Below are 72,089 nucleotides of genomic sequence, written 5' to 3'. Positions count from 1 at the left end.
ATTGGTTAGATGCGAATTGGGATGCGACGCCCGCTTGGAGGCAGTGGCATTCGATGAGCAATGTCAAATCGTTGCACCACCGGCCTGTGTTCGATTAATTCCAAAATTCAGACGTCTGGTGCTTTGTATTAGAACCGGTGAATTTCTTACCGATTCGTCCGTTGGTCCACCCTTTGTGAGCATCGACAATGCCGTCGAAGCAGCGCGACTCGTTGAAAAAGAACCTTACATTGTCACCTTCGACTGTTGAACTTCTCAATGAAGCGGCCGTGTTACCTGTAGTAATAGATGATTCGGTAGGCATCATTTCTTCATCGGAGCTACGGATTGATCCTTCCTCGCAACCACTGGGTTCTGGAACTTTTGCCACCTGCTTCCCGGCTCTCAAGAGGGCCACGCTCAAGTGCGCAGTCAAGGTCTACAAGTATATGGATTACGACCAATTCGACAGGGAGTTGGTAGCCATGTTGAGATGTAATCGTCATAAGAACGCCGGTGTCGTGGAACTTTGGTGGATTTGCATCCCACCATCAGGAACGACGGGTTTGCCCAGACTCGTGATGCCTTTGGTCGAAGGAGTCACTTTGGGCGAATGGGTGTCGCGTTACAACAGGCGCTCAAAGCCAACCACCCTCAGGGTTGTGCTGCAATTGGTGGAGGCCGTTCAACATCTTCACGATACCGTGAATATCGTACATGGTGACTTGGGCTGGAAGAACATCGTGATTAACGTTGCACGCAACTGTCATCTGACTTTGATCGACTTTGGAAACGCCCGAGACGCGGCCAAGGGAAAACGACGATTGTGGGTACACGGAAATTATTTTTTTTCTCCGCCGGAGGCTTTATGCAGACGCCCGTGCGATCAGACCACAGCCGAATTGCACGTTCTCGGCGTCCTCTTGATATGCATCGCTCGCGGCAGAACTCAAGGATTGTGCGAGGCACCTCTAGCGTTCGAAGACGAAAGAGACGGAGGTGAAAAGAGCGCCATATCCTGCCTTGTTCAATTTTGGGGAAGAGGGAGGCTGTATCCGTACTGGAACGATTTTCTTGGGATAACTGGCGACGTGTTAGAGACGATCTCAGGAATGGCAGGCGCGACTTTATCTGACGATATCGGTGTGATAGGATTACATTTGGCTCATCCAATCCCTGACTCTCGCCAGTCTCTCACAGATGCGTTACGTCATTTAATTAACTTGAATACGATTGGTCAATAAAGAATATATAAGCGATTGAATCTGTACTCTCATATTTTATTTTTGCTTTGGACGGCCATCGAAAGGAGCAAGCATAAAAACCGAGATGAAAGTTGTCCGTGGAGCACCTCCATCGTATCGGGACGAGATGGACAAATTGAATGTTCGCAAGAGCGTTCGACGAGATTTGGACAGGGGTTTTTCCGTGGCCATAGATTCTCGTTGGGACGATTCTCTGAACGCGCTCGTCTTTACCGTAGTAACACCGTACGGCGAGAAATCGCAAATGACCTTGACAAATACAGACGTGCCTCGCCGTATCTCCAACATGTGCCCGGTGGTTCAAGACCCGACCCTGCTAACTCGCGACCCGTCTACGCCAAGTGAGCTACTGGGGCAGTTTTTTCTCGACCCGACCCGAGTGGCAGAACACGTCAGAAAGCGAGGCATCAAGCCTTACGATTATGTCAACAAAGCCATTCACGATATTGAGTCGTTACCGGGAGGTTACGTCGGTGCTCAGTCGAGCGCAGAATGCTTGTCCAAGTTCGACTGCATGCAAAGGACGGCCACTGCCGTCTTCAGTTACGACATCGCCACGCCCAAGTTTGGAGCCGACGGTGCCAGCGCGGCCATCATTACTGGGGATGCGGCGGAGGTGTGGAACTTTTTTGGATTGGCCAAGATGCCTTTGCAGGACAGTCTACTAGAGGTATTTTGCAGTGCGATTGGCGTCAAGCCGGATGACTCGTTGGAGAAGCGGATCAACAGCCCCATGAAGCGTAGCAGAGAAGTCCCCCTATTTCAAGTGACCGATACGAAAAAGCAAGGATTGGATTTCACCAGCATTACAAATTTGGTGGTGCTGACGATGAACAGTATCCCTTGTATCTTAAACGACACTTTTTTGAGGCAGATCAATACAGTCTTGAGCAGCGTCTATCCTCTGAAAGAAGAACCCATCGTGCCCGGTTCCATCTTTCACGCCGTTAGCGAGAAACATCGCGATGGACTCGGTCACGATCAAGTGACAACACTGGGTAGCATGGTCACCCATGATCACTTCAATAACACCATGAGGCTTGCCCGAGAATCGAAGGGGCGGGTCGAAAGTTGCGTCAGTTACCACCGTCACTTGGCATGCCTTGTTTGTGGACAAGATCTGACCTCGAATGCTTCTTTGCTGCAAGAGGTTACCGATCCTAAAATGATTCATTGTGGGGTTGCCGTTCACAACGCGGGTAAATTCGTGACGACCCAGACGAAGGCTACTCGCCGATCATACAGCCTCGACTGTGTTCGAAGAGTCAAAATTCTGGGCAAAGACTGGCCCCAGTTCGATAAAGGCCAAGGAAGATTTGGAATCTTGACGAAGGACGAGACCAAGTGTATTTTTGAGCGCCCTTGTGTGATCAGCGAATGCCTCCGTCCCATGGTGCTCCCTGATATTGGTAACCAACGTAGCAAATACGACAACGTGTCCTCTACGGTGTACGTGTTGGTCCCGTTTGATCGACAAGCCACCCTGGAGCGCTTGAAAGAGGAAGGCGTTGAAGATCCGCAAGCGAGCTTGTTGACGCTTCACAATGTCGTGGAATGCATCGTTCCCATTTACTCGAGTTCTGAGGGTTTGGTAGAGTACCGATGCGAAGCTCTGGCATTTCGCGGAAAACACACCATCTCGGTACAAGCATACGGAAAGACGCCCATGGGAGATGTTCCTCTTTACGATCCAGAGTCCACCACCAAACGATTGTCCATAGAAATGTTGGGAGAAGATGGCAAGGTTAGACTGCACCAATACAAGCACCAACTGGAATACAATCGAAAGAGATACTTTCAGACGCAAGGGACGATGCTTAGCATCACCAATTTTAAGCAATACAAGATCCCCGCGCCCGAGGGTGTAAAGCCCATGAACGAGCGCACCAACTGGGACAAGTACGGTTACACACTGGTCGGCGCCTTGGCTGCCAACTTTACTCGGGCCCATTATGCCGGTAGACCTCTATTACCTCCGGAGCGCTTGCAGTTTGGCGTCGTTTCAGACACCCGGGAACAGAAAGCGAGGAGCGACAAGCGCAAGTTGGATGCCGAAACAAAGGAAGAAATTGTTCGATTGCGCCAAGCCTTGGAGAAGGAACGCGAACGCACCTCTGAGCTATCAATGGAGTTGAAAATGGCCGATCTCAGATTTGAATTAAACGACATGTGCAACCAAGAGGAAAGGAGACGAATCGAAGAACTTGAAAAAATGAACGAAAAGATTCTTGAAGACTATTCTGCCCTCGAAAGAGCCAAGAACGAGCAAATACGAAACCTCGAGGCAAGTTTGGATGCTTGTAACATGAAATTGAAGAAGCGAAAGAGAGTCAAGCGACTAAAAGTCAGACCAAAAAAGAAACATTTTAACGCTAAAAAGCCTGACGAGGTCAAGGTACACCGACAACAGGAGGGACCTGTTCTTTCGTGGTTACCAGAGTATAATGCAGCAGTATTAGCAGTGTAAAAACAAAGAAAATTAACCTAAAAGAAAATAAAAACGACAACATTGAAAGACTTTGCTTCACTTTATTGCATCGCCCTCAGTCTATCTAATCGAGAACATAACAGTCTGACTCAACGACCAAGACGAACAATGCCTTAAATAGTTACAACAATATTTTATTGTGAGATCAAAATAAAACGTCCGAATAATAACTGAACAAAAAACGCTGCGAACGAAACTCGAATGTCATCATTTTCTTTTTACACCAGGGATTAAAAAAATCTAACGTGTCATTAACTCAAAGAAACAAGATGACCGCTTCCTCGGTCGTCTTGGATAAGAGTCTCTTGTGTTACTTCCACAGAGTGGTCGTCGAATCCGGCTGTGTCAAAGTCACTAGGTCTTAACATTCCCAGAATATTGTCTATGCGATCCATCGTTTCTCTAGACGGTGCCTCAATGTCATTGTCTCCTTCGGTCGGGTCGACTTCTTCTAGTTGCTTATGTCGTTTCAGTCTCGCGTATCCAGGTCGGTCTGAAATAAGTGCCGGTATCCTTGCAACTTCAGAGAGAACTTTAGACGTTTCGCGAATCCCCGTGCTGCGAAAAAATCTGTCATAGCAAATGTCATACAAAGAATCCTCGTGGTGCATGGGATGAATCAATCGAAGCGGCCTGAGCAAATGTTTGCGATAAATCTTTTTAACGCAGATCATGTTCTTTCCCCGTTTTTTACCCTTGCCTACTCTTCGACGTTTTCTCTTCGGAGTGGTCATGTTTAAGAAGTCAACTGTCCCGATTGCCTTAATGCTTTGAATGTGGTCTTGACCTTGTGGAAGAAACGATCAAAGTTGTCGCGCTTGGAAATGCTGATAAACTCGGGCGATTTGTGAAAAGCATCGTATATTTCCTGTTTGCCAGGGCACCTTCCATTGAAGGATTCAACATACTTGACGATCAATGTAGTGTCCTCTGGAGGCCATCTGCGTCGAAGACGAGGTCGGCGAAAGCCAGGTAGAGACGTCGAAGACATAACTAATCCTGGTGCCACCGAGACCTCGGTTGTATCGATCGCCATGGTTGACGGATGGGGTGGATCTGGAACAAAAACAATTGTGGGAGGCTCTGAAGTTTGTGGCGACACCGGCATCGGAGGCTGTGGGGTTGGTAATGACACCGGTGGCGATGGCTCTCGAGACGGCGCACTTTCCCTTTCGGTGCTACTGGTTGCAGTGCCACATGGTGTGGTCGTAGAATGCATCCCGTTGTCTACTGGTTGTACTCCTTCTCTAATGCGTTGAATGGTGGTGTGTGTTCGCGCTCCCAGAGAAGTCAGATCTTCTCTCATGTACCAGATAGCGGCAGTCTTTTGAGAGTGAGCCAACAACTTTCGTAGGTCGTTATCGGCAATGCATTCGCGACCGGTCTTGCGTCTCTCTTCCTTGTTTGCCTCTTCCACCATGGTTACGATGGCTTTTCGAAAGTCTGTGCAAGTGACGCGAGCCCCTTTTCGGACTCCCGACTTCCTCCACAGTTCACTGACGCGGTTTCCTATTGTACCCTGTTCAAAGGGCTCTCCGTCGATCTTGAGAAATAAGTGTGTCTCCGCTGGAGAGGCGACCACCGCAGGTCGTATTTCTCGAATATAAGTGTCGATAAACCCGTGAAGCCTCTCGTCCATCGTGACGATGGCCGGTCCGTCCATCTGCCGCTTATGTTTTGGTACAAGCATAACATAACAATCCGGGTAGTTGACATCTCGTCGGGCATGTTTAAAGTGTTCTAACGTGGCCGTTTCCAGTGCTTTGGGACGCGTGCCGCACGACACTGCCAGGCGGGCGATGAGATAGTCTCGAGCACGTGAAAAGCGCTGAATCCCTCGACGGTTGCCGTCTGCGCTAAAGAGAGCCTCCGCCTCGGCCACAACGGGTGATCTCAAAAATGCTTGAAGGTCTTCTCGCGTGATGCGTTGCTCACACTCCTGGAGATAGTGTTCGTTGCGCAACACGGCACTTTGTTTCAGAATGATGGATCGCCATCCCTGGAGCTTTCCAGTGATCTCATGCAGGACGTCTACGGTTTCGTCCGATAGCCGCGGTGTTCCCTCGACGAGACAACGACGTTTCTGGGTTTGAACGACAAATTTCAAAAACTTCTTGAAAGAGCCCATGTATGACATCAGGGTACCAGCTGTGATGGACGTTTGATTTTCGAGACGCGGAGCCACCCATAGATTCCACACGGCTCTTCCTTCCTCTGTAGCTATCACTGCAATGTCTTTGCCTCGTGGGTCCATGTCTTCCAGAATCTTTCGCATTTGACAGGCATGTTGACACCGAGTCTTTTCGTCTTTAAGACCCTCGTCGATACTACCCAGATGATCGTAAAACTTTACAAGGAACCAATGACGATCAGAGGTGATGCGTTGTGACAGATAAAATGCCTTTGCACCTTCCCCTGGGTAGTCTTCCTCTTCGTCGCCATCGTCGTCTTTGTCGTCGTCCGATTCTATACGAACGGATGTTGCCGCCGATGGCGGTAGCTTATAAGGCTCGTATGGTAACGACATCTTCATAACATCGCCCAACTTAATATCGTTTCTTATTTTATGTTTGTTTTTTAGATGGTTTCGCAAGTAGGGCGTGAGAAATGAGCAGCCTTCCACCGGACACCAGCGAATCAACAACCGATTAGGTCCCTTCGTTTCCTTCCCCTTGCTGACCATTTGCGCGATAGCGTTCGCTTCTAGGGGATCAACGTCCTCCCGGTGTTTCTTGGCTTTCAAGTGTCGCGGAAGGTCCCCTCCATAATACGTGCAGTCGGAAATTGGACAGTGAAGAAACCTGTGGTGTTCTTGTTTACTCATTTTTGCGTGTGCGAGCTGACTAACTGCTGGTTGCGGGTGGTTAGAATAACTCGTTCTTCCTCGTTTTATCTTGTGGTACAATCTACGTCACCTAATACGTGTTAAATTACTATTGATTCTCCCCGCATGTTCCTGACATGCCAAAATTACGACGCAAGGGATCAACGCAATAAATTGCGCGATTGACGTCGCTACCTACGTAAATCTGTTACGTAAGAAAAATGTCCATATAAAAATACTACCAACAGCCATCGTCCGCAAATCATGGCGTGTGCTGACTCGCCCATAATTCTATTCAATTCAAAGAGGCTTTTCCATCATAGCAGTAAATTCATTAACAGCATGTACTGTATAGAATACCTTATTCGATCCTGCGAAGAAAATGTCGTCGCCGATTCCCGATGTTCCTTCTATTCTTTACTGTGGCATCCCGGACGGAAACGAAGACACCAAGACAACACTTCTGCAATCTGGGTCTTTACAGGCGGGGTTGACGCGGTTGGTGGATGCCAGTGGAACTCTTAGGACTGTCAATCACGAAGACCACGTTGCTCACCGCGACGTTTATGTCATCCAGTTGGAGTGCATGTGGCCCAACGGAAAAGCTAGAGCAATCTTGGACCCCAAGCAAGGCACGACGAGTCTACGCAGCGACGGTTACGACGTTGCAATTCAGAACAAGCTTCGAGGGGGCTACCGCTTTGTGATACTCAACCCGTTTAAAGCCGTTTATCGCATTTCGTTTTTATCGCCAAAATCTTCCTCGCCAGTCATTGTTGCCTCGAGTTCGGACACGGATACTTCTTTGTATCGAAGGCGAGCAAAGAACGATCCACGAGAACCTCAAGACGAAGTGGATGCTCTTTTGTTAAAGCTCAATCCTTCTCGTAACCCGATAGACGAGTTTTCGGTCGAAAAGGTCGCATTTAGTTATCGACGGGATCAAGTCTGGGCCAAGAATCAGCTCGTTGCCATCCTCAGACGAGTGTGGAGAGAGAATCTATCTGGACAGGAGTATTGCTGGAAATTCGTTCCGCTTAAGGAAGAGTCGGTTCGTGATATCAGCCTCAAAGTGCTTTATTGGTCTTTTGGTAGGAAAGCACCCAGAGCCGAGAGTGGACTCAAGGCCATGCATATTGCTTCCCAGTTGAATCAAGATGACAACACTACGATATGCCTCAGACCCTCTCATCTTCATCTGACAGGCGCAGTTGATCCCACAACTTTAAAACAGACTGCAGACAGTTTATCGAGCCTCTTGGAACAGATGCGACTAGGGAATGGTGTATGATAAATTAAAAAAGAACAATCATGACGTCCATTGTGCATTAAAAGCTTTATTGTCTTGTCATGAGCTAGTGCAAAAATTTATTCGCCGTCTTCTCTCGTTCGTTTCACACCTCTACTCCTTAGTCTTGTTTCTCTACCATCCTGTCTTAGAAACTCTTTGACTGTCGATACAGTGGGTCCTAGTCTCAGAGGTCGATATCTGTTCTTGACTCTATCCATCCACTGATCCGTAAGCGCTTCCACTTCGACTTGGACGGCCTTTTCTCGAGCATCGTAATTGCAGCCGTGAATGACAGCACAACGATCTTCGATATCTTGCAGCTTTCCCGAACTGGCCAAGTATTTTCTTGTTAGATACCTGGTCTCGTGTTGCGGTGGGAAAGTTGTGGCTATCTCACCTTTGACACCCAGGGTGCTCGGATGGCCCTCACGAGTCATGGCCAGACTGGCCGTGATAAAATCTTGCTCTTCTTTGGGGGGCAGATCAAAGCGAGCAAGGTGACCGCCTTGCTCCGACCTGACTTCGTCCACTTTGATCACGTCAAAAGTAGATCCCTTACCTCGTTTGTTGAAGCACAGCACCGTTTTGCGGTCTGTCAAATTTTCGCGCATACAGCGAGAGACGAATTGTCTGGGTAAATCTGGAGACGTAGCCGTGGTTGTGCAAAACAAATCTTGGAGTCGGGACAGGATAGATAGATGGAGCCACGCGCCCGAATCGGTGCCGTCGAGATCTTGCTCGCATACCAGTGCGTCGGCCACTGTGGTATACTTTATGTCGATACCCGGCAGGTGCGCATCCTCGAGCGTTTTCATTAGCCTTGGTTCTTGGCTTGCATTGAACGTCCAATATTCGATGGAATGGCCGGTACTGGGTCTAGAGTCTGGTGGAATGCAAACTTGCCGCAATCGTTGCGCCGTCTCTTCTGTTATGCCTAGCCGGAGTATCGGCAGCGCTTGGTGTACATACACCGTAGAATCAGTCTTGTAAAATGGCAAAAGGATTCGTGTCGGGTCATTTGATCCCGCGACAGTTTCGAATGTATGACGCACTAGGACTTCTACTATTGTAGCGACTAGTACGGCACACTGGTTCATCTTATGCACCTTGACATATCCCTTATCCTGCATGACATTCCTAGGATCTTCGGAACACTGTAGCATCCAGTTGCGCATCAGCTTTAGCCGAGCATGGTTAAAGTCACAGCTCACTTGAACGGACTTGGCGTTGGGAATAAAATTGGCGATGACTTTGTCGGCATAACGGCATGTCCACTTGTTGGGGTCAAGATGACTCAAAAAACCAAAGAACCGATTCTTGTCGACTCCGTAATGACTCACATCCAGCGTGATCATCTCGTTCGAAAACCTCGGGTCGTGCGTGCAGTTGGGGCCTAGTTCATTCACTACCGTCGTGATTCTATTCTGAATATCGTCAGTTAACTGAGTCACGAGATTCATCATGTCCAAACCCATCACAACCTCTGCGGCCATCTTGGCATCGAAATTCAGTTGAAAGAACGACGTGCCATGTCCGGCATCTCGCGAGCGACCTCCTTGATGATTTGTGCTAGTGATGACGTGTATTCCGTCACGGGTGATGGATTTCGTCATAGCTTCCACGATGTTTTCAATCTCTTTGGCCTCGAATGGGATACGTCGATCATTGAGAACATCGCAGATTCGCGTGTACGTCATGTCTGGTACGACAAAAACTTTACGGCCGTCGCTGGTCGTCTCCAAATTAGCAGGATCTATCAGCGATCTTGCGAGGGCACTATACGCCGGAAAGAACGGGTTCTGATCCAGACACTCCATCGTGACAACTGCTATGTAATCTGCGGGACTGGGGCAAAACACCTCTTGGATGCGACGCACCAATTCGTGCAACGGCATCTTCTTGAGATCGTCCACCACCATCTGCATCATGCGCTGGTTGTATTCGTCCAACGTTTCCGCCGAAGAGTTGTGTTCCTCCCACGGCAATCGGAAAGTATCCACGCATCCCATGACGGTTAACACGGCTCGATGGTAAGCCAGCATGCGAACCAATAATCGGATGTTATCGAGGCGCCGACCCCGTCCTCCAAAGTTGGCATCCAGGTGCATGGCGTGAAATTCTTGGTCTATTACTTTGAACACGAGTTGTTCCATGTTATTCAGATAGTCGACATCCTCGAGAGTGCATCCCACGAACTCGAACATGGATACCAGCGAGATGGCGAGCATTTTGAAGATTTCAAAATGTCCGACCTTGAATTGATCCATGCGCTGAAAAATGTCCCCTACCGATAGTCGATCGCCGGTGGCCGTCGTGTTGTTGATGGTGTGAATGATCATGCGATCGCGCAGCGACGGACACAGAGGCAAATGATTAGCCAAAATGACGAACACGCAATCAAATATGACGTTTTGCACATTCTGGCGGACCTCTTTCTTGTCTTTGGACAGACCCCTGTACACGACACTCATACCCGAATCGTAAAAATTTTTCAGCAGGGTCGCCTTCTCGCTGCCATCGGTCTTGAGAGAGCCCGATTTTTCACTATCACCCAATTCGTTTACGAATCCGACACCTTTACAATGCATGAGAGGATCTTCGTTCGTCGACTTAAGCGAGGCAGTGGTGACAGAATCCATCTCGCGAACCATTCCTTGAAGACACAATCCATCCGACTCGCTGATGCCGTGCAAGACAGACTTGGCAGCCGTTGTCTTCCCCGTCCCTGCTGGCCCCTGCCATCCGACCCATATGTTTTTTCCGTTGATGATGACACTTGACGTCACAGCCAATCGAAGCTCCGTCATCTCGACCTTTAGAGTAGCATGCGTTGCCGCAGAATACGACACGAAATCGTTGAGCAACAATCCGTCTGACATCTCGATCTCTGCATCGAATGGATTGTGAACGGCCAGTATGAATTGCCCGGTGAACTTGTTCTTTAGACTGTTTAAGTGTAGTGCGTGGAAATTGCGGTGCCCATCCAAAAGGGTTGCGTACGAACCAACAAGCGACTCCAAAGATTTACCCATGGGCTTGTTTGGGTTTCGCACAGCATCCTCGATCAACTTGCCGGTTAACTGGGCAAAAGGTCCTCGGTAAAGTTCCCTGACTTTGCTGCCCGGCTGAAACGCATCGGCTAATTTTTCCAAGAGGTTACGAATGTCTGTAAAAAGTGGATACTTGCGAGTAACGTCATCGATCATTCCTTGACGTTGAATCACGCCACCTTGTACGTCTGTTATATCTCTAACCCCTTCCTGTCTCATCATCAAGCTGTATGCTTCGAGCTGACGTTGCATTTCATTCATATTGTCCAGCGATTTCTGGTCGATGAATTCTCCTAAGAACTGCATGCCCTTGTCGATCACGTCTTTGGGAAACACCATCGTGTACAGGGGACTAGCGAAAGGCCCGAGTAAGTGCTCGGCCAAAACTCGCCAGGCGATGCCACTCGTGAAGTCCAATCGAAATCGAAACGACGCTCCCTCTGACGTCGGACCGAACAGACTCTGCCAGTTGTGCCTATGGGCTGCATTTTGCAAACATTCGAGAAGTGCCTGATTTTTGATTGTGAGTCTCGGAGCCCCCGTGACGTGTATGATCGCACGAGCAAACTGTTTCTGATCACTTGAAATGGCGTGTTGAATCTGTGATTCGTCTAGTCCGATGTCTTTGCCATTGAGAGCGATCAGATCTCTCATCTCTCTGTAAGACCGAGCCATGCGAAACGAATGCTCAAAAAGAAAGGGCCCTGACATCAGGGTGAGAAATCCTTCGGCAAATTCCGTCGTGTCGTCTGTGTTCAAAAGCGCTAGCATGGTGCGTCGCAATTGGTTGTAATGGCATCGTTCGAGTGGCTCGACCACATTGCCATCGCTCTTGTCTTCGTCAAGGTCTTCAGCTTCTGTTTGAATATGACATACTCTGTGATACGTCATCAAAAGTCTCCTCAATTCGTTTAAGGTCGTGTAAGACCCAAAGACCCCGGCAGCATCTCTGCCATTCGCGCCCGTCGTTGAATTTGCAAGTCCCTTGACGGCATCGAAAATCGACGCTTCGGTCTTCAAGACGTCCAGACACAGCGGGCTAACAAACAATCGTCGGACATCGAGATGTTTGGCATTGATCATCATGGCCAAAGTCAAGCACGTAGGAAATAACTCGTCAATTGCCTGCCTGTCAAAGCCAAAATACAATACGTGTCCGGCCACGACCTCTTTGCGCACTAGTAAATTACCCGGTACGAGCCTTTCTTTTTGCTGCACGAAGAAACAACATTTTAACTCTGCGTTATAAAATATACGATTGATCATGTACAGTAGCATATACAGTTCCAAGATTGTCCTGTCGGTTGTATCGGGCGAGATCCAATGTGTGTAATTGCTGTCGGAGGCGTTGACGTCCAGTAAGAGGAATCGGAGATCATCGTCAAATTCGATCGGTCTAGTGAGAGGAGTCGGTGGCACGAAGTTGACAGAATTGATCGGAACATCCTGGCCAAAGAAACGAACAGGTCTTGTGCATTGTGAACGCCTGCTCATCACTTTTCACTGTGGATAAGGTGCTTAACGTCAATGACCATTGCAGTATCTTTCTTAAACCTTCAAAATCAAAACCGACACCAAGTGGGTTTTGTACAACTCCAGCGATGGCTCATAATTTTACGCGAGGGTACTGGTTTTTATTCCTTGGACCCAGCCATGACGACTTCAGGCTCTATCTTGCCCGACGATGGTGGTGGACGTGTATGCCAAGGGTGTACCGCATCAGAATGTGATTACATCCTCACCCTCTTTACGTATTCTTGCTACACCTATCGGCATTCGTTCTTTCGAGGCGATGCGTTGTTCCTGGCCGCTCAAACACTGGACCACAAAACTGTGACAATCGAATTCCCTCGAGTGCCGTACCGCTTGTACCTCACCCCTTCAGACTTTAGAGTCATCCAAAAACAAGGCGGTGTTCCGGATGCGGAAATTCGCTCCTGTATTCGGACCTTGGATTCTTCGTGTTCCGATGGTCAGGAGTTCATCGAGGTACGGGTGTACTCTCGAATCAGATACTTGAACGTTTACAAGCGACTGGTGGAAAATAACCTAACCCTGGCCATCGATGGGGCCCATGATGCCTTGAACGGTCTTGATGCAGTATTGAATCTCGGCATCCCGGGAGCATGTGCAGTCCTTCGATTTCGACGTTCAGCCGCCAAATTAGTCGGCGAATCACATTGGCTTGTCGAGGAACCTGCAGACATCTGCGTTCACGGGGTCTCGCCACGGATGCCCCTCTTTCGAAATGTAGTGGCCATGGAATGGAATGATGACCGCACCTTATCGATTGGCTTTGCAGACGGTACCGAAAGGAGAGTTGTGACTTTCGAGATGAGAGACATCCTGTCGAAGATAAGGCCTACAGTTATCTTGGTCCGCAACAAAGATACCACCTTGCAGCAAATTGGCGAAGGTGCCCCAGGGTTGTTTTACGCTCTATTTTCCTCGTTGCCGCGTTGTCGTCCCGAATATCCTAGGGCCCATCGACCATTTCGTCCAGGGCTAGGGGTCTTTGTGTTTGACGTGGTCTCCATAACAGGACTGAGTCCAAACGTCCCACTCTGTCGATGGGTTAGCGCATACTTCTCTCAGAGGTGGTTGGAGGAACGATGGAATGTAGCTGTTACCTTGCACACGACTATACACGACTCTCTTGGTGCATATGAGGCATTCACGGCAGCCATGGTCCTTCGCTACGCTTCTACTCGCACGGTGTGCGAAATGACAGAGGCAGCGCGGGCGTCTTACGAGGGAGGGCACACGATAGCGCCTCGACCAGCGTATCTGCTTGAACAACCTGTAGCGGAGTTTGACTTTGTCAGCATGTACCCAACCATCGCTCAGACCATCAATGCTGGTAAAGATACGTACACTCCAAGTGGCGGAGATTGGAACGTCGGAGCAGTGGGTGGATTCACCATCGCTCGCCGTGGCTGTCTCGCAGACGCTTTGAGGGAACAACTGGAAGAACGAATGCGCATCGTAAACGATCCGGCCATGCAGGGACGCGCGCGTTCTCTAAAACAGACCATCAACGCCATGGTAGGTATGGCGGGAAACAGAAAAAACCCTTACTCTGATACCAGAGTCGCAGGCTGCATAACGGCCACAGGACGACGGCTTTTACAGGCATGCCATCGTGTAGTTGCCGCCGACACGCTGGCTGGCTGTACGGATTCTTTGTTCTTGAAACTACCCTGCTTATCCAACAGTGAAGATCCGCTGTACTCTTGGATGTCACGATCGGTCGTGGCCGAACACCAGGCTCGGTTTAAAACTGTCATCCATAAAGAATTGGAGAGCATGGCACCGACCGTTCAACATGGAACGGAGTCTTCTCTGCGGTTCGAGTGCAAGCAAATGGCGATGGTCGCATTGTTCACTGGCGCAGCACACTCTTACGCTGTCGGCAACTTGATTTTTCAAGACGGCGCCACTGAAAATCCCCTAGTGGAGATCCAGGTCAAAGGGTCCCTCAAGTCAGCGGCGATGGAATGTATCCGTTTATTCTACGAAGCCCTGGTCGACATCTGCATTGCAGGATATTTTTTTCTGGCAGACGAGAATTCTTCGCATGTGCACGAGATTAGAAAATTGGCCGCACTCGTCCCCATCCGTGTCATGACGAATACTGGATGGAAACAAGCCGTTGAGGTGACGACTTCATCCGAGCCACACGGTATGACCAATGCCATCGTACGTTATGCAGACGACACTGAAAGTCATCATTGGTTTCTTCCCGAGGCACACGTAGACAAACTTGTCGAAGTAACGCACGTGATTTGCCCGGATGAAGTTTGGTCTTGTGTGGATCGACGTCGTTTGACTATTGTGGCGACCTTAGAGACGTTTTATCGTCAGTTGTGCCAGGGTCGATTGCCTCTTAGTGCCTATGCCACGGATAAGTCGGGGCATGTATTGGTCAAGTTGGACGATGGTCAATCCAAGTGTGTCCAGTTATGGGAAGCAGCAAGAAACGGACTACACCTCGATTTAGAAAACTACTCTAAGCGATGGATGGAGAAGTGCGTCGAGAATATCAAATGTGATATTTGTCATCTTTCTCTGATAGATGCCGCTCAGAGTCGCTACGTCCCGGGACAAGACGAAAAGGGCCCGGCATTGTTGCACGAATCCTGCAGTCCGGCCTATGCACTGTCACTCGATGAAGTTGCCCCTACGCACTTGTCGTCGCACATCAAGACTGCCATATCGGCGATTCTTGTGGCAGGTTCAAACAATGCGTTACCAGCCGTGGACCGCTTGATCGCTTTACGCAAGATGGTAGAGAGTGTTTCCGTCAAGGAAATGTTGCCATCGGAACCCTACCAGCAGATACTCGAGCAAATTAAGGCTAACGTGGTCGATGGCAAGTCTTCGAAAGACTACCTGGATGATCGCCAGGCATTCTGTTGCATTCCCGATGGCCAGCACTCTTGGTTCTGTTTACCCACTTTGCCAAACTCCAAGACCGTTCTCGATCTTCTTTACCGAGCAATGCGAGTCCTGGTTAGACGTGGAAAGTACGCTGGTGACGATGCTGTCATGAAAGCGATCGATTCCTATCCTGCCCATCGTCTGCGCGTCGCACCTCCACCCATCTTGTTGGCGGATGGGACAGCCCCCTCTCCGGCGTGGCAGGAAGTCATGAACAAATCGGCAGAGTCTGCTGAACGCCCAAAATTCATAACATCCACTCCATTTCATTGTCAAGTATGTTATAGGGCCTTTAACCTGGACATAGGCGCCTGTGGTCACTTGGCCTGCAAAACGTGCTCCAACGGATGGAAAATTTGTGTGATCTGCAGAGTTGAATGGCACGGGTGGAACTTTTCTCGAAACACACAAATGAACTACCATCCATCCGTGTTTCCACTAAAGGAATGGTACGAAGAACTACCCACCACTAAATGGCGCGTATACTGTGGCCCAGAGGAACTGATCTACGACTCTTCTACGAGACACATCATAGCTCTCGCTCGCGGTGAAGCACTTAGCTGAAAAATGACACACTATGTATGCAATTTTCAACTGTAATAAAATGGGAAACTTGCACAACTTTTTCTTCTGTTTGCCTTCTTTTTATAAAGAGTCTATGGTAATTACAATAATAATAATAATAATGATGATAATAATAATAATAATAAAGTAACATATATATATATGATATATATTATATAAATATATATTATATATATATATATATATACATTGTATTATATTTCAGTCATTATAAGACTTAAGGTAAGAAACTTGGCATTTCATGACTTTTATTTGCTCCGCCATTACCGCATACGGGCGTCTTGTGAAGTCTGCAAACAGTATGCTGGCTTTTCTTCTATCCCTGGTTTGTTATAATCTGTGAGATTACTAAAATTACCCTCTCTAGAAGTTTTTGCCATTCTCTTAGTAACGTCGCATTGATTTCGACTGGTTTGAGATGTCCGTTATTTGGTCCGCTGCTAAAACGCGATCCCGGTAACAGAGACTCGGGTGGCTTCGGTTCTGCGACTGGCCTCTTTGCCTCGCTGTTAGACAGAACAAGGGGACGTTTCCTTCGAGGCGGAAGCACCTTTCTAGATCGTCGCTGATTTTTCTGTCGATACCGCGGCGTCTTTTTAGGTTGCCGCTGATTTTTACTTCGAGGGTGAAGAACCTCCCTAGGTCTTTCCATTGAAGACGGCTCTAGTATCACGCCCCTCTTAGATCCACTGTCTGATTCCGCAACGTCACCACTACTTAAAGGAACCGGTGAGAGGACTTGGCACCGAACACCTACATAGACCAAGGATCCAATCTTACTACCATCGATCAAATACACTCGAGTTGGATTGTCGATATTATACACTGTACCCGTGGTCGTCATGATCGTTTGGCTTCTCATAGGAACATTTTTGATTGTTCAAGTGCGATCACCGGTTTTGACGGAATCTGTGTCTCCTCCGTGGAATCTGCCTAATTGGGGCATTTTGGTTACAACTACAAAAACAATATTGGTGCCAGAAGGAGTCGTATTAAGCACGCTAGATCCAACCCGCGATAAGACCTTTCGATTACATCGACGGCCACCTAAAGGACCAAGTGACGATGGATCTCTCCGAGAAATGTACAAGCTGTGATACTCTTTTCGATACAATAGCCAAGACATCGAGACTTGAGGTTATTCAAGCCACCACGACTCGGAGACAGGACTGCTGCGTGGGATTTCTAGATCTCTCTAAGTTGTCGATAATACAACCCCTGGACATCATGGCATTGAATCATACAATACAATCCTTTCAGTCATGGGAACAGTTTCGTCTTGTTGCCTTCACGAACGACAATCATGGAAAGTGCTTGGGGATCATTCACGATCGAAGATTTACCGAACATGAGACGTCTGGAGACATGACAGATCCTCCACCAACTCCCTCTTGGCAGCGAGGAGAACCACGCATGTGTCTGTATGACGAGGAAACGTTGGCGGAAGTGACACGCAAGGTGTCCAAAGGCAACTTCATGTTCAGCGTCATTCCAGGAAGCAACCTAGGAACGATAACTTGCCAGTGCCCTGTCTCCAATCCGATGTTCGACTTCACCGCATGGATTGACGAGTTGACTCGACTGGGCAAGTATCGCGTTCAAGGAATTTGGTGCTTTCTCAATGTGAACGTCCCCGACCACAGTTTCTACGTGGAGGTGGTTACCAGTTGCGACGAACAGAGATGGGAAAGAGAAATCCAGCAAAGAGCTTTTTGGAGACGGTTTCCCTGGCACATCATTTGTACGATAACCCTTTTCGTGTTAACAAGGTTATTATGGAACGCGCAATCGATAATGCCCTTCTGGAAAAAGTCTTAACTTACATTCCCTTCGTGGTCTACGATGGAAAAGCAAGATCTTTTGTACTCTGCGTTCATCGAGGATACGTGGATGCGACTGGGTTAGGATTGGAACACCAGCACGTGCGTTTTGCCAAGCTCCTTTCGGCCGTTGTTAAAGGTCGAGACATCCAAGTGGCTTGGCAGGCTCTGGAACACAGCGAACGTCAAGCCCTCCACCTGGCGTGTCCGGAGATGACGATCGTCGAGACGGATTGCTCTGTGCTAAAATCCCGACTCTCGTCGACTACAGAGGTACATCAGCTAGTAGCGTTCTTTCAGTTCGTGGCCTACGAGGGACATTGCGACATGGCCCTCATCGGCCGGACTTGGCGTGTACTACAGCTAGTTGCCGCAGCAGTAAAAGGAGGAACTCGGGCTTTGCAGTGGACGACGAAAGCGTGGCAGCGTCTGACCACCGAAGAACAAGATTCCTGGACAAGACAGTTTGGTCCACTTGGTCATGAACCGAAAGAGATGAAGAAACAACTGAAGACATTTTGTTCTCGATACGTCGACGATCATCCATATCTAGACGATCTGGCTATCTGCGAGAAACACTACGATCTCTTGGCGTTCCATGCCCTCGTTCAAAAGACCATAGGTCCGGTACCTAAAATGACACAGATACCCGGGGTAACTTGGGCAACCCGTCGTGCCTTGAAAGCGATCGTCGACAAGGACAATGTCCCATTCCCTCTGGCCGTTGTAGCCCTCGTCGTCGACGATGGGGACGTCGTGTCTGCTTTGAGAGACTACCTTGGATACTGGCGGGGAAAAGAATCCAACGCGGTTTTCAAGAAATGGGATGGCGAGTTCTGGCAAGGCAAACCAGCTGCCGTCTTTTACATTACATCGGTGATACAGCGGCACGCCCGTCTCAAGAGCAGTCATGTGAGGCTGGTACAGCTTGATCAGGCGAAACAGGGCGACTGGTGTCCCTGTCGAACAGCGGCCCTGTACTGCAAAGACTGCCTGGAACTCAAGTCTATCCCAAACTTTTGCCATCCACCACCGGGTCGATCTATCGCATTTGACATCAATGCCGACCGAGTTGTCTGTCAGATGTGCAAATCCACGCGCGTCATCCAAGTACCTCTGCTCAATCCTCTGAACCCATCCACTACCTTATCCATTTCCCACCCCGACCGGAGCCCGTTACACATTTGCAATGGATCTCCCTTTTGCTTCAGCAAGACCAGTCACGTTGGCAGTTGCAGAGCATGCGAAGGTTAACTCGCCTCTTTTTTTTTTTTCTCTTAGTGTATTTATTTGAACAACAGAAATAAAATCGATCGCAAACAAAATATGTCGCGTCGTCGTAATCTTTCCTTGACCCTCCTGGTCCACCGATCTCGATGGCTCGTGACTGCAAACTCTGTGTGCAGTAGTCTTGCTCTTTTGTGTGCTGTGACCTGCTTGATCTTGTGTATCTTCTGGTCACCCGTGTTTTCTCCACGCCATCGGTATCGCGCTTGCCTAGTCTTTCAGATCCACCCGTCATATAAAGGGACGGTTCGACTACATGCTTGTTCCCACAATTGGTCATGGCCACTTCTTCCGACCTCCGCCGACGTCCCAGTAGAAACGAGTACGCGGATTCACCTACCGACCACTTGGTCAACGCTGCATTTTCTCGGGCCGACATTTCCAAGCCGTGTGGCAGGTTGGCACTACGTTCCGCTCGTAAACGTTTCTTCCATGAAGTGCTTGCTGCCTTGCAAGACGGTGCGACCGACGTTCCGAGGGTACACGTTCAAGCCCAGCTCTGCTTTGCCTTTTTTGTGATTGTAGCATCTATGGGGATCATTTTTATCGCAGTCAGAACGTCGCAAGAGGAACAATGTGTCAACCGGTTTGGCGACTACGATCGGCCCTGTCCTCATGACCACAGCGAATGGTGTTATCAGCGAATGGACGTTCACGGCAGAGTGCTGTTCACGCGCGATCTCAACGGTTATCATTTCGAAATGAATCCCAACTGTAGCACTGAAGCACCAGAGGACGATACGATGAAATGTCGCGGAGAATGGTCTTTCTCTCGAGAGAAGGAGGTAGTGTGGTACATGCGCAAGTACCTTAACGTCACCTCTGATACCACGAGCCTCGTGAGTCTTCCGGGACTAAAAGATAACAATCTCCGTCTAATGGCCATGCGTTGGATTCCCCGTGCGAGTGATCCCCAACGATCAACATGGGTTTTTTCGTCTGCTGCGATTCCGCGGGACGACTTTCCGGAAGCGGAACTCGTGATAGACGGGACGGTCGTGATCGGTCAGATTGTCGCTTCCAGCAGGTGACTCAAAGAGTCTGTGGCATCTCCGGCAAAGTGTAGCGAGAGTAGATCCCGAATCCATGCGATGCACAGCTGCAAAATGGTCTCGCTGGTACCCCGAGCAAAGTACCGGCCATCAATGACTGCCACTACCCCGCAGCCATCTACTGCAAAACAAAAGCCGTTCACATCTTTGCGATCGTCAGCTCGAAAGAGATTTGGCAAGCACCTTGCGTCACATCCGATGCTATTCAGGTACAGGCGAAACAGTCCAGACACGAACACGGCTTTGAAGAAGCGGTCGCGAGGATCACTGGATCGCAATTCGAACACTGTCTTGTTGGTGACTTCGGAGATGGAGCGGTCGTATACCAAGATATCTCCGGGTGGGATGCCAATCGCGTACATGAGTTTTCTGGAGTCGATGTAAGGTCGAAAGATCCGCTGGCGACCGCGAGTAAGAGGGTCTAATACTAGGTCATTAAAAGTATCAATCAAATGCCTGTACTCTGTATCTTGCAAAACCATACCTCGCAGATTTCGACGCAAGCGGTCGCATGCCGCTCGGTCGGTTGCCGGATCGATAGATGGTAGCGGTCCAGCTCGACTGCTTCGGCTGCATCGTCGCGCCAACGCGTCGATGATGTTCACAAGGCGAAGGAGGAGCCACTCATTCACCCCTTTGCAGGATGTGGCTTCTCTCCGCTTGATAACCACCTCTTGTATGGCAGATCGAATGTCGGACAATTCTGCCCGTTCTTCTCTGCAGTCTCTTAGAGCCCTCGAAGACATAAGTTGACTGCGTGCCGCTTCGATGCTTGGTGCGGTACAGGGTGTCTTGGAATGAGACGACCGTGCCAAGTTCATAATATCGGCCAGGTGATCGGGGGTGCCCAAATGGTCGAAGAGCCGATCGGACGTCGGAAAACGACACGAGGAGCTAACGTCTGTCTTTTTGTTCGGTTCACTGGGTAGGTCGGGGACCAAGTGTCCAGCATCTGGTGGCAAGGGTGCCAGTGACGCAGCGAGATGCGTACAGGAGACGCGAACGATTTCGGCCTCGGGTGCGAAGGCATGGTCAAATCGACACTGGGTGCATGGAATGGGTGCAAATACCGACCCGGTGGGCAAGCAACGCTGCGTACACAGGAATCCCGCAGAGGACATGGTCGTCTTTAGCGTTGTAAGCAGATCTTCATCTGAACGCCAAAAAAAATCAAAAAGTAGCCGTTCGGTCACCAGCGAATCCAGGTCACGGGTATTGGCTGCCCGTTTCATCGCCTCGGCCACGAGCTTCACTCGCTCGAAATGTTTGTCGTCGACAAACACTTCTATGACCAATACCTCGATAGCACACAGGCAGTACAAGACGTTCCACTGGAACTTGACGGGACATTCATCAAACCTGTCGACGAGTTGGCGGCGACAGTCTTGTAGTTCGCTCAGCGCAAGGAAGATACCATCGCAAGTCCTATCGCTGTCGAGAATCTCCGTCACCGAAGTATTGCATTCCGCCGCACGGAGCCTGATCAATTGCAGGGCAAACAGCTGGTCCGCCAACACGTCCGTTATGCTCTTGAACCAATCGGCCGCCATTGCATTAACAAACTCGGCTTGTCATACTCTACTGTAATATTGTGACCACGGTGCAATCATGGCCACGGCGTTTGTTCCACACCCGTATGGACCTCATGCAAACCCACGGACGTACGCAATGGTGCCCACAAAGGATCCCCTGGGATTCGTTCGAGCTGACAACGACGGAGTATCGCCCTTTGCCAGAAACAGCGCCCTCCTGTACAATCACCGGAACGGTCGCGTACACGGGAACCTGATCGGGTTGTTACGGGGCGGTTCATTCGGCCAGGGGGTCGACCATGTTCAGTATCAGTATAGCAACACGGTGACCCTAGACGAGACGACACCAGTCGATGTTACTGCATTGCCATCGCGGATCTTCTTTGGAGCGCTCAACACGTATGATGGATATCTGGGCCAACACAACGACTTGCGATACCCGTTCCCGGTAGTCATGTTGGATAGTCAAAGGAGCAAAATCGTGTGGCAACATAGACAATACAAAGAGGAGGTATTGCCTCAGGTCACCGTTCGGTCCATAGTGCCCAGTTTGAGAAACAGAGAGCAAACCTGCGAGATTCACCTACAACAAATCGGCGGTGGCGTCGAACTCACGATCGAATCTATCGTTCACGGAGATGATGTGAAGGTACAGAGCGAGATACTGCGTCGCATTCTGCAACTCGAGTTAAGCTTTGCCATGACGATGAATTTTCACATGACAAATGCCTTGGCTACGGCCCCTTCGCTTATCTGTCGGTACTTGCAGCGAATGTGGAACGAAGCCGACGACATGCTGAAGGGAACACACCCGAATCCGGCCAAGTGGGTCGATCAAGTACTATCGCGGCAGTTGCTGTCCTTCTGTCCGTCTCAAGTCGGCAGGGTATCCAAGCGTCATCCGATTCGTGATTTGATCAATAGCTTGAAGATCACCTCGCCCGCAGATGACAAAGGCACGCTATTTTTGGCCACCACGTCGACCGTGGCCGAACTGTTGATGGAGAGCAACGAGACAATACCGTTTCCCGAGTCCCAACGCGTTTTTTACCTGGAAGACGACCGTTCGAATCGCAAGACCTTCAAACCTTTGCAGTCCTTTCCTGGTGTTGGCAAGATAGAAGAGTGGCAATTGCCTTTCATTCAAGTGGATGGTCAAAAGATACCCATCTTAAAGATGCCCGATCTACCGGACAAGAAAGGTGTGAACAGGTCGTCCTTTGTCAACTTCGTGACCGCGATGTTTGCAACGCCCATCGGATATGCCTTGAGCCACGTTCCAGATGTCGCAGAATTTCGCCAGGTCGATTTCAACGCAGTGCGAATGACGGTATTCGACAAGGGCGGTCAAGACGGCGAGATACAATGGCATCGAGACATTTTGTGTCGCAGTGGCCTCAACGATCCAGCGTTGTTCGATCCTCATGAGTACGACCTCTCCATGTTGTCGCTAGAGGGAGGCGAGGCTGCGGCAACTGCTTTCAGGGAATGCTTCAAAAGTCAAGAAGAGTACGACAGAAAGGTTTTCTCGCAAGCCGGGATAACGGCTCGCGACAGGGAATTCAACCTATGCGTCTCTAATCACGTCTTGTACGTGGGTAGGTCTTTTGGCAGAACCATTCCAAAAGACGGTGTATTCTCCGGCAACGACCCACACAGTAACTTCAGGGTGACTGGAATCGATGGAAACCGACCCCTTTGCACGGTTATGGGGTATCTGCAGGCTGCACGCAGTGCCATTGCCAATATGCACGACATTGACAAAGGTGCCGAAAAGGTGTTCAAACCGTACATCGAGGCATGTCTACGTATCCCATTCACGAAAAAACTACCGAAAACCACAAAAGATGAACTCCATATACAAGACAAAGCCGTGCTCGACTGGGTGACCAAAGTGCCAAACCTCGACATTCTTTTATTGGACGAGCTACAGAAAGCCGAGGTTGGTACGATAGAGCCCTCTTTGCTCGTCATCCTGCTGGATGTTTTCAGAGGCGGTGGCATCTCTAAGTGGATGAATGTGCCAAGGGTATTTTTTGCCATCCTCGAAGCAGCAAACGTTGGTGCCTTCACGGCTTCTCTACACACGGGACTGGAATCGCTCTCTGCCATCGGCTCATTTGTAAGCTCTACCAAATTCCAGCAAACGGTCGAAAAACTGAGAGACGTTCACTCTGCCATTGGTTCATTCTGTCGTGATACCATGGCCTCGTTTGCAGTCGAAGACACGAACGTCAACGCTTACATCTTTTACGAGTTGGCGACCGTCGTACCAGTAGCCCACAACAAAGGAGAAGACGCCGCAACCCCCCGAGCCAAATTATGGATGAGGCGCATGTTTCTCGAGACGGTCATGAACTTGCTCGCAACTCGCCTGTACGCGATCGAAACAATACATGTTCCCGACTCCCTCCAATTTTACAACTACTCTTTTCAGCTTCAGGTGCATGACAACAAAAAGCGATACGAGACCTATTCCCAACCTTTCCTTCCTGGAGGATTTTATACGACTTACCAGTACGATGAGGACGAAGAGACAGACCTTGGTTTTGGCGACTTCACGGGATGTCACCCGCTTATCACCAGCAAACCAGACGGCGCGTTCGGCGAAGATCGAAAGAAAAACTTTTATCATTCTCACGTTAGCCGCCACTTTGCGGATTTGAGACAAATGTACGGCGTCCCTCTCTGTGAGCGCGTCGTGGCCGCCCTGGCAATGCTGCGTCCTCACACTCCGGCTAACGCACTGACAGTCCCGCGGCGTGTACAGACGCACGCTGCCGCCCAGATCGTGAGGTACGGAGAATTCGAGACCCATCGCATTGTACTCATTCGCGGCGATAATCCCAAGGCCCCTGTTCAAGATCTGTACTATGGCTTCATTGCTGTCGCGGCACCCGTGCTCACCTACAAGAAATGCAGCAACGGATGTACCGCTCTGAACGTTTTCATGCAGACGGCACCCGTTCTTCCCAATAAGAGCGCCACTACCATTCAGATGCCTCACTATTTTTGTCGAGGATGTATCAAAGGCATGGGAAACCGCATGGCCAACATACAAGGTTGCTTGGACAAGAAAGTAACGTTGTCACCCAAAGTGTTTGAGGAGGAGGCGTTCGCCGTGCCTGTACCAAGTTGCTTCGGCCATAACGAGTTTGGGGTCCCTTACTTTCCCATCGACGGCGTCTTTGGACCGAGCTTCTTACAGAACATGACAATGTGTGACCGTCCGGACCCTCTGCACACCATGGAAGGGGCTTACAGTTACAACCCGATGACAAGGGCCAATGCTCCATCGGAAATTGTGGTCCTCAACCGCCGTCTTAAAAACGCCTCTGCAGGCCAAGTGCAGTTGCCTCCCTGGTCGAGTGGGAGACATTCCATGTCAAAGGGACACAACGGACTCCTACAGCGCTTATCGAAGCTAGCCGTCGTAAACAAAGAGGGTATGAAACCCGATGCCCAATGGGCACCTGGTACAGCAGATGACTATTTGAACATTACACCCAACGATCGCATGTGCATGTTTGATCGATTCTATCACCCTGGCCCCAAGGGTCACGAGTATGGACAGAAGAGTCGCAGCATCCTGGGCGAGAACAGTAACAGTTCCCACAACTGGACTCAGACACTAGAGACGCATCATCGTTCCTTGAACCAGCGAATCGAGCCACTGGATCAGCGCGGCTGTGAAAGGTTGATCAACGACATACCTCTATCAAACGGTTTTGCGTATTAAGCAAAAGTGGGGAACGGAACAGCAACGATTCAATATGAACTCAGCAGAGCGCTTGTTGGAACACGCCGCCGATGAAGGGGTCGAAGTATTGACAAAACTCAATAGAGATGCCGCAGCTAGCTTGAGCTTGCCCCGTGCCATGGATGATTCCATATCCCGGGTATGGCCCACACGGAAAAACCGGATCACGCACGACATGGTTGCCAGCAACTTTCTCCATCTGGTGACCAAAGTTCTTGTCTACATGCAGATTATTCTACTCCTACACGGACTCGAAGCCGTTGGTCGTAACTGGGATCACTTGGCTAGCATCGACAAGATCTTTCTGCCCACCTTTGTCCAATTCGGCGTCTACCTCTTTATTGTTTTTGTCAGTTTCATTTGGGCCTGCTTCTCCTTCACTGCCGAAGGAGGCGATTCAAGACTCTTGGAATACGATGAGCTGCATCGATTGTGGCGTCTGTTCTATCACCTGTTCCCGCTCATCTTCTATGGCCTCGAGCTGTTATTCATTTACTCCATCATTCACTGCCACTTGAACAATGCTCATCGTGACCAAGGCCTTTGCAAGGCGTTCGACACAGAACGCATCACCGGTGTGTTGGCTTTAGTGGTGGTTGCAAATATCCTACATCGCGTCCTCAATTTTTACCAGATATTCAAACATACTCAACGACCAACGCGGCGAAAGATCTTTAACTCGGGAATGGGAGGTGCAAATGTGCCTCTTCTTAGTGGCAATGCCAATACTCGCGTGCCCACCGCCTCTCTGCAGCCGACAGCAAGACTAGCCCGCGTTCCTTCTGGTATGGGTCAAGTTCCAATCCCAGGCTCTACAGTTCCCACTCTTCCTAACACGGCACAGTTCCCCGACACAGATGCATCCAATTATGCTTTCCCAGAAACTAGTTACGAAGCAACTGCTGGCAGCATATAAACATATCCGTGATCCGCAGTTACGCATAGTGGACAAGTTTTCGAAGACGAAGCATGGATCGCAACGAACGAGAAGAGAATGGACCTTCGTCCATCCAATCGTGCATGATAAACTTAGAAAAAGCACGCCGTACGATGCATGAATCAGCGAAAGACGTCGTAGAATTGGTCAACAGAGCTAATTATTTGCTTGAGAGAGCAAGATGCTCTAACGAAGAAGAAGAAGAAGAAAGATTAGAGGAAGGGATGGAGGAACTATCTTTGTGCCTACCTGGTCTGGATCAAGGGTTAGCTGTGCAACCTACGCTGTCACCGCGCAACAAAGAGTTCCAAAAACCTTCTCGTCGAGGTGATTATTGGACTTTTTTGATATTTAACCCACTGCAATATATTACGACAAATAATGTGCCTTGGGAGAGTCCAGTTGTATCACTGGGTGGCGATCAGGGATACCGCGCATGTCTTCAAATGTTCGTGTCCAACAAGGAATCTTGGCAGGGAGGAAACCTCGGTGTGAGTCTTCGTTTGAAGCCTGGTCCCTATGATGCTTGGCTCGCATGGCCGTTTCCTGGCAAGGGTGTCAAGGTGGCCATGTTTCGCATCAACGGAAAGCAACCTTACGTTATCTCGTTTGGTATACCAAAGCTTGGAAGGTATGGTATCCGCGAAGCCAAGTGTTCGCATTTTCTGTCCATCCAAAATTTTATGGATGACACAGACCTCGTGGACAAGAAACCCCGTCCTAATGGGGAAGACGACGTCTTGCTCATCGGTTTCGCCGTACAAGGAGAAGAGACGTTTTTCCCTAAGTCAGAGAGTATCCTTGAGCAGAGAGTCAAGCAGCTGGAGCAATCGATGCAGAAAGTGGAACCAATTGCCGACGACTTGAACAACTCGAACAGACGGTTGGCTCAGCAAATTTCCCGATATGGCCGATATCGACACGGAGATCATTATTGTTGTTAAAGACGTTGATCATGCATTGATTGTTTAATAAAGAAAAGTGGTGTAATGCATTTATTGTGTGTATCCTTTTTCTGTGTCGTCATCTCTGTCTACTTAACGAAGACAATAGAATGATAACTTTTCTTTATTTTATCTTTAACGAGTGGAACACCAACTGTTCATAGTTTTATTGTTATTATTATTATCATTATTATTATTATTATTATATTATTATTGTTATATTATTATTATTATATTATTATTATTATTATTATTATATTATTATTATTATTACTTGTAAAATACCATTATTATTATATTATTATTATTATTTTTATTATTATTAGTAGTAGTAGTATTATTATTACTTGTAAAATACCAGAAGAGTAAGACAAGCTGCTAAAATGCTTCCCAGAGCCAACATAGTTTTCCTTCTGGTGTCTGTTTGCTCAGGAAAATAAGCAACAAAAGCATCCCAGCCTCCCTGTTCTCTGATCCATGGTAGCAGATTCTCGACGATATAGATGACAGTCCAATTGACCACGTGTTGGACCATGTCTGATCTCTGTTTCTTTACCAGATGATGGGCCACTGCGCCTGCAAACTTGTAAAAAGCCACTATTCTGCCCCAATTTGTTCCGTTTTGAAAAATGACGTGTGCCGTGTGAACAAACGTAGAATAAGCTGTGGCTGGTGTAATGATTAGCGTGGTGTTTAACAACTGGGACAAGTCTGGATTGTCCACTTCGATTATAGTTACCATTCTTCGGAGGGTATTTAAAGTTATGCTGGGCGGTGCCTGTAGATCAAGAAACTTTCGCGGTAGACCGATGAGTTCGTTTGGCTTGAACCTGCGCAATAAACTGTACCAGATATAGTCCTCAGCAAGAGACATCGCTTCCTCGATGATTCTTATGTCAGTACTCGACAATTGACATGCACTGAGTGGCGGCCATATGCCTTCTCCGTTATCTACAGCTGTCGCTTCGGCCATAATGGTACCCAACGAATTTAACTGCGATCACTAGAAGAAAACTAATGTTCCAGTAGACTGGGTTTTCTTAGTAGCAATAATCAGCAGACACAGGATCAGGTCGCTAGCAAACGACGAACAAAAAAAAAACGTCTGAAAGTCAGCGATAAATGGTCTTCCCTCTTTTATTCACCCACGACCATCTTCAAAACGATTTTTGATACTATTCATCGTGAGGTCATCGTACCATTGTCTGCCACGAATGGTCTGCGACTAATATCAAGAGAAAGACAGTTGTCAGACGATGCTTTCTCTGCACCAACAAGTACTCAATCTTTTTCTTTTTATTGTTGCACTCTATGTATCAAGATTATTGTCCTGAATATACATCATTCTAAATAAAAAGCAAGTATTTTTGTTTGCATGTTTATACATATGTCTCTTTCGGGAGTCGTTTATTGTTGCTCGCCATTGTTTTCGTCAAAGGTTCAAGCGTGGAGACGTCCATGGCTTCGCCAGACTTCTTTGTTTCAAGATCTCTTAGACTGTTCGAGCCATCCCAGGTCTTTGTCTCTTCCTTATCGAGAAGCTGGTCGGGTAAGGCGTTGACCCACTCTTGACACCTTTGCATTGTTGACGCTGTCTTGCAAAGTGCCCTCATCCGCAATGATAAAAGTTCCAAATCCAGGGCTTCTTTCTGTGAAGGTTTCGTGGCATCGATTCCATGAGATGCCATGCTGACAGCGTTTTAACTGACCAAGGACGTTATGACCTCAACGTTGAAGGGAAAAAAAAACTGAGAAAGATTTCTGTTTCAATTTACTTAAAACTCTCGTCCCTCGCACCAGCTTGTTACTAAGGATAATATGAGCAGATTGCTTTTTTGCGTCGTGCCGTCGTCCCTGCAACTCGTCTAACGACCTTTGATGGTTGCAGTCGTCTTAAGTTTTCTCGATTCGATGGTTTTCTTGAGATTAAAATTAGTTCGAAGGGTTCGCAATCAGGGAAGAGTTCATAGAGGCGAGAAGAGTGAGATGCGACACGCCCATCAACGGTCATCAACTGTACGTGGTGTGGTGAAGCCTTAACGAAATTGCAAATTTTTGCGATCCCTCTTCCGAGGGCATGATGTCCTCTGATTTTCAATGTCCCGAGAGGCCTTCCCTTTGAGTCCTTCACGTTGATCCTGCATAGCGTATTGTCTCGTCTAGTCAACTTTTCTCGGTTCGTCAATGGCAATGATTGATCGGCCATGGAATCTACCCATTTTCGACACCTTTGCATCGGGGTTTTTTTCTTCAGTAATTCCATGAGATGTCTTCGACCTAGCATCTTAATGAACTAACCCCTTGATGTCAGAAAACAAAAAAGAATGTCACCATCTAAACTTCAATACATTATTTGTATTTCGACCCTTTGTGGTTGTCGTTCATTACATCAATCGAAAGACTATCTGTCTAGTAGGTTGGGTCTGTGAGGTGCGTTTTTCCTCGATGTAGTCTGCCACGTCTACTAGCAATTGGTTGATTCCAATCAAGACGGTTCTGTAGGGATCCAGACGACTGTCTCTGTCTTCCTTCAGGCAATCCATGTTTCCTTCAAAGAGAGAGACATATTCTGCCGGAACATGTCGAGACTCGGTGTTAGGCGTCATCTTCTTCCTCTTCAGAGTCTGAAGACACGAAGAAGACGTCGTCGCTTGGTCTCGGGTGAGCAAATTTTCCTTGGCGATGTGTTCTCGTCGATCCATGATGGTCGACTTTGGTGGGTCGCAGTCGTTTTCGGCTTTCTCGTGTCGGTGGTTCCCTACGGGTAAAAACTAGTTCCAAGGGTTCGTTATCAAGAAAGAGCTCATAGATTCGAGAATTGTTGGAGACGGCACGCCCGTCAGCCGTCATCATTTGCACAGTGTGCGGTGACACCTTAACAAAATTGCAAAATGCTTTAATCCCCCCTCCAATGACTTGGTATCCTCTGATTTTTATGGTTCCCAATCGCTTTCCATTGGAATCCTTTACCCCTATCCTGTGCAGTGTAACGTCATTCTTAGTCATCCTTTCTCGGTTGGTGATGCGCAATGGGCCATCGTCGTCGAGGAGGGACAGGTTTTGATTGAACCTCTCCTCTAAACTATCGGTAGCGTTCAGTACGGTCCCCTCGCAGTCCACCTCGCCTGCTATCCCATACGTTAGTCGCCAACGACTTAGATGCTCTTCCAACGGTTTGTGGAGGTCTTGTTCGTCCACGAAAATGTTGTCACGGATGACTAAGTTATCGACTTCGAGAATGGCCACAATCAATGCATAGCCTGCCGAAAACACTCGTATTTCTCCCGTGACATCGAAGGGCTGATCTCCGGAGACCTTGTGCGTTCGATTAACAACGAGGCAGGCCAATTCTGGGGTTGAAACGTTCAGTTTTTCCAACAGTTCTCGGGCGCTTGTCATACTCGTAACGAACACAGGTTCGTAAGCCGCGGAAGACCACCCTTTCATCACTTTCTTGTTCAATAAAATTGGCTCCACCTTGATCGTGCGACACGTCTTGATAATATCAGCAGCAACCTCGGAATCGTACAAGTAATTTCCATCGAAAGTGACGTTGTACAGGGAAGGGTTGTACAAGGCTTTACAATTGCGGGTCATCTTTAGAATTGCATCGTGTTTGATTTTTGCCACTGTGTCATTTCCGGATACTGAAAAGTCGATGGCAATGCCCAGACATTTGCTCTCTAAACGAAACTTGTGCATCATCGACACGATGGATTCGGTGGTCTTGGTGGCTCTAGCCAACATGTAATCTGTGATTTCGTCCATGTCCATCGTTTCCTCTATGTCGGAATGCATGGCAGCCTCTCTGGCAGACAAAATGTCATGTCGAGACTTATCTAGATCATGCGCCACTACCTCGTCGAATGTCCGATGTATCAAGACTTTCGCTGCTCCCTCTCGACTCAGTCGCATCAATGGCACCATCCCGTCGATCCAAAGAGGTGCTGGTACGAGCGCCAAACGCAAGCACTCCTCACTGGCGAACCACTTATTCAATAGCCCATCACAGGGAAATGAATCGATGAGCAGAGAAGCGAAACCAGCAACGGCCCTTCGATAGCAACCAGAGGACATTACGTCCGCACGTACGTCAAACCTCGAGACGACAAACCGTCGTGCCCACTCACGAATCACCACACGCACGGCCTCTGCAAAAGTCTCGATACGGTTTACGTTCACGCAGAAGACGTCTCTCTTGTCCACGTAACTCTTGGTAGGCTTGGATGACACGATGCATCTCACCCTGGGTGGATCCTCGATCACTACCGGCAGTTTGAGCGGCAAGATTTCTCTCACAAGGCGTTCGACTAGACACTTGACCTCCAATAAAGAATACGTGTAATGACTATTACATTTGCAGTCGGGATCGTGATCGCGTTTCAGCTCTAGTGCCAACTCCACGAGCGATCCTTTCTCTACAGTGCCGTTCGGTTTCATGGAGGTGTCGACCGCCTCAAACTCATCCTGGTAGCTCCACCTCACATCGCCTCGATTGACCGCTTGGCGTCGGTCCATGGTGGTAATTTGCGTGGTGTGAACGAGGAACAGATCGTAGCGATTACATTTGGCTTGAGCCTCCATCAAAAATGCGGGTGCAGACAACATCGTCTCGATACGAGTTGGCATTTTTTTCAGTTCCATAATCGATGCACGAATACAGGCACCGTGTTCCCCACCTAGATAATTTGCATTACCGACAAGATGGCCTTCGATCCAGCCCACGGCTCGTCTCCAATCCACGCCATGGCGTGGGTCCTTCTCCTGCTGGCCAGAATCGTCCTCTGCGTAAAGAAACTTACATATCATTCTACACAAAACGTGCGACAACGCGTGTACGTAAGCCAACAGAGTGGTCGTCCAAGTGACACAGGAAGCTTTGGCTAGGTAGATGACTTCGCTTCCGGACTCGGCCTCGCATGCGACGGATCCATCGGTGTCGCCATTGTCTATCCATACCACGGTCGGCACGCCAGTCGAAGCTGGTAAGGCTCTTCGAACGACGTGTTCGATCCCGGATACCAGCTCCTTGCCACAAGCGACACTAAAATCTGTAAATCGAGAGCATGCACAACCTGCGTGTTGCTCGATCCAGCGTTCCGGCATGCCGTCACCGTCTCCACTCATCGTTGGTTAAATCGCAGTATTGATGAAATCTAGCTCGCATTTATAAAAGTTGATACTTTGTTGAATTAGTAATAATTCCCAGCGAGACGAGATTGATTCACCGCGATGGCTGCCTCTTCCGATCAATGTTTTCGAAGCGAGTTCTTTTCACGTTACTGTCCGTTGAATCCAGGAGTCAAACCTTACCTTCCTGGGATAACTATCAGCAAAGACCATTCCTTTGTGAAGAAGATGGACGATTGGAAAAGCGCTCATGGAGGAAAACGCAACGATGAACTGACGCCGCCCGCCATTCGCGAACACCCGGGGAATCCATTGGCCGTGATCGAGGGGTCTGACAACATCGATTACGTAATGACTGACAAGAACCACGGTGGAAGATACTTTGCCGACGAATTGGCCCAGCGGCAAGCTTTGAGTCTCTGTTGGGATCTCGGCGATGGAGTGGCAGCGCAATTGGGGGTACATCCCTTGTACTTTTCCTGTGTCATTATGGTGCCAACCGACGGTACTCAAACTAACTACCGGTACGACAAGAGTGTCTACACAAATGCCTACATGCGACAGAGCAGCGCCAAAGTGGCCAAGGAGCAGTTGCCCGAAACGATCAAAGGGACTACTCTCCATGAAGTGGTCAATGAGGTCATGAACAGCGACATGGTCGTCCAAACGATTCGCAAAAATATTGGGTATTACGAGCTCAGCACCAACGACCGTTTCGAAAACCTGTCGAACCAAAAGCTCAGGGAATTGCTAGACGTGGATGCCAACCACCTCAGTGGGACGGACGATATCTCATTGAGTCCACTATTTGTCCAAAAGATCCGAAAAACGGAGTATGAACCCAGACCAGACGGCTCGTCGGTGACTTATCCTCTCTTTGACTACGGTTTTGGAAAACTGTTCAACGAAAGCAATATCTTGACAGGACGAGTATGCCGCTTGACGAAATTTCGCAAGGGAAAATCTGTCAAGTTTTACCGACGCGTGGGCCTGGCATGTCCGTCGTTCCTCAGTGTCGGAGGCACGCTTGCATTGCAAGATGAAGATGAGCTGGAAGAACGCGACCGTATCTTGAAGGACAATCAAGAGTACCAAATTGAAAGGATGCAAATGCGTGGTCTAACACCTTACGAGAAATCTAAGACGTACGCCACTGGCAGTTTTGACCTGGTGTACAACACAGGAAGCAAGGATGCCGCGCCCAAGAAAAAGGTTGCCCACTTTCAGCTCTTCACGAGGACGAAACTGGATCATCGGGCGGTTTTACCTTTTGTGCTCGTCCTCGAAATGATCAAGAGCGAATTGGTCACGTATCTGGCTTTGATTTGCATCATCCACCATCAGATGAACAACCCACAGAGTTGTCGGTTCGAATCGGGAGACGTGAAACCTGGAGACGCGACCATTTCTGTGTACCAGCGACTGGTCGAGACGCTGTTTCCCTGTTCGGCATGGTGGGGTGATGGAACGATCATATCTGGTGACAAGTGGAAAATGACAACCAAGATGGTTCTTTCCAGATGGCCCACCTTTCTCTCTTCAACTGAAGAAAGCACCGAAGAAGTATTAGACGTCGCCGGAGCAGACGAGCGTACGAAAACAAAGTGGAACAAGATCATGGAGACTCTTCGAGAGAGCGGCCAGTTTCATCACTACCTGTTCTTGCCAGTGCTGGAGTCCAAGTCCTTGACATTCACCAAAGACGACCGAGTGTTTTGTACCAACAACCGCAAATGCATCCTAACAGAGGATCAAGTGAAGAAGTTGTTTGACCATCGTTTTGAAAGAACCAAAGGGCCGTTGCCGCGGACGTTGGTCTCGGCCGTCGTATCCCTCGGCGCCTTGGAGAAACCAAAGGAAGATTTCAAAGTTACCCGCATGACCTTAGATTTACAACAGCCGTTCAACACCCTGCTAAAGGCAGAGACCATACGCATCTTTCGCATAGTCAGTGACAACACGGGTGAACAAGAACCAGAGTATGACGTCAAGATCAATGGGTACGTGGAGGCACTGCGCATCAGCGCGTTTAAGAACAACGAGGTGCTGTCGACGAGCAACATACACGAGTACCTAGAGTGTTTGAATCTACCCGAAAATGAGAGGGCCGATGTAATCAACTGGTTCGAAGACCAGGAGGCCACAGAGGAGACGCGTGAATGGGAGGGAGAATGCCAGGGTAACAAGAAGAACTCGGACAGAGAAGAACCGAGCGCCAAGAAAGCAAGACTGAGCGACGATAATTGATTTTTGTATTAAACGTTATCTATACCCAAAAGCCCTGTATCTTGTGGTCATTTTTGTTGTGTGTGTCAACCATGTTGCCCGTACAAGTACTTGTAGATGTTGATGGCTTGGGCCCTGCTAACTTCGAAACATTTTGCCAATGGCTCGATCCTCCCGCAAGAGCCAGAATAATAGAAACGGGGGACGATGGGAATAGGGACACTACAATAACGTATCAGTGTCAGTGGACCCTAGACACGACGACGCCCATCCATGTCCAACGCATATTGTCTCTTGCGGATGAATTGAAGGCGTGGGTGAAGGAGGCGGGTGGTCAAGTGCAGAGACTGCGGATAGGAGTACCCTTTCGTGTCCATAATGCCAACGAATTTCACGACTATGATTATCTTGAATGGATCGTGCCCATGACAGCCAGGAATCGAAGCAATGCATACCGGGGGTTACGACGACGGGTGGAAGAAACACTGAACATGACTGTGGAGCTCAATCGCGACTACTTGGAAATGATGGAGTCAAATGGTAGTGCGAGATTTTTCGTCTCTAGGCGATTACCTAAAATGCCCATGAGGGATGCAATCGACCAATTTAAGATGTTGAACCAGTTTCTCGCTGTTTGGCGTAACTCTCGCATATTGAGCGAACCTTGGGGTCTGAAAATATTGTACGATTCAAGAAGGCCCAACGATGTCTAGCAAACTTGAAGGGACTTCATCGCTGGACATTGCAACGTTATAACTGTAGGCAACATTTGACAATAATCATTGATGCTTTAATTTAACCTACAAAGATTTTTTTGTTCATTAAAAATGTACCCCCAAAAAAAACCACTCCTAGTCCTTACAGTCCTCATCCCTTTCCACCATAACCATGTTTCCGGCAACATATGGCAGCTCTTTGTAGACTTCTTGCAAGACGATGGCAAGTTTTACGGTGTCGTCCTTTTCCCTTCCCAGAACTAAGAGCGAATCAAAATGACCGTGCGTTTTATCTTGAATGCATGAATGGAGGACTAAGAAATTTTCAGAGGAATAAACCACACCAAAATCGATCGTCTGCTCGTCATGAGTCGCCAAGTTCGTTAAGGGAAACGCGTACAGTCGTACCAAACGTCCTGTTATCATGAGTCCAACGGTGCCATTTGCTGGTTCTCCTGCTCCTCCTCCGCCTCCTTCCAGAGGATACACGATGGACCGTGTCTCGTCGATCGTTACCTTCTCTATCTTGTGATGAGAGGACGTGTCGTTTCGTTTTGCCATATACCGGATGGCGAGAGAACCGTTTCTAGGTCGGACGTTTTTGAGATCTTTGGCTTCGTCGACGAACGATAACTGTACGCAGGCATCTGGTGGATTATACGTGTTATTTTTGAGGGCCATCAAAAACCATCGCCCTACCAAAGAGCGAAACTGTAGCCACCCCTTGCTCTGACTTTTACAGATCGTTCCACCTTTGTAGCGCCGGTACTTGGAGACGTCGCGAACGGTACAAAAGTCTCCCCCGTAGCCTTTTTGACACCTACAGACGGGTGACCCTGTGAGATCAGAGTCGCACCTTCCTCCATTGAGGCAATGATTACTGCAATCGACAAAATCGATCACGTTATGGCACTGCTTCCCAGCGCGTCCGAACTTGCAGAAACAATTGTAACCGTCTTGATGGTTGATACACTGTCCGCCTTCCTTGCAAGGTCGAACTAGGCAGTCGTCCATGTCGACGGTGTGTCGGCAATGGACACCGTGATAACCAAACGAGCAATGACACGTCCTTCGCGAGCTACGTTTTAGACACTTACCATTGTTGTTACAATGGCCTCTAGTCGTGCAAGTATCACCGTCTTGTGATCTGTATTCGCACCGTGTTCCCATCCAGCCCAACTGACAGCTGCACGAAAACCGTTCTTGGTCAACTGGATGCTTCACGCAAGTCGCTTGACCAAAGCACGGGTTTTCGTAATCGCACGGGTGTATTTTATTTTCACAGAGCGGACTCCCGTATCTGTCCTTGCAGATGCAGGCATAACCACCCTTTGGACCACGAACGCATTTTTCCGTTCCTTCGGCGCTGCAAGGATTAGACGCACACGGATCGTAAAAGGTGGCACAATGTCGGTCTTCCGTGCAAGGGATGTCACGAGGGTAGTCTGAAAACCCAAAGAGGCAAAGATTCTCGATGCATGTCGCGCTGTAGATTGTATTCTCGATGAAGATACCGGGAGTCTTGGACAGAGATAATGACAATGTAATCGCCAGCGAGACTGCTACCAACATCAGTGCAAAAAAGGTGACCAACGGACATGACCCACAGATTCGATCGGGCCACTTTAGGGGTCCCTCGTCCACTTCTTGACACGAATCGTCCGTGTTACAGGGATGAGTCGGTAGCGACTGGTATCTGGAGTGAGACATCTTTCAATGGTCCTCGCATACAAAGTCGGGTGGCTAGCGACTGTTTAATAATTCAACCCTAATTCTCGGACTACCACTGTGATACACCGTTCGACAAAACACACCTGCGAGGAAATGTGCAAAGCTGCAATGGATATCACTTCCCAAGCAATCAGTCCCAAAGCAAAGGTGATGGCGACGCCAATCCATCCTTTAAAGTCCCATCTTTGCTCGTTGCCGTGCCGCCTAGTAGGCGCAACGCGAATGAAAACCGTCGAAGGTCGACCGTAAAAGACGAAGGGCGACAGAGATGCCATTCCCCTTCTTGCGAGAGGACAAAGTTTCTCCAAGCATGCCAAGAACCTTGCCGGATCGTGATTGCTCAATTCTAGACAGTAGATGTCGGTCGTGTCAACTTCTAGAGGCTGCAACGACGTTCTCACCAACCGAGGACGCCAAGTCAATGCCACAATCGATCCAGGTGGAAAGGGAACGAGATCCACGCATCGGACACTGGCCTCGCCATCGTATTGGTAACATATCCCGTGGACTAAAACGTGGCAAGAGCCATCCGACCACTTCACTGGAGCGAGACAGATCCCTTCGTTCCGACGTACGATCCACTGACTCGCATGTCGTGCAATCGCGTTGGTACCAGATGCGCGATTGATCAACAGTGGTGAGTCTAATTCGATCACATCCATGCTTTCGTTTCGAGGGGGTCCATTCTCCCAGGGCTTGCCTCCTGTATCTTGGGTACCTCTCTCCCATTGCACCGGCGTTTTCACCGTAGAATTGTGACACCACACGACCATTGGAGGTGAGATGTCGTCGTCTGCAAAACAAACGTCTAGACATTCAGAGTGGCGGCCGCACGTTGCCGTGACGTTAACACCTCTGTAACGAGCACCATCTTTCCCGAAACAGAACGGCCACCGTCCGTCCCCGGGAATGCTGTCGACGGAAGGCCAGTATCGCAATGGGATGCGACGACCGTCTACGATTATTGTCCCCGCCACGATGGCATGGGCCGCATCGCTTGCATAACATCGCCGATTGGATGATGCACAGACGAGTTTTGGTAGTGGGTAGGTTTGATCAAATGTCACTGATTGTCTTCGATCCACCGTTTGATCGAAGTCGACGCATTGTATTCCCCAATGGGTCGTAGGTCCTTGAAAGTACACTCTGAGAAACGATACGGTCAATAATGTGGTGGCACTCATGACCGCACTCGTCGCTTGTTGACGTCGCCGATAATAAAGGGGTTAATTTTTTGGTTTACATGTTGGTTATCTTTGTCGTTTATTTTTCTTTTTTTTTTCTCCTTCTCTACGGGCCGAGGAAGGTATCATAGCCTTCTTTTGTTTTCTTCGTTAGTGAAAGATGCACTTGAAGTGATGCTCTAAGGTGCATCTAATTTTATCAGATTCTCCTTGGAAAGTCACACCTTGTAGGGACATGCCGTGAACGAACACCTCTCGAATCCATGTCATGAGTGCAAAGCCTCTGTCGATGTGGCAAGTGACCCCCTGTGGTGCTCTGATGACCCCGATAAGTAGCAACCCTTTGGACTGGGGAACGTCCTCTTCCTCGGCCGACAGGGGATCCACAACGACCCACGAATCTCGCTGTCCGACCAAAAGTATGCAATCTTCTCGGTCGCCGTGGTTGTGGTCTAGTCTCGCGAGTTGCACATATGTGCGGTTTTCTTCCATCCGGTCGATCGTCTGATCCCTTAAAACATGCACCAATCCCGGCACTAGCATTGCCGCTTTGTCGAGTTGTTCTTCGACCCAGAACGTTGGTGCAGAGATGGGTACCTCATTCTCAAACTCGCACCAAAGGCTTTCTCGAGGAACCCACGCTCGTGGACTCGAGGCTACCACTGGCACATCGATGGGTATCCCTTGCCTTGCTTGCACCAAGGTCGGTAGTAGTGTTTGAATGAGCATGGTTCTGTCAAAGGTCTGAAAAACTGAATCCGCGAATCGAACGACGATGGCCGTAGAATCGTTCACGGGAAGATCGCGTTCTGTGAAGATCAGCCGCTGCCTTTGTTGCGCATCAGAACTGCGCCAACGGAATGTCACTGCCATTGCAAGTTCCAACACGAGCTCGCAGTATCTTTGTAAGACGGCGCCTTCGTAGGCAATGTCGTCACCGTCTAAGAGAACCAGCTCACACACGATGGCCAATCGAAAGGCGTCATCGTTACCGTGCCTTTTGGCTTGCAATGCGATACGCTGTAGATTATCCAACCCTCGCAAAGCTTTGTTGCGCTGTCTTCGTCGTTCAAGACTGCCACCTCCCCAGTGAACTACAAATGCTAGAGTCTCTCGCAGGATAAATTTTAAGTCTTCCTGGTAGACGAATCTTTTTCGAGGATCGATTAAATTGTCAAGTAAACCCAGGTTACACGTTTTGTTATTCCCTTCCAACTCGCCCAGTGCCAACACCCATCGCTTGGCACCATGATACGACGGTTTGACGGAGGGAAAGCGTTCCTTCCATTCGGCCAAGTTTACTATCGGAAACCGAGACACGGGCGACACCGGTGGTGTTCCACTGTCAATGGAAACGTCGTCGCTCAGCGAAGGAGGTAAATCTTGGGGATAAACGAACTCGATCTTATCCCTCAATTCGGCCAAGGTCGCCTCGGCATTCTCGATTTGATCTAAGAGATCGGCTAGCTGACTTCTGTATTGTTCCACTTTATCGTCGAGAACTAACAGTTCCAACTCCCGATTCGCTATCTGTTCTCCCAGATGTTGTAACTTCTGATCGAGCTCAGATTTTCCTGACTGCCATTCTGGTGACGACGAAGGTAACCCTGGAATGTCGTCCTCTTGAAATTCCGGCTCCGCGATACGATCGGCCTCGCGTATTCTTTGCTCCAAGGTCGCGACTTGATGTTTCAATTCCAAAACAAGATCATCCTGGAAGCTACGATGCCGTTCGCATTCCTCCAAACGCACCTTTAGCTGTTCGTTGACAGCTTCCAGTCGATCCCGCTCCGTTCGGGTTTGTTCCAGATAGTTTAACCGAGCGTTTAAATCTAGCAGTTCGCGCTTTAACTGATCGCGTTCCAGGCGCAGTTTTACTGCTTCTCCAGGAGCAGCTTCGGCCAGTTGTCGATTAAAAGTTTCTACTTGCTCTTGCCACTGAGCTCGTTCCCGTTCTACTTCTTCTTGGAAACGACTGTATTCCGCTGTCGTTCGATCAAGTTTTTGTTGCATCAATTCCAAACGTTCCTGACATTGTATCACCTCTTGTCGCAGCGCTGTCTCTCGATCCTCACTCTCTGTTCTTGCAGTCACCTCCGTTACATCTCGATCTCTGGAGGCCTGTTCGAGTTCGCGTATTCGCTGCTTCAGAGCCTTGATTTGTTCCTCCACCAGCGCAGAAGCCGTATTGACTTCGGTCAATTGCCGTTCCCATTCAACCTCGCTCTGGGCTAACTTTTGCTCTACCAGACGTTTTTGCACCGTGATACTATTGAGATCCCTGGTTGCATTTTCTAGAAGTGCGCGACACTTGTCGAGGTCCTGTCGCTCTTCTTGGTCGCGAGTTGCTTCCCGTAACCTCTCCAACTGTTGTGTTCCTAGCTGATTGAGCTGTTCTCTCAAATTGTAGATTTCCCGTTGCCTACTGGCTTTCTCGCGCTCGTAGTCGAGCTGTGCTTTATCAAGAGACTCCTGTAAAAGGTCGCTGCGACGTCGCAATGATAACACTTCTTCCGAATACGCCTTTTCTAATTGTGAAAGCGCCCTAAATTTTGCCTGCGCTAATCGGATCAGGTCCAATGGTGGAGTTGCCACTGTGACTTCCGCTATTTCTTGCAATCCTCGCTGCATCGCCATTTTCTCGTCATTCGTTCGAGTGACACGATCGATGACTTCTTGGCTGGAAACTTCAGCCTCTTCTCTCGTTCCTGTGATTCTGGCCACCTCCCAAAGGGCACGGGTCGCATCCTCGGCTCTTTCTTCTACTTCCGAAACACGAGCCTGGGCCAAACGAACCAGCTGTGACAAAGACGTGCTTGCGACGGTGCTCTCTTCGCTAGTCGCACCTGGTCTGTTCACCAGGGCCACAAGACCACGATGTGTCTCTGTTGCTTCTCGGAATTGGTCGTCGATCTTTGATATCACTTTTCCAACTACTTCACTGATAAGAGTGGTATCCCCATTTTCCACCCTTAACCGGTCGGCAAGTCTACGGATTGCACCGATTGCCTCATCTCTGTGGCCTCTTTGCTGTTTTACGGTCGTAGTCACTTGTTTTATTTGATCGGAAAGCATCGACGAAGTGGCCGGGGCATTTTCGTCGATCAGTCCGACTACCTGACGTAACTCCAGAATTGACGATTGCAATTGTTCGTAGACTCGTTGGGTTTCATTCGCTTCTATCCGCGCCTCTTGCAAGGCCGTCTCGAGTTGTTGACGAGCTTCTTCTGCCCTCAAAAGTTCTCTGTCCTTCTCTTGCGCTTGAACCTGTTGACCTTCTCTATCCGCGGCAACGGTGCGTTCCAGGGCAGCCGTTCGAGTCAGCGTATTTCGAAGACTGTCCTCTAGATCGTTGTTACGCCTCGACAGTTCTTCCAACGTGCTCCTGGCTCTTTCCATCTCCATTTCTCTTGTCTGTTGGAGTTCTTCCAGACGACCCTGCAGTCGGTTTTTCTCTTCATTGGAAACCTTGACTTGCAACTCCAGCGCTTGTTTGTTTTCCATGAGTTGACCAACAGTGGCGCCCATCTCGGTGATCGTTGCATCGCGTCTGGATTCTTCTTCTGTCATTTGCATCACTCTAGCCTGCAATCGATCTCGTTCGGCCACCGCCGCTTGATTCTGTTGGCGGGTCGCATGCAGCTCGTGTACCACAGAGTCCAACTCGGTTCTCGTTCTGTCCACGGCCTCGGTGAGTTCTCTTGCTTCTCGTCGCATAGTTTGGCAATCTTGTGACTTTGCATTCAGTTCCCGATTCAGATGTTTCATGGTTTCGGCGCTTTCTCTTTGTATCGTATCCACGTACTGTGTGGTCTCCGCGGCACGAGCATACAAGGCGTTGAGTTGCAATTTCAACTCTTTTGCGACTTTTGATTGTGATTCCAAGTCCTTTTGAAGCTGCTCTACATCGCGGTCGTGCTTTTCTCTTTCGGTCTCGATCGTCTCGTTTAGCCTAGCTATGTCTTTGTTTTTCGCAACTAGCGCTGCACTGGCATGTCCCAGTTCGGAATGAGCCTGAGTCAGTTTCAAGACCAGATCCTCTTCACCGGCGCGATGAGAGGACATTTGCTGGCTTAAAGTTTCATTGTCATTCATCAATGAGGCGACCGTTGATCCTTCCCGAATGATCATTTCGTCTTCGGTCGTCGACGCCGATGCATTGGCTGCCCACTGTTCCGTCATCTCTGCAGAAAGTTGCAATATCACCGAATCCATGGGATCTTCCATTCTTTCCTCGTCTGAGAGCGGCAAAAGAGGTGCGTCTGGTAACACATCGGACCTGACCGATGGAGCACGATCCAACCTACCTACGGCCGACCTGGTTCTTTGTGCCATGCTGAAACCACTCAAAACTGAAGGCGCATATTCTGATTCTTTCTCGTCCATCAAATTGAGCGTTCGTTCTGCAGGAATCATAACGGGTCCCGAGTCTCTTGAGCGCTCTGTGATGGCGTCGGCAACAGGTACCAAGAGTGACCGGTCACTGGCTATCGATGGTGCTCCTCGGGACCAAGGTTTTGAGAGCCCTCCCAGGGAGGACGGTGCATACGTGGATGTAGAATCTTCGTCAAACGCCAGTGGCGTCTGCTCTCCTGAGACTGGTACCAGCCCGAACACCCGTTCAGTGATATTCATTCGCTGCCTTTCTTGGATTGCCCTATCGATTGCCTGATCGTTGTCTCGGTCACCCTCCTCTTCCTCCATTTTACTTGCTTCTTCCTCTTCCTCTTCTTCTTCTTCTTCTTCTTCTTCTTCTTCTTGTTCCTCTTGCTCATTTTCTTCGTAATCACCAAAGTCTAAATCTCGATCAGCGTTCAATGATCCACCCAGTGTCGAGGGGTGGTAGGTTGATGCTCCATCATTCGATGGCACTTCCATTCGGTCAACTACCGCCGGATGCATGTTGACATTTCCTCCCCAAACATATTCGCGATGACGTGCCACTAGCTTGTTTGTTTCTCCAGCAGCGCGCGACGCGTCTACCGAACGTTTCATTTCCTGCATGATTCGATGGTGGAGTTGCTCCAAAGCCGCAACGTGTGTTTCTTCCGTTCCAAGATCAGGTCTCAGAGACATGCGCGCCATCAATCGAAATGGTCCGATCAATTCTATTCCAACATATTCATCCAATTCATTGGATGTCTCTGCACTCTGGGTCGTTACGGTTTCCATTGTGTGGACGAAGGATCTACCGATTGCCTGAATCTCTGATCCCGCATCATTTGGCAACATGGGTTCCACTTGTTGTTTGACTAAAGTGAGCGTTGTCTGGATGGATCGATCAAGGGCATTGCGAGTATCTTCCCCGTTCAAGAGATGGTCGATAGACAGACGAAGCTCGTCATCCGATACATTCTCCAGTATCCTCACAAGCGATTCGTTGTTGGTGTGAACACCCAGTTCCCTCAAAGTGCACCTCGTCTCGTTCGCCAGGTGAGGGTTCCCGGAATGAGACGTCCACATTTCTCCAACGAATCGACACCAGGCCAACGCAACGGCCACGATGAACCAGGGAACGGTGGCTGGTCCCTCATCGTAGCTTTGCACATGAGCCCAGTGTCCAAAGAAATTGACAGGCAATGTCACTGGATTCGTCCTATGGCCAAACAACGCTGAGGTGATGAACGTCGAACCTCTCACGTAAGACCTAAAGGCTTCTTGGAGCCCTTCTTCATCACCGGATTCGAGTCTCAGGACCAGGCGATTAGCGTCGTTGATGAATTCACATGCACTGGTGATGGATCGTTCCTGTATCTCGTTTACTCTGTCCACGAGTCCGATTCGGCCCTCGACTAAACTTGGTCCAATGACTGTTGATGCAAAACGAAGACCACGCAGAATGAGGGACTCTCGCAGTGTGGAGTTACTGTGATCAACAATCGTTGACGATGCGGATGAGCGTGACGCCTGACGCGCCATAATGGGATCGCACGAAATTGACTACTGTAAGACTCAGACGTACCTTACTAATACGTGTTTGTTTTATTTGTCGTAGACATCAATCATGGATGATTCTTGTTCTATTGAGCCAATCTTAGAGACGTTCGGTCGACACCTTGAATTGCTAGAAAGGAACACCAACCTAAGTGGTTCGAGCGATGCCCTTCACTTATTCAGTTATGTTTCACAGCGATACGAGGTCTTCCTTACCAGGCCACACTCGATGGAAAGTCTTCCGTCTCTCTTTCGCTACGAGCTTCCAAAAGTGGTGTGTGAGTTTATGTTACACTTTCTCCAAGCACACTTTAAAATACCCTCAACGCCCCCGCTTTCACCCAAACAATCCATCGACCACAGCGATCTGAACGATGAACCAGAGAACGAAGACGAAGAGATGGACCATTCAAAGATCACAGATCCCGTCTACTCTTACTCCGCGGAGACGGTGGAGAAGGAAAACGAAGAGGAAACAGAAGATGAAGAGGGGAAAGAAGGCGACAATTTGCTCGACAAGTTCCTGCTACCCTACTCAACTGGTGGCGGTGATGCACACCAGCCCAATTTGTGAGCAAAACGAGGGTCGCCTGTCAAACGTTGTATTCTGGTAGCCATCTTGGAATACTGTGAGAGTGGCAAACCAAAGGCTCGTTCAAACAAGGTCTCGATCGGCAGCGGTGCTAAGTTTCGGGCAGGAAGACGGGGGGCGACAATGTCGGGACCTAATTGGCGACCCTGCACCGTGATACCGAGTGCAAAAAACACTAGAGAATTAATTTCTTTCTTGTCCACTTTCACGTCCAATTCCTGAACTAGGCGCTCGCAAAGGGTTAAGAGACGACTCCGCAACAGCAGTTGAATGCCAGGCGCAAATTCCTTCAAATGAAGGGGTTCGCATCTGCCCGCTCGCTGTCGAATGAGATTGTTGTAATTTGCCCGTTTTTGTGTATCTACCAAAGCTGTGATTACGGCATTGATAGTCTGTTTCAATAAATCGTGTCTTTTTGTGTACAAATCAAAGGCGTCGTCAAACGACCGTTTCTGACTCCCAGACCGCCTCACCGAACCGCCAATAAGCCTTGCTGAGTATGCATTGTCTTCTCGCTGTCCCTTTCCGTATACAACCGCTCCCAGATCGTTCAATGTGGTCACGGAAGATATCGTCATCTGGAGAGCAGTGGTATCGGGTAAAAGTTTACGAGAAACGGCGCAACACCAACTGACCTCGTTTGAGGCACCCACCATAATCTTATGACATCGCAACGAAGACTCGCCATCGGGAAGGTCAATCCATCTTTTAACCTGCTGCCAGGACTCATTGCATCTATGCACGACCATGTGTTTTAGACACGCGAACACTCCCAGCGGTTCGTGAACGCAGACGAAGTCCTTTGCAAGACATCGTTCGGATCTTGCCGCTCCAGTCACGAGCGTGCTGGTGAACACTCCAAATTTCTGTCTTGCCATCCGTAATACGTATTCGTCGCTCACCCAATCGCGATGGTTTTTGACTTGCTGTAACAGATTAACAGGGGGCGATGGACGCATAGCCTGACTCATGTCGACCGTGGCCTCGATCCACGACGATTGGGTCATCCCCGTTGATGTTGCTGCTGTAGCTGTAGCTGTCGCTGTCGCTGTCGTTGCGTTTGCGCTTGTCATGACTGTTTTTCATTGATGATCTTGCCAACTAGAAACAATAACGATATATCAATTAAGACATAATGTGACTTTTTATTGGTCGTTTTTTTAATTTGTTGCAGAGCGGGCGAGGCCAGTCCCCCAACGTGGCTGTGATCGACGAGGCCGGTTTCAACAGGAAAGAATCCGTGGCATCGACCATGGCCTATCTCATCAATCGTCAGGTGGTCATGACCGTGTTGTGCTCCACTATGCCGAGTGGCCATTGGTTGATGCGGTTGATGCAGTTTCCGGACGTTTACAGCATTCACCAATCCATGGTGTGCGATGCATGCGCAGGTCAAACAGAAACGTGCGTTCATCGTTTCTATCTACGACCGGGACACATCGATCTCAAACCAGGTCGCAAAGGGCTCGTAGAGCGAGTCATGGAAATGTTAGTAGAGGGTTATTACCAAAGAGAGGTGATGGGTTACTCCTGTGCCGAGGGTGCAATTAAACAACCAGTGTTTCCGGCCAACCTCATCGCCCAGGTAGTCCGACACCGTCGTATGGACTTGACAGAAGAGGTGCTCAACACTGTGCAAACCGTGGCAGTAGTCATCGATCCCGTCCAGGCAGCGAGTAAAACCAGTGGTATCGGGTTATGCATTTTACTGAAGACGACGCACCAATGTTTTTACGTAAGTAGCTCATTGCCTTCTCGGCAGTTTGCTTTTCCAACGGCCATTTGACTGTGTAGTTTTTTCATAAGAGCCTCAAGACGGAGATCCCGATCGTCTTGAAGGTTTTCCGACGACCAAACTCGCAGCGTTCCACACTCGTCTCCGCTCGATGCCAGGAAGCATATCGTCAGAACACATTCCTCAATTGGTGAGAAACTGGACGTTGGCGGAGTTTTGTGCGCTAGAGTGCAAATCACGCTGTCGATCAGCGGCCGAGTTAGAACGTGGGTGTCATCCAAGGGGAAAACTAAGCAAGATAATGCACAGAGCCACAGTATCCAGATGGTACCGCGCTCGGTCTTGATTGCCGAAGAATGCCACAATGCCTCCACGAGGATAGCGAATTTACGGGGTTTCCCAGCCTCACAACACATGACCGCCAGGGCATCCGTCCACGGAGAGGCGGTGTTAGAAGGAAGTGACGACCATGCATCACTCGGAGTCAAATATTCGATGGTCTTTTGTCTTACCGTGGAATCCACGTCGTCTTCCATTAGACGCGCGAGAGGATGATCGTAGCCCAATACACACATGGCGGACTCATGGCATTCGGCGGCGTGTCTGAGCTCGGAAGCCTTGTGTCTACGCTGTAACTCGTAAACAGCTAGCACGAGTTCTTCGACGCGATTGGCGACACAGTCGCGGTCATATTGCGTAGGATGAAAGAGTTGCACGGGATCTCTACAAAGGATCCTTGTGGCTTTTACTGCGTCTCTCGGTGGTTGCTGCATGGTCGGCAAAGCAATGATTTTTTTTTTGTTTTTTGTTTTTTCGTTTAGGTTGTGGCACTCGATCAGTACAACGTCGAACCCCACGAGGGAGGGTACATGACGGCCATTCACCGTGACCTGATCCTGTACAATCTGAGAAATATCGAACGGTTGTATCCGATTCTTAAGCGGGCCGAAATTACCATCTGGATCGAAAATAATTTGACACAGGATCTGTGCCGAGCGCTAGAACTGGAGATTAAGATGAAGTATGTCAACACGGGTCGCACGATCAACATGGTCAAGACACGAAGCGTAGAGGGCAGTGTCCTACCAGGGATAACAACACGCCAAAAGAAGTCCCTCGTACAACACACCTTATCGGCACTTGTCAGATGCGTATACTGGGTGGACCAATTCTCCACTATGACCGAAATCATCAAAGAACGCTATGCAATTCTCAAGACTGCAGGTGAATCGGTGGCGGAGATCGTGGCTCATCTGGATCATCCCAGGGGGCTCCAACACGACGGCATCGCCAACGTTGTCTTGCCCGATCTCAGTGAACTCGTTCCGACCCAGGAATCTATTCGGGCTACTCTAAAAGAACTGGTGACTCAGATGGATTCTTTTACTTATCACGCGGCGCGAGACTGTTACTCGGGGAAAACATCTTCTACTCGCGACGACTTGGTGATGGCGGTTATCCTGGCCATCGGCTGGCAATTTGTATCTTTGAACGTGATTGTCGACGGACGACTTCCCCTGACCGTCACCGATTCATCATAACTGTATCGTCAGCTTTCATGGCCGACAACACATCGTCCAGCGAAGCTCGCCAAGAGATACGCCTGTACGCTACCGAGATAGGTAGCATCCTCGGATTGAATCCGTATTGTTCTCGCCTCGACGTCATCAAACGCGTGTGGGAACGCATCGATAAAGTTGGTATTCCAGACACTTGTCGTCCACCTCTGGATTTGCTCAAGGCCATAGGTCTAACGAAAAGTGGTCGCGAATTTCGAAGGCAAAAGTACAGCATCAAGGATCACGCGAAGTTTGATGAATTAGTCGCTCGTTTAAAAACGTCCCTGTCAGACGAGGGTCGAACAGAGTTGGTCGACATGGCGCGGGGCTTTGTTAGGACCGAAATGGGCAAAAACAGCGAAATGCTGGCCATCGACATCGCCGAAGCCAACCCGTGCATTGGCAAATGTAGTTCGACGCAAAAAACGTACGAGAGACTGGCATGGACATCCTCTGACGAACAAGTCGAGGTAGTTATTCTGGGGCGCATTGATTGCCTGGATGAAATAGACAGAGTCGTCGAGATCAAGACGCGTTTTGGACGAAAACCCAATGTTAGCCCCACTGAATTTGCTCAACTGCAAACCTATCTCTTTCTCGCGCAGAAACAGCAAGGGTACGTTATCGAATTATTCGAAGGGGAAAAACTCTTCATAAATTTACCGCTCGCCTTTGACAAGCCATGGTGGATTAACGAAGTCATCCCTGCCTTGGCGTCTTTTGCAAATGACTTGATTTCTAGTATGGCGAAAAAAACGCTGGTCTCTTCATCCGATGACGAGTTTCACTAGTCCCTCGATGTGTAAAAGACAATAAAACAGCCATTTCAATACACTTTGCAAGTGATATCGATTGTTTTCTCCGGTCTAGTATGGTTTATTATACCATATTATACTGTGTTATATTATATTATATTATATATATATATTATATATATATATATATATATATATATATATATATATATGTATGTATGTATATATATATATATATATATATGTATGTATGTATGTATAATGGAAATTAAACCTTAATCAAAAAATTTGAACGCGAACAAGCATAGTATTATTTTTTACATGCCGAGGTTCACGAATATGGTCAATGGGGGCAAACTCGACGTAGCCATACCCTTTAGAGTTACGACGATCAGTGGGCCTCTGGAAAGCAATAAGGTCGTCTTCAACGACCAAAGTTTCACTTATATGACAATGAAGCTTCGACTGGTCCAAGATGGAGAGGTTGATTTTTTTCCCGAAGAATGGCCATTCCAAAATGTCGTCATAATCCCCTTGCATCATGTGGACAAATAAGGCAATATGTTTCCCCAAGCCACTATCCACACCGTTCAAGTTCATCCTCAGACACATCTTATAGCCGTACAAACTAGTGTAAAAAGGAGGGCTATACATGGCTGACATCGTATTGGCGATTGCGTCTTGACGACGCTGTCGGTAATTTTCTACCCGCCAAATGTACGTTCCGTTACAGACACGGCCTTCGAATTCCAGTAATTTTGTCTCAAGTTGCCAAACAACTGCATCGAGGTCTAGCAGGGGTCTTTGGCGCCTCGAGCTGGGCCCGTTTAGGGCGTATTCCCGGTTTTCGACTTCGCCAGAAACAAAACTGATCCTACGCTTCAGCTCGTTACTTTCTTTCAATTGTTGATGACGCGGTGCCTTTGGGTCGCATGAATAGGCTACGTTGTTGGCCCTTGCAACGCAACTCACGTTTTCTGGAAAATTGTACCGTGATTCAGTTCCCAAATTCTGGGTTGCTATGAAAGCACCAAACGTCTTTGCTAAGTCCATGACGTGACTTGCGAGTTGATCATCGACATGCTTTTCCACGGTGGCTCGTTTTCCCTCGAATGTGCAACCCACTACGCTGAAAGCACATTTGATTTCCATTTCGGGACACTCGTTGTCCAAGTGATGTTCCATCAATTTTCGCACAATGTTTTGTCGTCCACATTGTCCACACGACACCGGAAAATTTGGACACGTTCGAAAATGATTCTCAAGGCCATTCCAGTGTACCTCTTTGTCACAGTGCTCGCATGGTGTGGTTCTGTTAGGACACTCGGTTTCCAAGTGTTGTTTCGCGTTTTTACGCTGTAACTGTTTTCCACAATTCTTGGGACAACATATGTCGACAAAAGCACAGACTTTCATATGATCATCTATCGTCTTAAGGGGTCCCTTCCACGTACACCCATGTTCCTTTTTCATTCGGCAGAAAACGTCATGGCACAATATTTCTCGCTTAGCAAAATTGTCGGGATAGAGCGAGTTCTCGTCCAACCTTTCGTTATCCACGGGACACGAGTGGCTAACAGATCTGAAGCTCCATAATATACAGTCTCTACAGAACCTGTGCCCACACGACGTCTGCATCGGTTCTCGCAGCCCCGAAAGACAGATCGGACATTCGTGGTTTGCCTCCAGTGGTGGATCGAAATATTCGTCATATCTAGAGGGTGCTGACGCCTGGCTTAAGTACATTCCTGTATGCTTCGAGAGATATATGGGGTTAGATCGAGCCCGTGAGTATTCCGAGTAGTCAATCTATCACACACTAACAATAAAAAAAAATCAAGGCAACAATAGACATTATGAGGTTCGTAAATGTGGCAGTTACCGACGTAGCTGCACTTCTTCAACTGAACGTTTTTGATTCTAGACGGGCTGCGCTTGAGAGAATTCGACGTAGAGGAGGAGTCCGTTGGCGCCCTGGAAAATCCTCGTCGCATGGAAGGTTCGACGAATTTGCTGCTTTGCGTTGTCTTCCCGCGTCAAGACGTTTTGTCGAAAGACTCCAGAGCTGCCCAAAGAAGTTTACGGATGGAAAGAAGGGTGAGGATTTGCTGACATCATCGGAGGGTGCCATCGAAGCCGATGCCAGAGGCATGAACGTGAATTTCACGAAGCGGATTATTTCTTCCTTCGTTGACACCGAACTAGGGAAAGCAATGGAGAATGAGGTGATCGACCAATTAGAGGCAAAGTTTGCCTACAAATTTCGCGAAAGACAGCGATGCTACCAACGAACGTGGACTCACCCGAAAAACAAGTCTTTAAGGGTGCACTTGATCGGTCGAGTCGATGCCAGCTTTCGCGATCTGAAGGGGAGGACGTGCATTTTGGAGATCAAGCATCGCCGGCATGGTTTTCGAGCCGTTGGTCGTCACGAGATCATTCAGCTCAAGACCTATTTGACCTTGGCCAAATGCGACCGCGGAGTCCTACTGCAAAGCTACGCAGGTGGAATCCGCAAGAAAATCATAAGACGCAACGACGGTTGGTTTTATGCCCAAGTGAAACCAGCTATTGAACTAGCAGCAGTACAAATAGCTCGTGAAACCGACAAGAGCAAAAAACGGCGAAGATCGAAAAACCCGAACGCACGAAAATCATGCCGGTCGAAAGGCAGAGGTTGATATTCTTTGCTTACTTTTATTCCCGATCGTACAGAGACTTTGTGTTGGCGGCCAGTCGAAACTTGACGTGTTCCACATTCCGTCCCGAATCTATGCTTAAAGTGTGGGAAGACGGATTCTTGCAATTTACTGCGTCCAAGACCGGCACCTGTAAAAGATTGGATCTACCCCCGATGGAGACCGTCGTGGATGCTACTACGAGTGAAGAGCAAGGCTTCTATGATCTGAAAGACCTACCTGCAGAAAAACTCTTAATCCTCTTTGCTCAGCTAATCGAATCGGGCAAAGATTGGCGCATAAAGAAAGACGGTCGAGATCGGTCCGACGGATGGTCGAACCCTTGCATCGAGTTGTTGACGACGCGACTAAAGACCGGGCGATGGACCGCGAGCGAGAAGATTCCGGAACTCCAACGGTTGATTGAGGCGGAAGTGGACGATACCTCTATGTTTGTCGCCGCATGCATTGCTCACGAGTTATGGGGTACGCACTTGTGGGAGGTCAGAATAACCGTCCTCGTGGATACGGTTATTGGACGTGGTATGACCGTCGATACGAAACAACGCGTCGACGAAGTCCTGTTGAAGCTTCAAGCCATGCGTCCGAGGCGAGAACTCATGGCAGCTTTTGCGGAACCCGCTCCGTTCGCCTTAAATTACCCCAACAAAGGAGTGCTGCAGTTTTCCACCCCACTACTGCGCGTGTTACCCATCGGCCCAGTCGTCTCCGGATCTCGTGAGCATTGTCGTCTGATGAAATTTGCACCGCTCATAAAGACGCTCTCAGAGTTGAACGACCACTACCCATCTCACGCGATGTGCCTTGACAACGTCGAGTGGTCTATGGAAGTATATCGTCTATCGGTCGAGACGATGCATTGCCGCCTTAGAGACAAGCGCGGCGTGGATCACTTGTCTTGTAATCGACCTCATCTGCGAGTCCCAGTAAACTGGAGAAGATGCTACAATAAGATGGGCATAGAATGCATCGAGGATCTGGTGGTGCACTGATATTTTTGTTTATTACCATTACTATTACACGGATGTTTGCATCACCTCTGAGAGGGATAAGCTATTGTAGGCCTTCACTCGCTGTTTGGTCACTTCTTCTAGTCCTTCCTGAACCCTCGTCTTTATTGCGTCAAGATGGCATAATGTTCTCGTGGATGTTTTGGAAGGTAGCGAGGAGGTGGTGACTTCTATGGCTTTGTCCGCCTTGACAAGGGTACAACTCAAGGCTTCTTCTTTCTCTAATAAATCCAGCATTACCTCATCCATTTCTTTTGCTCTGTATTGGGGTGACGTATGAGACCAGAAACTCGTGCACCAACGCCAAAATCTACCAATACCATTTACCAGGGCTTGCCGGAGGTGCCGGACAAAGCTAATCGACAAAGAATCTCTTTCGAGTTGGTAATCACCGAGGAAATGTTGGGTACGAGTTTCGAACTCGTTCACGCCTTGCACGGGGTGCACAACGAAACCAGTCATCGAAAACGTCTGTCTAGTTTTCAGCAAGTTGTCGCGTTTTTCATCATTGCGTTATTGACCGCGTTAGTGGTACACGTCGGTGCCGCTGACCATCGCTCAGACGACGTTGGAGGAGATTCCGTGCCTGACCGTTTACGATCGATCAATCCCACACTGACACCCATTCTCGTTTGCATGTGCACGTTCGTGACAATGTCGGAATACACGTTTTGTAACCTCGTGTACATTCTCCTTCACGGTCGCGTCCATCACATGTTGACGACGTTTGCCATGATGTCGGTCAGTCTCCTCTGCAACGTCGCCGTTGAGTTTTTCATCGTCCAGAGCATGGGTAGCAACCGAGGCCTTTATTGGGGCAAGGTTTGCGGCGTCGGCATGGCCATTTACCTTCGCGACGGCATCAGCGATCTACAGAAATGGCAAACTTCCAAACGAGATTGAAGGTACCGAGTTCTTTTGTTGTCGACGGTGTGGTCTATGCCAACACACTGTTAGAAACCAGACGCCAAAGAGCCGTTGCGGATCTATACCGGCTTCATCGCGATGAATTGCAGAAACAACGGGGAGGGTGCATGGTGCTCGTGTTTCCTACCGATTACACCAAGGAACTCAAAAAGTTCTCCGAGGAAGATCATCACGTACGGCGTTGTATCGACGTTTTAATTAAAAACGGTCTAAACCCGATGGACATGTTTTTCCAAGGACTGGTTCGCCAATTTAGTGAACACTCTACGGACGACGACGACGAAACGATAGAGGCCGAATTGAAAGAGATCGATAACCTAAGGGATGATTTTGAAGCGACACTGTTACCGCACCTGGAACGCTGCATCAACCAGGCAACACTCAATTTCATCAGATACGGTTTTACGCCTCTAGGGTACAAGACGCTCGACGACAGTGGTCGAGTCGTTCCGTATGTGCCCCTTGAATTTGTCGTGGTGCGTCTCCAACCGTCGGGCAAATATCTCTGTCGAGGCATAGATCAACAGACGGACACGGGACCCTTTGAATTGTTCTTTTTTCGTCATTTGACCGACGAGGAATGTCCTAATAGTGATCTCTCCATGCTTCTACCTTTGCACAAGAAACTCAAACGTCTTCGCCACGCACACGACCGTTCGCTGATGATCGCCTCTCGGCCATACATTGTTACTTCACAGATGCCAGGGCGCAAGGAAAGCGATGATGTGATCGAGGAAGAGAAGATGGAGCGAAATAGGGCCAAACTCCGGGAACGCATGCTCCGCGACCAGGTCAACCAGGGTACCTCTACGGCTATGCGACTCGCAGAGTTGGCGGCTGTCATGACGACCGAGGGTAATGCGTTTGGAGGGGCCGAAGAATTGAGTGGCAGCGGATTCTTGGCAAGCACAGTACGGAGAACGCACCAGGAAATGGCCGATAAATTGTACCGCCTCAAGACTCGATATAATCAAGACAGGCAAAGGCTTAAAGAGAAGAACGAGGCGCTGGAAGAGTTGTTGCAAATGTATGCCAGCGGGAGAGGGAGCGAAACCGTGGACTTACCCGTGCGATACCAACTCCCAGAGGGTAGCAATCACGTGGGCTCTCACTTGAACGTGCGTCCCAATGCTTTGAACTACGACATGTTCGAAAGACTGTATCAGGTAGAGGTGACGAGAACGATATTGGGTGTACAATATTCCAAAGGCGTCACTGACGTGGGCACGCGACAAGGTCTTGCCCGAAGTTTGGTGGCTGCCGTAGATCCCACGGAGGAAGATTCCGTTCCCGTGAAAAGCGTCGTTCTGCAACGTTTTATTGTCCACCAGGTGTTGTCAACGTGGTTGTCTCGAGAGCAATTACCCATGGCACCTATGCATCCGATCCAGCAATCCATGGGACTGAGTAATTTTCATCTCATGGATCGCATTCTTCGCAAGGGGCGCATGAAACTATGGTTGATGTGCAACACTGGTCATCGAGCTGTCGATATAACCATGAAATATCGCGATACCGACCCATATCGAACAGGGCAAGCTGTAATCGTACCTCAACCCGTGGTACCCGTTGCTACCGCCCAAGGAGTACTTACTGACTCGGAACACGACGGCAGCGAAGACAGCGACGATGAGTACGAGTCTTGTTCCAGCAGACAAAATAAGAGATGGCGCCTATGATCTCCAACGAATTATCGAGGGCAACGAATTGTTTCTGTTGAGAACGCTGAGCGGATCGACGTCTGGAAAAGGCAAAAAAAAGACCACTTCTGCCTTGCACGCGACCGTGATCTCCATTAAAGACTCCAAAACTCCCTCTAAGGCCACTCAGATCTCTGCTCTGGGAGTCGAACCCAACCCCTTTTACGTGTCCGTCCTACATCCGCGAACGAATGGAGGCCTTAGATCCTGTTGTGGAAGTATAGGTCCTGCGTTTTCTTTTCGTCCCGATATACTTCGGTCATCCCTTCGAGTCTTTGTTCCTCAAACTTGTAAACCTGCGGCCTGGACAAAGGCCGTCTCGTGGTTGTGGAAAACCATGGAAAAAAATAAAGGCAAAACGTCGACAACAGGAAAATGTTGGGTCGAGACGGGCGGACTTGATTTCTGGGAATCACTTGAGAGGGAACTGGTCAATTCCCTGCACGACCAAGAGGAATCTATCGCTGACATCAGGCTAGGTCGCATGGAAGTTTTGACATGGGTGGATGACCTTTTGAGACGAAGCCGTCGCCCATCGCCCCAGCGCCGACACGTTCTCCATGCAACGTGAGTTGTCGACCCCGGCACTCTGATGCCAGTATTTGACGGCGGTTCGGACGAAGAGTATCGATTGTTGTGCGAAGTGGACCGACCTACAACAGAAGAGGAACGGGCTATTGTTCGCTGTTTCCACCTTCTTTTCAACATGGATTCTTTCTTGTTGCACGAGGCTCTCACGGAAGTTGATCGACGAGCTTGGGAACGATTGGTGGAACTCGACATTGCGAGAAGGCATGACATGAACGGCAGACGATTCTATTTCAGTCCTTATCGCATTCTCCTCCCGTCGTTGGAGGCCATGTGCCGTCCTAGACGCACGGTGATTGACACTGGCCCCTCGCAATATAGACCCTTGGATCTGCTCGCACGCATCATGGTACGTCCCGCGAACGAATATATCATGGTCTACGATTCTACAATCACCCCCGATTCTCCGGATCGTCGTGTTTTGCTATCACATTTCGAAAGGACGCCACACGACTTAGCAACGATCGAAATGGCCTCCGGAGACACAAAAATGTCCGCCACCTTAACCCGACGCATTCGACAAGTGGCTTCGATCGTCTATCGTAAGAAAACCGACAATGCTCCGCTAGAGAGTCAAGGTATCAAGACTGTCATACTATTGGACTTTGCTCACTGGCATCTAGGGCAGCTAGCGCGACTCTGTGCGTGTTTTTCGACGAACCGCCTTATGTCCAAGAGTTTTGCCGGTTGGGTGGCCATGAACGTGACTGATCGTGGGCTTTCCACAACTCCGGCGGAGGCTGTAGACCCCAGAGAGTGGACTGAGGACACGAGCCTCGCATCTGTATTTGCATGGTTTGACGTGGCTTTTATTGATCAATAAAACACGACTCCGTTTGACTGATTCTTTTTCATGTCTTCTACCCAAGCGCTGGCCAGTAGCTCCAAGGCCTTTTGTAATGGTGTCTGAAAGGTTTGCATCTGCACCTTTGTCAGTTTCTTCTTCTTGTTTTCCTCGAATTCCAAGTGCCGTTGCGCGTATCGGATCAGCGGTGGTTGTAGCCTCTCTGTCTCGGCCAACATTTTTTCCACCATTGCCTTTTCGGACAGCTTCTTAGAAAGGTCGCATCTCATGAAAAGGGACAAGAGGTTGCGAACATTCAATGCCGTTTCGTTTAAAAACGTTTGCCACCTCATGTTTGAAGTATGCGTCTCGATATTGCGATACAGCTCCACCAAGGCATTTTGATTCCCAGAGTTTTTCACAGCTTGTTCCAGTAGGGCGTCGTAAGCGTTACCGTGTCGCACTTGAACGTGTAGCGGATCCGTGTTCCTCATGGCGACTTCTTCTCTTAATCGTTCGATGGTGTCTTTGGCAGATTGCAACTCCCGTTCAACAGTTTCAATCCTTTCGGTTGCGGCGGCAAGCTCTTCCGTCTTATCCCGCAAGAGGTCGGAAAGTTCGTCCCGTTGGCCCTCCACTCGAGCCATGTCCGCCGCGTGTTGCACGGACGCATCTCGAGCAGCTCTGTCGGCAGCATCTAGACGTTCTTTCAGCACTTCAACATTTACACGTGTCTCGTTCAATTCGCGAACGGTTCGCTTGAGCTTCAGGGCCTGTGACACTGTGTTTGTGAAGTCCGAGTTTCCTATAAGCGTCTCGTCCCGTAAAGTAGTCATCATCAACATGAAACAGCTTCCTTTGGAGATTGAAAATTTTGAAGAGGCGCTCAATACCGTGGATAATAGGTACAATGAGTGGTTCAAGTCGCGCGCGCCACTCTTCCAGTTCCTCGCCCTTCTTTCTAACATGTTGAGTATTGGGTACGGTTTTCCCCTGGCAGCAGAGACCAGGCGTCATTCTGCAGCCTTATACGCTATCGCCGAAGAGCGTAACATCCGAAGGGAGTTAGGTACAGAACGGGAAAGACTGTCGCATCAAAAGCAAGCCATGACACAACTCGAGGCGGACATCAGTCGACTGGTACGAGCCAACGACGGAAGGATAGAGCAATGGAGAGCAAAAGTCGAGAGCGAGTCTACGGATCAATGTCCACGGTTACCCGCGTTGCAAACATATTACGAGGACCTGATCGAGTATACGCAAAATTCCTCTGAACGCTTGATCCAAGCCATGAAAAAAGTGTCGACCACCGCCATCGACAGTGAAGAGTCTATGGTTTTCAATGACCTCGAACAACAGTCGTCGCTCGTCTGCTACATTCAAAACCGCAACCACTTGCGCGCGCAGCTGGAAAACGCTAAGAAACAACGTCTCAAAGTAGAGCGGGTCCGCAAAGAAGTACTCCACACAATGAATTTCTTGGGAAAATCAGACCCTTTAGAGACGATCCACGTCGGTCCGTTTTCGGCGTATCAGAGCAAAGAAGATACAGAATGAATATTCTTCCGCCAGACCGTTCCGATTACCTCTGCCCGTCGACGCGGGATCAATTCGACCGATATTTGTCCATCACCAATACTATCGTGCAGGCTTCACCACGTTCCCTCGATTGCCAAGATCCCGGCGACCTTCAATTCAAACGGAGACCCCGTAAGCTTCGCAAGACGGAACAACGAGCTCCTTCATCGACAATTCCAGAGAGTAACAGACTTCATGCCACTGACGATGCAAATAAAATGCGAAGGAGACGCATCCTGCATACGGCCTGTGCAACGCTGACAATTCAACCGACCAGTATCGAGGACGCGGCGTTCCTAGAAGAATTGGTTAAGGATGCCGACAAGTGTTTGGACTACGCCGAATGGTTTCAGAGATACAAGACCGCGACGATCAAGCGGTTTGTCGGTGGTGACGGAGAATGCGACGACGAAACGGTTCGCGACGTCAGGCATCTTCTAAACAATGTCTCAGTGCATTGTCATCTAGAAGCCATGGCGCCCCTATTCCGAGATGAAGCTACCGCCGATGGATGGCATGTTCCCACTTCTTTATCTGTCGTCGGGCGTCCAATGACTCGCGAGCACCTCGAACTCGCCTTGTGTTTTAAGCGACGCGGGGTGTACAATCCCATGCATTTAAGACCATGCCTCGGTTGGCACGGAGATTGCCTTGTCGTCCAAATTCACGGAAAGCGACCTTTCGAAATGCCACCCTATCGCACCTTGACCGATTATCTCGACAATAACGATCACCATAAGCACGAGGTACGATGGCACTGGGGTCAGCCCATGTGTGTCGTATGCAGGATCCAGTCTATCCACTTTCCTCTCTTGACGAGGAAAGGTTGTGAGATCAAAACTGACGACTTCTCTATGTATCACGACCTCGAATTTGTAGATGTCCTTCCCAAGTATTTGACGCGGATACCTCGCCCCTGTCGCAATGTTGAGTCCGGAGCCGACGTGCAAACCACAACCCTTGCGGTTTTAACGTTCACAGAGGCTCTACAAGTGACCGAAGAAGGCTACGACGTGAATAATGTTTGTACATCCCGCAATTGTAAGGGCCAATAAAACAGATCCAAATGAGGAAACGTACGGGTAGAATGATATGATTTTTATTCAAAAAACCATCAATTTTCTTGCTTTCTTGCTTGCTTGCTTTATATATATATATATGTTATATATATATATATATATAAATATATATATACTTATAATATACATCTGTTATATCTATTTGTATATCATATACGTATGTATGAAATCCATGATCTTTAAGGTGGAGGTCCATCCTCTTCTATTGGTCCCTGCAGACCCATTTTTCACGCGACCAGAGAGGGATTTCAATACACCCTTTACTGTTGTCATTGATTGTAAAGAAGGACTTGCCAATAGGTTCTGGGTCAAAGGCTCCGTGAACGTTTACATCGGTTTTGAGCAGCAACGCATACCCAGACTTCTTCGGTATTGTTTTAAAGGCCAAGATATCAAGCCATAGTCATATCTTATCATGTATCAAAATTGTTTGCTTTGTTTGAATTAAACATACAACGAATCCTTTGAGGACACCCGTGAGATGAGTTTGTTGTTTTATTTGTTCTTTTGGATGGATCTATATTCTTCATCTTCGAACTGTATGTACTCAAAGTCCCTCGTCGAGTCGTACCCAAAGTTTTCGGCCAATTGCGCGTTGACCTTAATCTCTTTCTCCAATCCAATGCCAGTGGCCGCTAATGTCATGGCGGAATAACACAGGCGACGAATGAAGGGTCTCCAATCGCGACCCTCTATCGGTTTGGGGGTAAGGGCCGCTCGTATCAACATTTTCATGGTTTCGAAATCGACCTCGACGAGGCACACAAAGTCCCCGCATCTCCATGGGAAACGAACCGCTTCGTCCGACCTCGTCAGGCATTCGCGTCGCATGCCATGTTCCAATTCCTTGTTTATGTTCTGAATGGAAGTGATGCGACTGAAGTGCACCTTGCGTAGTTTGGGCTTTTGACTCAACAAGCGTACCATCCCTCGAGGTCCAAACGAGGACAGATCCTCGCAAAAGTCGCAGCCGTTCAACAACACAATAAAGATTGCGCACAATCGACGTTCGGCTTCCGCATTGGACCACTTGGACGTCTCACCCAGAGGACACGAAGAGAATAGGAAACTTTTCTCGACTTTTGGCAGGAGGTTATCGTTGCATATTTCTGGTTCCTCTAAAGGATCGATACTCCGCAGATCTATGCGATGAGGGACGAACAATGACCTGGTCTTTGAATCCGCGGGAATCGTGCGTACCACCACGTTCTTCTTATCTCTGAAGCCGAGTTGCTTGGCCCAGAACAACTCCGGCGAGCCTATGGCGATCATTGATACCAACACGTCAGAGTCGGTCGTCGACAACAGTGAAGGACCGTTTAGGCGGTTGGTGGCAAACCGACCCAAACGGATCATCATGGCGTCCGCTTCCAGGTCCACGTTTCCACTGAAATAATCTCTCAAAGGACGTGCGCTCTCGGGTCTATTGCCGGCGATACGAAACCAGCGGTTACTTGAATCGGTACTGGAGTTCCATCCTCTTGCCACGAACACATCCACGTCAGCTTCGCTTTGCCCGCCCACGCGTTCCACCGTTTCAGACAGGCAGTCGATAAGTCTCCAGAGGTTGTCTCGACTACGAAGATAATCAAACAACGATCCTTGCAACATTTCTTGCCCACCTATCTGAATGGGGGTGGGTTCGAGTAAGCCGACGCGATCGGGACCCAAAAACTCCTCGACGCGTTGACGCAGTTTGTGTTCTTCGGACCTGGACTTGGCTAGAGACCTCTTTTTACTCGTGATGCTCTTGGCAGCCGGACGGTCGCCGTCCACCAAGTAGTAGGCCGCCACGAGATCCGGCAGCAAAGCCGTTAAGCCTCGACGTAAGCTTAGTAAACGATCAAAGAGAAACCCCGTCAACACCTCGTCGTTGAACGTATCGACGTGCACTGCATAACGTTTGTCGGGAAGCTGCTCGACCGTTCCGATGTGATAACCGCCGTCAATGCATTTTGTCAGCACTTCTTCCAAAGTGTTCCCTTCGAAGCTCACAAATTGCGTGTCGCAATGAGAACGTATCCATTCCCGACCTGCCTTAGGAAAGCCATAAACTAGTTGCGTCAGGTCGAATATGACTGTCTTGGTCCTGGCAAGGTCACTTCGCTTCTTGACGTCTAAAAGATCGTGGGGTTCGGCGTTGATGTGACGATTTCCCCACGTTTGCTTCGGCGTATCGTTTGGCCACGCCAACTGCACAGTGCGAGTCAGTACGGCATGTTCGCAAAGGGTAGTTGCCACTTTCGATCCCAATCCCATTATTGTTTCTAGTCGGCAACTTTTTTTCCCTCTAAAAGGACCAAGTTAGTGTTAAACCTATGCAAAGACTGCTGGTCAATTTTGGGAATTTACTTTATTTCTTTCATCAAGTCTTCAGACGAAAAGGAAAGAGAACAATCGGCCAATGTTGTTCGGCCAGAGTCATATACACATCTGTCTCGTCGTCGAGATCTGGATACTGACTGCACCTGATTATGGCCACATGCACAAAAATAAAAGGCGTGATCTCGCGTGGATTATTTCTACTCGAATATGACGCATTTCCCACGTTTGACATAAAGGCTTGCAGAAACGCACGTTGTGGTTTGTTGGTCATCACCAAGTCCACGTCGGGGTAATTATCCAAGTGGCGGTTTGCGCTTTCGACGACGTTCGAATACTTTTGCTGGTACACAAGCCACAGGGAAAAGGGTGCCGTTTCTCCTCGGTCGCATGTCGAAGTGTCCAAAGACGTTATCCTCATTTTCCCATTTCCCCCGCTCAAGATCGTTACCAGGTCAGTTTCCACGTCGATCTTTCGCTTTCCCGTGGAACAGATACCCATTGGCCGAAAGAGGTCGTACAAGTCTTGAGGACCCATGCACAATGACAGCAACGCTTCCACGCCGGCCGCAGCCTGACTTCCACCGCTCACTGTAATGGGGCGACTCCATCCATAGATGGTTTTTTGATGATCGGCCAGCTCAAACGCTTCGGCTTTTGAAGCCATCACCGTTCGCCTAAGCTGTTTCACTCTCGACACGTATGCCCCGATGTGCGACTTGAGATCGGCAAAGGTGAGGCCAGTCGTCAGCCCTCCATAAGGAGGCTCGTCGGTAGGGGCTACTTGGTAATCCTGAGTCAAGTTCCTCAAGAGCTCTTGTCGGTAAGCGTGATCGCCCGACTTCATCGTATATCCTTTCAAGAACACTTTGTCCTCTTTCACGCGTTCCACCGTGTGAAAAGGGTCGTCTTTAGAAATGCGTCGAAGCACGTCGATACCCATGTACTTGAAAACTAATCTTCCATCTCCGATTATCGTCGATTGACCGAGCGGTCCGAAGTTATTGAACCACACGTCTTGAATGACGGGGTTTTCTTCCTCGTCAGCGGGAATGAAGGGATCGACGTCGTAAGGACCGTGGTTCAAGGCAAATTCGCGCACATGATCATACTTGGAGTATTCTCTATCTTGCAGGTACGCGCCCAAAATACCCGAATATGGAGCCACGCCGAAATTACACATCGGCCTCTTCGGCGACGAAAATGCCTCGGTCTCATCTCGGTAGCATTCCCAGGCCCGTTTTCGAGACTGTACTACCAGACGATCATTGTCCAGGTCCATGTTTTATTTTATCTTCATCTCACATACAAAAAAAGTTAATACCAAACGATGCAACTAGAACTCGTTCAAATCCGCCGTATCCTTCAAAACCCTTGGCAAGAGTCCACCCACTTTGGCCCGTGTGGAACGAGCCACGAGAGTTGAGGAAGAAGGGCCAACAGCTCTCGGAACACCAGCACTTCTTTCAACAAACTGAGGATTGTTGTCATTTGGTCGTCGTCCACTATTTGAACACCTGGAATGAGGATGCTTTTACCCGAATACAACATGTGTGCCTCGTGACAGATTTGCTTATCGTCGACGGTCCAACAGTCTTTCATGATGCGAGAGGCTATGTCCCTGCTCCTTCTCTCCAGCTGTTCCCAGTTGACCTTATTTCCCGCAAGATCAAGGCAGGGCGATATGCAGTGCGCGTGGCGGCCAGGGATCTTGGGTGGAACCACGTCGGGCACCCCATCTATGTAATGTAACATGTCGAGGTACAATTGGTCATCTTTTCGATCGTCGCTCAGGCGGTCAAAGCGAACAGGGGTCTGCCAATTGCGAACGAGTAAGGTCTCGTCCATTTCCTCCAGCTTCTGAGAAATCATCTCGAACGTTACTTTCCAGCCAACATCGTGGTTCTTTCTTTGCAAACAGCTCACGAGTAAGTGCTGCAACGTTTGAACACCTAGTTCTCCTCCGTGTAGACGCCTGAAGGAAACGAGCAAACAGGCGGCTGCCAAAGAAAATGCGTCGATCGATTTCAGCTGGGTTTCGTAGAGATTCGTTGCCCGCTTCATTAGTTCCATAGTGTCGTAAAAGTGATAAAAGGAACAGAGACAATTACTCCATATATTACATGTGCAGATCTGTAGCATCCAACAGGGAAGTGTTTTCTGCCAGCTCATATTAGGTTGTGTTTGTGTTTTCAGTGTCAAAGAAAATGACCATGAGAATCGATACAAGGAAAGTCTCTTATCAAGCTCTAAATCGCTTATCTGGGCCAAGAACCACAGTGGGTCGCTGGACTTCGTACACGATCTGCACCGTCGCAGACATAACCTTCCTAGCACTGGCATTCGTCTCGTGCAAGGGCAAACCCAATCCGCCAAAGTTATGGCTAATCGTCAAGTCCATCGGCGCGATTGTCTTTCGCTTCCTCATGCTGTTTGAATACCTCGACCACCACATCACGTTTGTGGAACTTCGCAAACATCTTTCCATCGGAGATCACCGCTTCAAATCGCAGATGACCGATCCGTTCGTTCCACGATACGACTACGTGTCTTTGATCGCTGGCACGTTTGAGGCAGCGTGCGCTTTGGGAACGACCAACGCAATAGCCAACGCGACAAACGTTCACAAGTGTCATTTACTGATCTTGGCTGCTGTCGGGTCCTCCACCTTGACGTACCTCAAGTGGATCGTGTCCGTGTACAAGAGCTGTCTTCGGTGTCGACGCAGATTCCCGCGATAATCAATCCGTGCCTTTCGATCGTGTTTACTTTTTCATTCCCTCGCCGCCTTCTTTCACATTTTTAACGCTGCTTGTTAACTCAATCGGTCGTTCGCGTTATCTGTGGTTATTGGCCGAGCAATTGATGCACATGGCAGATGGCAGCCATGGCAGCTGAACATGCAGGAGTGGATGCCTCGACGGGCAGGACAAAAAATTGTCAACGAGAAAACTTGCTGGGTGATGCCTGCGTCAGTGTTGCGATTATGTTGTGTATCTTTGGGATATGGTGTACATACTCGCCGTTGACTGTCCCGAATCGATACACAACCGTGACGCACATTCGCCATCTTGCGCAGAGCGGATCCGGTACGACACCAGTTCCCCTGCCTTTGTCCAATGTGACCCGTTTGGGACTGCAAGATAAAGATACTGTCTTGGTTCTCTTTCCTCGCGCTTGGCAAACCGCCGGCTGGTCTCGCGTCGTGTTTCGATTTCATCGCTACCCTTACGACAAAGTGACTGGTATTGACGTCCTCGCCAAAGCAACACCAGTGCGTGCTCTGGCCTGGATAGGGGATCGGTTGATCATCGACACTGCATTCAACGAGACGTTTCGTCGTTTCGAACATCTTGGTTTCCGGTGTAGAGGTTCCCGCACTACCTTAGGCATTGCCTTTCTAAGGCTGGACGATGGTCGATGGGATGAAGCCGTCATTGTCAGGGCTTCGGGTTTGGTGCGATCGTTTCCTTTGGTGAAAATAGAAGACGGTCTCTGGCTCGCAGGGATGCCATCTGGCGTGGATCAGTGGCAGGGACGCGTCCGACACATCGCTGACATCCCCGGCAACGTATCTCTGTTCGGGCCATCCACGCAGTCAAGCATCGAGTCGTACGTGTAAAGGTCGCACGACGATCGCCATTTAAGGAAACACAGGCTTCGAACCAAGGATCCATTTAAAAAAAAACCAATCGATAACATTGTCGATGAAAGTAAATGGATTCAGACACTCCGAGACCTAGAAGCATCGGGCATTTGGACCCGACGGTTGCTGGAAGGCTCAGACTTTGCCTACAAAATGATGGACAGTGGTGGAAGCTATTTGATTCCAAAGCAACGCGCAAGGAAATGGAGGATATGCTGTCTGGTCTCGGTATCTTTCTGAGTCCTCTTCGACATCGGGATTTCATCGAAAACAATACCATGCAAAAGATCGTTCAACATTTGTGGGCCACTGTAGGGCATCGTATTACGACGATACCGTCCAATATAGAGATAGGGTTTAAGCTTCTCACAGAAGTCATTCAGGGCCGAGTTTCAACTCACCGGTCTTTGACTCTCTTGTTGGTCTTGACGCCATTGTGTGCCACATCACCTTCCAACCTCAAAGCCTTACTGGACGAACCGGCGGATATGGCCGTCATGTGCGGGCACGATGATGAAACGCGCATGGCTTGGTTATGGTTGAAATCGTTGCTCTGCACTCTCTTGGCCTTTTTTTGGCAAAACGTATCGCCACCCTCTTCGGTTGAGAAAGTCGATCGCGACACCGAAGAAGTCAACCAGATGCTTAGACGCGCCTGCGAAATGACGAGCCGATGCAAATGGAAGACAGTGGAGATGAAGGAACAGGGTGACGAAGATTGGCTCAAGGCAAGCTACGAAGGTCGATACAGACCAAACAGAACGCGATGCTTGTGGAAGCAGAAGGATGGTGAGACACGAGAAACGTGCTTGGACGAGATGATAGCAGCACGAGTCACCGACCTGTGTCCAGAGAACGGTTTCGTGGGCTTGTGGGTTGATGGTCATCCCAATCTGGTACTCAGTGCAAACGATTTGAGATCTTTGTTCATCTCTACGGATCCGTGGGAAAGCATTGACAGAGCTAGGATACCTTTTACGAAGGGGATGCTCGTCGCTTCAGATAAACAGTTGGAGTTCCATCACGAAGCCCTGCCACCGGCCAGAGTACACCGTGCCACTGGGATTCCTTTCGAGCTATTCAAAGGGTTTCCTTGTGTTCCCAAAGAACGTTTACTTCTTCCTTGATTCAAATAAAATATTTTATTGACTATTCATAACTCGCATAATGATTTTCGTTCCATTTTTGAATGGCAGACTACTTCCTTGGAATTCGCATCCCCTCAGGCTGTCTCGTCGGTATCCTCGTCCGTCGAGTCATCTTCCGTGTGGTTGGACTCGACGCAATCATGTTCTAGCTCGCACTCTAAGCAGACGTAAAGGCGGCAATCGTCGCAAATGTAAAGACACCCTAGGCAGAGAGGATATTCGCAGTCGGTGCATATATCTGAAGCTCTGTTCTCGTTGAGAACCATGTCACAAATAAAACAATGGGTTTGGATTTTTCCTTTGTTCGAAGTAGGCGTCTTGTTTATTGCAGTCTCCATCCTTCCTTGACCTCTCTGACTGTCCGACGAGCTACGTAGTGTTGTTCAGAAAAGAGCAAATTTTAGCATTGAAATGAAAACCCGTGCGATTAGAATTTGATGATGAGCTCCACGTGGCCTTTCTCTTGCATGGCTTTTGCAAAAGTCTTCAGTTGGCACGAGATCGCGATGGACTTTTGTCGGGAACAAGCGCGTACGTACCAGGAGTTTTCAAAAACAATGATAAGGCAAAGTTTTGCTTTTGTGACGTTGCCGATCATTGGGTCAAACTTGCCGAGCAATGCTCCAGGGGAATATGGAACGGGATCCATGGGAAAGGTCCAGTTTCAGTCGGATGCGGTGGCTTGGATCGAACGATATGCGCAAGAGATGTTATTTTCTGGCTCCAGGGTACTCCAAACACTCGATCCATATTCCCTTCACGACGGTCGGCCAGTGAAGGGTGAGTTGGCCCTATACGTTCCGAAAAATAAATCCAGTGCTATTTCAATTAAAGATGTGGTGGTGAGACCTCCATCTCAAGAACCATCGTGTGGTATTGTCTTTGTTACCGTTCGAGGGCATCCAGTCGAGGTAGGAGATGGTTGGTGTATCTCGTTTCATTTGGCAATCAACGATTACGACCTGGACTGTGCTACGCGCCTGCAATGCCTCCTCCAGGGGCTCTGTCCGAACGTCGCGGAACAATTGGCCCTCGCTCGTAAGCGCGTTCGATTGAACCCGGAAGAGGCCAAACGATTCCAGATGCCATTGGCATGTCCTTCGGCTACCAGGCATCCAAGGCCTATGTTGTTGTACAAGGCTATCTTTCTTGTTGCTGTGTGCGCCAGGAGATCTCACAAAAAGCGACAACGGGAAAGAATCGAATGTGGATCTCTCACTCTTATGCAACCGAACAAGTTTAGGAGAAAAGACCGAGAGAACGAAACTTTGGTCACGTCGACACTTCTCCCTGTTAGTTCTACAGATATGCGTCATGACGAGGCACAGCCGAGCAGGAGTCTCGAGGGGACGAGTAACTCGATTGTCGACGCCACCCAAACCTCGTCGGAGTATCTTGGTTTACAAGAGAACAGGATATCTCTGGGAAAAGAACCATCGAAAGGATCTCCATTGCCTCTTCCGAGGACGCCATCAAGTCAACCCGTTGAGATGGGTCATCGAGATAAAAGTCCACTGATGACTACAGCTCGGCATATACAACATGTCGCACAAGACGACGTGTTTGCTGATTGGTCACCTCCTCCACCAACACCTATGGGCATACCGCCTAAAGGCGTCCAAGATATTTTTGTTCCTGCTACTCCCGTTTCCATGTGGTGTAAAGCTGAGTCACCGGACGGACTGCAACCGGTCACGGCCTCCCTCGAGACAACACCGTCTCGGTCGGATTCTCTTTTGCAATCTTTTTCGAAATCACTCCCGACAGTCACCTCTGTGGAGAGGGTATCGAATGCTAGTCGTACTCCAGAACAGTCACCGTGTCGGCCATCACCGCTTGTGACACCCGTTCTGTTGGACATTGCTCCTTCACTTCCTTTCGTCTCCGCCGTCGAGACCCTTATCCGTTTCGAGACAAATGAGAACAAGCACGCGGATAAGAACGAACAAGAACAAAAACAACAAAAAGACGATAAAAACGAAGGACAACGGGAACGTGAAGAAGAAGAAGAAGAAGAAGAAGACGATGATGAAGATTTACAAGATGGTGACGAACAAGAGTCATTATTCTTACTTGACGATGGCATTCACACGCCTTTGCCTATCAACGAAACCACAACTTGTCCTCCAGAATTTGCTCCAGCCGATAGTGCTTCCCCGTTTCTGCAATGTACCACAGTCTCACAGGAAACCTTGCCGCTTCCCTCGAGTTCACATCAATGGAAAAATAGATGGTACGAATACCAACATAATTGTGTCCTAGATGGCGTGCTCGCGTATAAGAAACGTCAACCATTCATTGACCATATCAATCCGGTCAAAATGGCATACGCATTTCCCGGGGTAAATGAAGATAAAATGTGTAACAGTTATCCATGCGTCGTAACTTTGATAAAACTTGAAGATAAAGGGCAAGAAACCTTCGAGGTATTTGGGGCCTCTAATATTAGACAGGCAATCAACCTCGTGATGCGTCTTCATACCTCGACCAACAAAAAATCTTCAGATGTCTACGTGGCCATGACAGGCTCCATGAATAGCACAAACGTTCCCCTGGACATTCCCTTGGATGATGAGATAGAGACAGAGAGGGTAATTGTAAAGAGGCGTCCCGTCTGCATCATACCGTCTATGATTAAAGAAGGAAAAACAATTCACGCCTGGAGACCAGGTGGTCAGCCTTATGTCGTTTCTCGAGAAGAACAAAAGATCAGAAAGGAATCCATGACCGGATTGGGAATCCCTCGCAGACGAAGCGGGTACGTTGTATCCGTTTTTCGTTCAGACGACGCTGATCACTATCAGAGACTTTTGGCTCAACCAAAGACGCTCGACATTCCTTCCGTTGTCAGCTGCATTGTCAAACGTAACATCAACCATTTGAAATCAATGGCATATAACCAGCATAGAAGAGAGTTAGATTACTTTCCCACCGAGATCACTAGCACTGGCGACTGGTTAGCAAATCATCATCTCGAAATTGGTGCTGCCGCCGCAGATTTCCTCGAGAATGGTGGACGGTCGCTGAACCACAAGTTCCCATTACAGTGTAAATTACAATCCAAGCGGATAGTGGCCATAGATAAATCGAAGGACTCTCAAATGACACTTCAATCTTTCTTGAGTTATTACCTAGAACTGATAGAGCTGTTCTCACGTTCGGGTACGATTCTCGGTGATGCCATATTTTATCAGCATGTACACGGGAGAGAAACGGCTAATTTCATTCTTGATGTAGTATTTGGACGCGCAGATAGTCTAGCTCGTCTGTTCAAAGAAACGGACAATGCCACAGAATGTTTGTGGACTTTGCGAAAAACAATGTGAGGCATGTAAAATAAATGAAGAGAAAGAAAGAAAGTCTGATAAAACCCCGGAGAGCAATAAATGTTTAAGATTTAATCCAGTTCTGTTAATCTATTTATAAATATATATATATATATATATATATATATATATATATATATATATATATATATATATATTATATATATATATATATATATATATATATATATATATATATATCATATAAATGAGTGTATAATAAAAAATACATGTTTCAGAAAAAGATTGAAAATTTTAAAGCACCCTTTGTCACTCCGTTTGTTTCGCTTAGAAAAGATCTCATGATACCGTACGCACGAAGTGTTTAGTTTGTTATTTTTATTTATTGTTTAAACAGTTTTACGACCATCTTATCTCCAGGAAAGATGCGTTGAGAACCTGTTGGTTCAAGTGACTGCAGGACTTCTCCGAATGGATTCGGTTCGTACATGGCAGTATCGTTCTCGCACAGCATTGCTAACAATTCTGAAGTGAATTGTACTCCTGCGGTTGTTTTAAACACGTTGGACTCCCGACATTTTTTCATCATAGTTTCCTCCCCAGCAGCCTCGGTCTTGATCGAGGCTGCTAGGGTCTTTATCTCTTGGCCGATCCCGTCTTGATTAAAATACTGATTTATGAAAGACAGCAGACGGGTGATGCGGGTCACCTTGGAAGACTCTATCTGTGCGATTGTTCCATCCCCTCCGTCCCTAGTCACATCGAAATCCATCTGATCGGTGGTCAGGAAACGTCTGTATCTATCCATGCAGCTAAACATCCGTCCTCTATGGTCCACGGTCTGAGGCTGAATACCATAAGTTGCAAACATCGGTGGGCACATTTGGTTACGCATATCCGCTAAACGAATCTCTGAAGGTCGATTGTTGTGCTTGTACGTCCGCGTCCGTTGGAAATCGCAGATACAAGAGATCCCCGATACTGACTGGATCGCTTCCAGTGTGAAGCACTGTCTCGCGCGTTGCTGGTACGATAGTGACATCCATCAACTGATTGGTCTGATCTAGAAAGCTTTTGCGTTGATTCACTGCCCACCTCACGTCATTCATCCATGCTGCATGATACACAGGGTCCTTTGGCATCCCTGCTGCATCTGGATAAGCGATCCAAGGAATGTCATCGCTCGGTATGTCGAGCTTCAAGGCAACGACTTGACCCTCTAGGACCTCCCGGCCTCTAAGCGACATCGGTGCATAACCCTCTTGTCCTTTGTTCTGGTACACATTTTCCTGAAGTTGGTGGTAACCGGGATGAAGATGTACGTTGAAAGACGTAGTTGATATGGCCATTGTCTACGAAGAACTAGCTGACTTACCGAAAACGTATGCTCTATGCGGTCAGTAGAATATACCCAGATCCTTTAAGGTGACGTTAGTGTCCTCTTCTAGCGACGTGCCGTGCAGCGACATACCACTCGCCCGAATGGGAGCGTGTGCATTTTGCGCTGGTTGTGTCTGGGGGGGAACTTGAACTTGAGCCTGATTGAGTGTTGCAGGTGGTGTGGGCGTGGGCGTGGGAGACGAGTGAGGTTGCGCTGGTAATTCGTTGCCCCGCTGTATTGGACGTTGCTCCAGAAATCTTCGAAATTCGTCCATCAGAACGCGTTGCTCCTTATCCTCTTCTCGAGAAGGCGGCTGCAACTGTTTCCAGTGCTGTATTTCATCATGAATAGTATCCTTGATGACTTTGCGTATCTTGGATTCAATCGCGTTCTCCTCTCGCTGTTTAAGACCCATTGTATAGGCAGGCAGATGCTGACTCGAATCGCGATCCCGCTTGCGGCCTGGCACCAATCTTTGCGATAGGGCTTGATGAATCATCTGCAACGAGGGAGATTGTCTCTTTCTTGAAACTTGAGCTTGCGGAGTTTGCTGCAAGGTTGATAGTCGTGGCGATTGATGTTCTGGAACGGGGCTAATATTGCCGCGCTCCTCATTCAAGGCTCTCGCTCGTAATGCCGTGGCTCTCACAGAGACCAGACTTGTTCCAATGCTAGGTCCTATCTCCTCGTCTCCAGTTTCGTTTGACTTTGAAGAAGCCGATGAAGGTGTCGTCTCTCCCAGTGCAACTTCCACGGCATCGCGGAACGACTTGGCGAGCACATTTGGAAAACTTTCTATGTTATACTTTACCAGAGTGTGCACGGCATCTGCGTGCGGAACATTCGGTTGGTCAGGGTTGTCGATGTCGCGAATAACTCCCTCTCTTAGCATGTGTTCTATATCTTTACGGACCTTGCGCTCACCCGAGGCCTCCGATGCCTTGAGTTCTGCCAGTGACTTCAGTGCTGCCTCTTCGAGAAGTCCCCGGGTCATGTTCAGAGCGTCGGCCTGATCCTCTAACGTCTTTCGAATCTGTGTCACTTGCTGGGCTATATCCTCGATTTCCGACATTTTGCCGATGGCGTCATTTCCTTCAGGGGCAATGGAAGACTCTTCCGTTTTG

The 72,089-nt window shown here is 48.8% G+C and overlaps 2 protein-coding genes across 2 annotated transcripts; both read right to left on the bottom strand.

Moving 5' to 3' along the window:
* Nucleotides 1–27,597: 27,597 nt before the first annotated feature.
* On the bottom strand, nt 27,598–28,227 carry LOC140923251 (apoptosis regulator R11-like). Its single transcript, XM_073373374.1, has one exon. The coding sequence runs from the start codon at nt 28,225–28,227 to the stop codon at nt 27,598–27,600; it is 630 nt and encodes a 209-aa protein (XP_073229475.1).
* Nucleotides 28,228–49,095: 20,868 nt separating this feature from the next.
* On the bottom strand, nt 49,096–50,562 carry LOC140923154 (TNF receptor-associated factor 6-like). The gene has a single exon (XM_073373265.1). It carries the CDS (start codon nt 50,560–50,562, stop codon nt 49,096–49,098), a length of 1,467 nt encoding a protein of 488 aa, XP_073229366.1.
* Between the last annotated feature and the right edge of the window lie 21,527 nt (nt 50,563–72,089).

This window comes from Porites lutea, chromosome 1 (genome assembly GCF_958299795.1).
Source record: "Porites lutea chromosome 1, jaPorLute2.1, whole genome shotgun sequence".
Taxonomy (NCBI): domain Eukaryota; kingdom Metazoa; phylum Cnidaria; class Anthozoa; order Scleractinia; family Poritidae; genus Porites; species Porites lutea.
The sequence above is the reverse complement of the archived record's forward strand: the minus strand, read 5'-3'. Positions and strand labels throughout refer to the sequence as shown.

What these genes read in the sequence shown, in the direction of transcription:
- LOC140923251 (XM_073373374.1), bottom strand. Translation starts at nt 28,227, where the DNA reads ATGGCCGAAGCGACAGCTGTAGATAACGGAGAAGGCATATGGCCGCCA.
- LOC140923154 (XM_073373265.1), bottom strand. Translation starts at nt 50,562, where the DNA reads ATGTACTTAAGCCAGGCGTCAGCACCCTCTAGATATGACGAATATTTC.